The sequence below is a fragment of the Vigna umbellata genome, chromosome 8 (assembly GCF_029865625.1).
Source record: "Vigna umbellata cultivar VRB3 chromosome 8, Vumbellata_1.0, whole genome shotgun sequence".
Classification (NCBI taxonomy): Eukaryota; Viridiplantae; Streptophyta; class Magnoliopsida; order Fabales; family Fabaceae; genus Vigna; species Vigna umbellata.
In genome coordinates this window covers 14,617,239-14,681,064 of record NC_142172.1, presented here as the reverse complement: position 1 = coordinate 14,681,064, position 63,826 = coordinate 14,617,239, and the positions used below count along the sequence as shown (strand labels likewise).

At 33.6% G+C, this 63,826-nt stretch overlaps 3 protein-coding genes and 4 pseudogenes across 3 annotated transcripts; 6 read left to right on the top strand and 1 right to left on the bottom strand.

The window, feature by feature from the left end:
• The window catches only part of LOC148194089 (uncharacterized), a 7,167-nt pseudogene extending 5,939 nt beyond the window's left edge, over nucleotides 1-1,228 (bottom strand).
• Nucleotides 1,229-2,044: 816 nt separating this feature from the next.
• Nucleotides 2,045-3,283, top strand: LOC148194088 (uncharacterized). The gene is made up of 2 exons (XM_088097104.1): nucleotides 2,045-2,706; nucleotides 2,815-3,283. Exons 1-2 carry the CDS (start codon nucleotides 2,045-2,047, stop codon nucleotides 3,281-3,283), a joined length of 1,131 nt encoding a protein of 376 aa, XP_087953230.1.
• A 3,748-nt stretch (nucleotides 3,284-7,031) lies between these two features.
• On the top strand, nucleotides 7,032-8,695 carry LOC148194087 (zeatin O-glucosyltransferase pseudogene; annotated as a pseudogene).
• Nucleotides 8,696-24,551: 15,856 nt separating this feature from the next.
• LOC148194086 (zeatin O-glucosyltransferase-like) lies at nucleotides 24,552-26,214 on the top strand. Its single transcript, XM_088096612.1, has one exon. The coding sequence runs from the start codon at nucleotides 24,620-24,622 to the stop codon at nucleotides 26,003-26,005; it is 1,386 nt and encodes a 461-aa protein (XP_087952738.1). The 5' UTR covers nucleotides 24,552-24,619; the 3' UTR covers nucleotides 26,006-26,214.
• Nucleotides 26,215-26,336: 122 nt separating this feature from the next.
• LOC124828428 (zeatin O-glucosyltransferase pseudogene) lies at nucleotides 26,337-29,285 on the top strand (annotated as a pseudogene).
• Nucleotides 29,286-34,199: 4,914 nt separating this feature from the next.
• LOC148194085 (uncharacterized) lies at nucleotides 34,200-48,570 on the top strand (annotated as a pseudogene).
• Nucleotides 48,571-57,656: 9,086 nt separating this feature from the next.
• LOC124832997 (zeatin O-glucosyltransferase-like) lies at nucleotides 57,657-59,239 on the top strand. Its single transcript, XM_088097000.1, has one exon. The coding sequence runs from the start codon at nucleotides 57,706-57,708 to the stop codon at nucleotides 59,092-59,094; it is 1,389 nt and encodes a 462-aa protein (XP_087953126.1). The 5' UTR covers nucleotides 57,657-57,705; the 3' UTR covers nucleotides 59,095-59,239.
• Nucleotides 59,240-63,826: the final 4,587 nt, after the last annotated feature.

The window sequence follows — 63,826 nt, the reverse complement described above, 5'->3', positions numbered from 1 at the left end:
TAATAGATTTCAGTTTCTCGTGTTCAAATATGTTTTTTGTTGGAAAGTTTTTTTTTTTCACACTATTTTAATTTGGTTCCCCATGTGTTTTTTTTTATAATAAATTTTCATACGATACAAATAATAGACATTACTTAGGATGACAACATAAACATGTCAAAGTATATAATAATAGTTAACATAAATTTTATAAAAATAAAATAAACCAAAAGTTTCAACATGTAATGAAATAGAATATAAAATAAAAAGTTTCAAATAAAAACTTTGACAATATAAAAAAATAAAATCATTTTTTAGAAAACATAAATTAAATAATAATATTAATAATATAATAAGTAATGTCTAAACAAATCATTTTTATATTTTATTAAGTTAAATTTAATTAAAATTTAATTAAAATTTAATTTTAATTTATATTTAATTTAATTATATTATATTTTATATTTTTTTATAATTTTATTATATTTTATTTTAAAAATTTATAAAATATATATTTTTTAAATATTTGTGAATATTTATGGGTATTCGTGAGTTTTTAAAACTCACGGATATCCAGTTAGTATGAGTACATACTATTCATATCCGATTCGTTATCATCTTTAATCATATTGTCTTTTTTTAAAATTATTATTAAACCATAATTTGTTTTTTTCGAAATTTATTAATATTTAATTTTATGTTTAATAGAAAAAATACAATTAAAATAATCAATACACTAATATAATAAATAATTAAAAAATATGTTTTAAAAAACCAAAACTAAATTTTCAAATAAGCTTTCTTAAAATTTAAATTAAAAGAAATTATTTTCAAAACCAACATATTTTCTTTTCAAAATTACATTTAAAAACAATAAAATTTTCCAACCACTGATCCCCAGATTAACCGAATTTTGAAATTAGTTGAACTAATTCAGCCTAGTTCTTAACTGAGTGGAGGAGTTTTGTTAAAACATGTTTATACAACTACTCCATAACATATTCATTTTTTTTTTTCAATTAATGGGTAAGAGGAGAGTTTTATTTAAGTTTTGATTTATGTAAAAATTTAAAATTATAACATGAATAAAATAAATTTTATAATATAAAACCCAATGATTCTGATGGTATAAAGTTTTGGCTAATCTCCTTCATCTCGCACACACACCATTTTTCAGATTCTCTGCTGCCGACTAAAATTTTATAATAACTCACTTTCATATCTTCACTCGATTTTACCTTTTTGTCATAGTTTTGTTGGTTTGAATTGACTGATAGGTTTCGTTTGTTTGAATTGACTCATAGATGAAATTAAAAGAAAAATAAAAGGGATAAAAATTAAACTTGTTTAAATTAAGAGAACAAAAGGTGAAAAGAAAATAAAAGATTTATAAAAGGTGACTGATGTTGAGACTGTAAAAAAAAACTCCTAACGGTTTTAATTGTTTGCTGTTACAGTTAAATGCTTCTTCTACAGTTGTTATATACATTATTTTGTACATCTATTTTTTTTTGTTAAATGAAAAATAACTACACTCCTTTGTCTCAGTCTCTATTATTCCTTACTCTTTATGCATAATTCAGTAGATTACTGTCAAGAGACAACAGTGGTATTCAGAGCTTAAGACTACGAAAGCTGGTGAAATTCAGTGACGTCAAAGAACTCGATTCAAGCAGAAAAGGAGGTGTGATGGCTGAATTAATTCATAGCAATCTCCCGATATTTGATGGCAAAGATTATGATGATTGGTGCGTAAAAATGGAAGCTATCCTTGAGTTTCAAGAAGTCGACGAGGTGGTGAAGAAAGGACTACAAGAACCTTTGAAAGGTGACACAGAAGAAGTGAAGATACAAAGAAAACAGACGACTTGATTGCAAGGCAAGGATGCTACTGCATCAATGTATTTCTGCCACAATCTTTCAGAAGGTATCGGAAGCTACCACGGCCAAAGAAGTCTGGGATATTCTACAGGATGGTTATGGAAACTCTGGCAAAGTGAAAAAGATTCGTTTGTAGTCTCTACAGTGGCAGTATGAGCTTCTCTGCATGGGGGAGCAAGAAACGATGGTAGAGTATATTGGCAGAATCCAAGTTGTGGTTAATGCTATGAGAGCATGGAATAAGGTTGTGAAGGACAAAAAGATTGTCGAGAAAATACTTCGAACCTTGACACCACAATACGATCACATTGTGGTTGCTATAGAAGAATGCAAGGATCTTGAGGTAATGAAAGTAGAAGAGTTGCATAATTCCCTTGAAGCACATGAACAGAGGCTGATCGAGAGAAAAAATACTGAAAGGAGTGTGACGCCAAGTACAAATCAGGCGTTGCAGGCCAGGAATAACCAAACTTTCAAAGGTCGTGGGAGAGGAAGAGAGAGATCACGTGGTGGACGCAATGGCAGTAGAAGCACAAAATCATCCGATCAAAACAATGAAGACAATGGAGGTGAGCAGAAGAATGGAAGCAGTCAAGGGGGTAGACATTCTAGAGGTAGAGGCAGAAAGGGCTATGATAAAAGAAACATTCAATGTTTCACGTGCAACAAATATGACCACTATTCTTTAGAATGTTGGCACAATGAAGATGCGAAGAAAAACAAGAATGGTGAAGCAGCAAATCTTGCACAAGAAATAGGCGATTCTGAATCTGATCATGTCCTTCTGATGAGCACAACCGAACAATTGTTTTCTTTTAACCGATCGGGCGTCGATGAAGACGATCAGTTGTTGTCAAAAAATCGAACGGATGAAGACAATGGGTTGTCATCTAAAGAACAAAAGGGAGTTGACGATCGGGTGTCGTCTTCAGACTGAACAGATGCGTTGAACAGGTGTGACTGTATAGCAGAACACGTGTTGCAATCAAGAGCAGCACGACATGAAGATGTGTGTAGTAGTTGCACCGACCACACGTCACATTCAAAGGAGGTGAGTCATGCAGCGAATGTTACAGAAGCTGAACGTGTGATGCTGTCAAGCGAACACAATCATGCTAAGGACGATTTGTGCTGGTACTTAGATACTGGATGTTCTAACCACATGACCGGAAGAAGAGAGTGGCTAGTAAATCTTGATCCAAGAAAGAAGAGCAATGTGACATTCGTAGATGACAGCACAGTGACAGTAGAAGGAGTTGGTAGAGTGTTGATCACGTGCAAGAAGGGTGGAGTTGCATACATGGATGACGTGCTGTATGTCCCAACGATGAAGAGTAATCTGTTAAGCCTTGGACAACTCCTGGAGAAAGGCTACACCATGTCAATGCATCGAAATCTCATAGAAGTGTTTGATAAGAAGTAGCGACTTGTGATTAAAGCTCCGCTAGCCAAAAATAGGACGTTCAATTTGAATCTGAACGCAATAACAATACAATGCTTATCTTCGTTGAATTTTGAAGAAGAAAGCTGGGTATGGCATTATAGGTTCGGGCATTTGAATTTCAAAAGTTTGAGTTTATTAAACGGCAAAGAGTTTATAAAAGGTGTGCCTTTGATAAACACTCCTAAGAAGATTTGTGAAGGATGTGCTATGGGAAAACAGGCCAGAATGAAATTCAAGAAATCTGCACCTAAACGAGCGAAGCAGCCACTCGGTGTTGTCCATTCAAATGTGTGTGGCCCCTTCGAAGTATCAACGCTTGGAGGTAATAGATACTTTTTAATCTTTGTGGATGAATGGACTAGGAAGATATGAGTTTATCTGTTAAAAGAAAAGAAAGAAGTTTTCTTATATTTTGTTAAATTCTGTGCCATGGTGGAGAGGCAATCGGCCCTGCAGTTGAAGATTTTCAGAACTGATGGAGGTGGAGAATTTAATTCTAGGGAGATGAACAAATTCTGTGATGTAAAGGGAATTGTACATGAAGTTGTAGCCCCATACACACCTCAGCACAACGGCTTGGCCGATAGGAGAAATAAAATGCTGCTTGAAATGACCAGATGTTTGATTAAGGGGAAGAGTCTGCCACACAACTTATGGGGAGAGGCTGTCTCCACAACAACTCATTTTTTAAATAGAAGTCCAACAAAGGCCTTGGCAAACTGCACTCCAGAAGAGGCGTGGTCTGGAATCAAACCATCAACAGATCATTTGAGGATATTTGGATCTGTGTGCTACAAACACGTTCCAGATGAGAGGAGGAAGAAGTTAGGAGATAAGATTGAGGTTTTTATCCTCGTTGGCTACCATCCCACAGGCGCTTATAGATTGTACAACCCAAAGAAGAATGAAGTTGTGATTAGTAGGGATATGCTAATAGACGAGTCAGCCACATTTAACTGGCTGGATGCTGAATCAAATTCGAACTCTAGTGGAGTTGTATCTAGCTGGCTGGAGGAGAAAAGACCTAATGAGATTGAACAGGTAGCTGCGGATGTAGGAGTAAACAACATGAGGCCACAAAGAGCTCGGTTTCCTTCAACAAGACTTGTAGATCATGAGGTGTTCATGGATAATGAGATTGCAGAATCGGGTGATCTTGTTCATTTTGCATTCTTAGCTGATGCTGAGAGACTCACTTGGAAGCAAGCTTTCGATATGGAAGAATGGAAAGAAGCTATGATGGAGGAATTGAGAGCAATAGAGAAGAACAAAACTTGGGAAATGGTGGAACTGCCTCGACACAAACAAGCAATTAGGTTAAATGGGTGTTCAAAACGAAGTATAAACCGGATGGTAGCATAGCCAAGCTAAAAGCAAGACTGGTTGCAAAGGGCTTCCTACAGAAGCCTGTAATTGAGTTCACTGGAGTGTTTGTACCAGTTGCAAGGCTAGAGACCGTGAGACTCGTTGCTGCTGTTGCAAATTTGAAAGGATGGGAAATATGCCAAATGGACGTGAAGTCAGCGTTCTTGAATGGTCCTTTAGAAGAAGAAGTATACGTGAGACAACCACCTGGATTTGAAAAGAAAGGTGAGGAGTGGAAAGTATATGAGCTGAACAAAGCCTTGTACGAGCTCAGACAGGCACCTCGAGCCTGGAATACCCATATCAACTCCTGGCTCATTAAACTTGGATTCCAAAAGTGCACGATTGAGTTTGGAGTCTATGTGAAACAAGCTGAACAACAAGGTGTCTTATTGGTCTGTTTGTATGTTGATGATTTACTTGTAACAGGAAGCTCAGCAGAAGCAATTGAAGAATTTAAGATGAAAATGAAAGGAGATTTCGAAATGACTGATCTCGGGAGTCTGGGTTATTTTCTGGGGTTAGAATTTTTGCGAATTTCTAATGGTATGCTTGTGCATCAAAGAAGATATATTAGTGAAGTCTTGAAGAGGTTTGGCATGGAAGGCTGCAATAGTGCGAGTATACCAGTGATGGCAAACACTAAGTTGTTTATCCAAGCAGATGACAGGAAGGTTGATGCTACTCTATTTAAACAGATTGTAGGATCACTCAGGTATGTTTGTAATAGTAGACCTGATATCAATTATGGTGTTGGACTGGTAAGTAGATTCATGAGCGATCCCAGACAATCTCATCTTTCTACTGCTAAACACATATTGCGTGCCAGTGTGCTTGGTTAGAGACAATTCTAGACAAGTTAAAGATTGAATGTTGCAAGCCAATACAACTATTGATAGATAACAGATCAGCCATCAACCTATCTAGGAATCCCGTTTCACATGGCAGGAGCAAACATATAGAGACCAAGTTCCATTATCTGAGAGAACAAGTTGGCAAAGGAAGACTGGAACTTGTGTACTGTCCCACAGAAGAACAAATCGCAGACATCTTCACTAAAGCTTTAAGGCAAAACATATTTGAAAAGCTGAGAAATTATCTTGGAGTTAAATCTATAAATAGTTTAGTTTTAGAGGGGTGTGTTGAGACTGTAAAACAAAACTCCTAACGGTTTTAGCTGTTTGTTGTTACAGTTAAATGCTTCTTCTACCGTTGTTATATACATTGCTTTGTATATTCATTTTTTTGGTTAAATGAAAAATAACTACACTCGTTTCTCTCCCTCTCTGTTATTCCTTACTCCTTATGTATAATTCAGTAGATTAGTGTCAAGAGACAACAGTTTGATGAGAGTTATTTGATTGATATAATAAATTTTATAAAAATTATAAAATAATATTATCAATTAATTTTAATCAAATAATAAATTATAGTTTTATTATTATTATTAGTAAGAATTATACTTTTATTATTATTATTTATGTCATTTTATATTTATAATTATCTTATTGCTATCATTATTTTTAAATTTATTAATAAAATTTTAATATTTTTTTTCTAGAAAAAATATTAAAATTTTATTAATAAGTTTACTGAGTAATTTCATTTTTCTTATTTAAATAGAGTTAATTTATTTATTTTTATGTTAAATAATTTTTAAAAAATAAAAATTTGAATTATCTCTTATTTTGAGACTTGTCAAATTAGACACGTTACACCTTTTAAATTTTAACACTCATGTTAAATTAATTGTATTTAAGAAATGAATGAAAAAAATATAAATATAAAAATTAAATTATTAATTAATCTTTATAAATAATTTGTCACAATTTAATTTGTCTGTTATAAGCCTAAAATATAATTATATATTTAAATATATTTATTTAACCCAAATATTGGTGAAGAACTAAGTAATTACATTTCTAACTTATCAACAAGTAGTTAGCCTATTTTGTTCCTTGTGTGATCCTTTAAATTCATTTTCTAACAATCAGCTCATCGTCTTCCTTTAAATTCTAAACTAGTATTTTAAACGTGGGACACTCCGTACAATTATAAACGAGAACAAGTCCTTATACATCCTCTTATTCATGTATATATTTTAAAAATATCAGTATATATTTTAAAATTTGTGTATATATATATATATATTTTAAAAAAATATTTTATAAATTTTGAAATTAAAGTTTAAATAAATTTTAAAAAATAGAAATATAATATAAAATTAAAGTTAATTTAATAAAATATAAATTAAAATTTTATTTTAATTCTTTTTTGAATAATAGATATTCACGATAATAGATATTCACGATAATAGATATTTATATTGAAAACAATGTGTTTGGTTTTTGATACTGGGTTCTATAAATGTGTGGACATGCAGCCTTAGTAACACAAGGCAAAGATACTTTGAAATCCGTTGTTAAAGTTGAGTAATAGGTTCTCTAAGTTCCTGGTCATGGCTTCCAATGGAGAAAATCTTGCTCAGAAAAACCAAGTGGTAGTGGTTCTGATACCTTTCCCTGCACAAGGCCATCTCAATCAGCTTCTGCATCTCTCAAACCTTATCTCATCACACAACATACCAGTTCATTATGTTTCCACTGTCACTCACATTCGCCAAGCCACTCTTCGTCACCACAAATCCATTTCTAACATTCATTTCCATGCCTTTGATGTTCCATCCTTTGTTTCCCCTTCTCCCAACTCAAACAGTTCAGAAACTGATTTCCCGTCTCATCTAATTCCTTCATTCGAGGCCTCCATGCATCTTCGAGAGCCTGTGGGAAAACTTTTCCAATCCCTCTCATCTCAAGCCAAAAGGGTCATAGTCATCTATGACTCCCTCATGGGATCAGTGGTACAAGATGCCACAACCATGCCAAATGTTGAGAATTACACTTTTCACAGCACATCTGCTTTTACCAACTTCCTTTATTTTTGGGAGGAAATGGGGAAGCCTTCGCTTAATGAAGTCCTCCCGGAATTTCCTTCTGATGAAGGATGTTTTCCCACCGAGTTCATTGATCTCGTTACTAAACAATTTGAATTCCTCAAAATCGGTGATGGAAACATCTACAACACAAGCAGGGCCATTGAAGGTCCTTATATTAAGTTGCTGGAGAATATCGAAGGCGGCAAGAAGGTCTGGGCTCTGGGGCCTTTGAACCCTTTGGCCGTTGAGAAGAAAGAATCAAAAGTAAGGCACCCATGCTTGGAGTGGCTTGATAAACAAGAGCCAGATTCAGTGATATACGTGTCTTTTGGGACAACAACAACTTTGAAAGTGGAACAGATCCAACAGGTTGCAACTGGGTTAGAACAAAGCAAGCAGAAGTTCATCTGGGTGCTGAGACATGCTGATAAAGGGGACATCTTTGATGAAAATGAAGCAAAAAAACTTCATCTTCCAAATGGGTTCGAGGAGAGAGTGAAAGGCATGGGGGTGGTTGTGAGGGATTGGGCACCCCAATTGGAAATTCTGAGCCACCCTTCAACAGGGGGCTTTATGAGTCATTGTGGATGGAACTCGTGCTTAGAGAGCATATCCCTGGGGGTGCCAATGGCAACATGGCCCATGCACTCAGACCAGCCGAGAAACGCAGTTTTGGTGACAGAGGTTCTGAAGGTTGGATTGATTGTGAAGGATTGGTCGCAGAGGAAGTCGTTGGTGAGTGCTTCAGTTGTTGAGAATGGTGTGAGAAGGTTAATGCAAACAAAGGAAGGTGATGAGATGAGAGAGAGAGCAGTAAATCTGAAAAAGGCCTTCCAAATATCAAGGGATGAAGGTGGAGATTCTCGCATGGAAATGAAATCTTTCATTGCCCATATCACTAAATAGTATCTGATGGGCTGATAGTTTTCTGTGTAGTTCCCAATTGGGTACATGAAGTTAAAGACACCTAGTATGAAAAAGAAAAGGATAACGTGTGTAGTATTGGAGGAGGTTAAAAAATAATTTTTTTATTTGAAAAAGATAAGGTGGAAAAGAATAATCATATTATACTTATGAATTCTGTTTCGGTATGGATGTTTTCCGGTGTATCTTTGTTGCTCCTAAATGTCAGGGACGTTCGCTTCTCCTCAATTGTTGTCGTTCATGCTCCTTCAGCTCGTATCGCTAGTCTACTTTCGCCAAAGGAGGGAGAGGTACCTGCGAAGATACTCCGACGCTCAAGTCAGATGTGAGTTATGGAGCCTCAGCTCTCAAGAAAGTGATTATAATATCACCCTAGAATATTATCTAGAGTCACTAGAACGTAGACGGAACGTACCTGGACTTTTGCCCTGTCATTGTATTTATAGGCCAATAAAAATAACCTTACCTAAAAATCTGGTTAGTTACTCATAAATATCTTAACCGCTTAAAATATCTAAGATATTTTATCCAATAAATATCTTACTAGACAAATTCCAAAATACCTTTCTCTTTTTCATTTAGAAAAAGATGATTCATTCTCTGTGCACTCTAAGTTTAAAGTGTGTCATTTTTCTTCTCTTGAAGGTTTGACCTTTCTTTGTTGAAGGTGTCTCATTTTTTTTAAGGTGTGTCCTTTCTTTTTTTAAGGTCTCGTTTTTGTTTTCGTAATGAAATCTCTCTTTTGTTTGTTCAATGTCTCACATTTTTGGTTTGATTCTGTAGATTATATTGCGCGAAATAGAATTGTCCGGTGAGAGCAATGTATATGCCGTATGATCTTTGGTTTTGCCCTATCTCGTTTCGATTTTTGCCCTTTCCTTTATTGGTAGAATTTCCTTTTATGGTTTTATACAATTGTATTTTTTGTTAAATTTTAGTTTGTTGATGATGTCGGTGCATCAAACAAAGAAATTTGTTACTCCTCTGTGAAAGCATCAACTAATACAATTGGAGAGGATTTGAAGGAACAAAAAAATCCAACACGTTAAAAACAACCTTATGAAGGAATGACGACAAAAGCGTTACAAGAGTATTGTAGAACCCCGTACATTGGATATCGTCCGAAACATGAGTGAATTTTGTATTCAGTGATTATTGGTAGTAGGAGATCAATGTAGATAGATGTAAATGTCAATGTATTGTAATAAATATTTTAAATGTTAATAAAGATGTAGGTTATTCCCTTTGTGATTGTCATTTTCATTTGAATTGTTGTTGGTCATCGTTGTTGATCATTCGTTAGTTTTGATTTTATGAACAACTTTTATTCCATTTCAATGTCCTTCATGACCGAAATTTGCAATGTCCATTGTGGATGAAAGTCCATTTTTAAGCAAGACATGCCTTGGTAATCGATTTCATCATCCTTGTAATCGATTACTAGGGTCTAAATGACTTTTTGTACAAAAATTTGGTGCGCACAACCCAGCTATGAGAGTCTCACTCCCTAGGGTAGATTTTTTGACATTAAGGGGGACTTTTTGAATATTTTGTAATGGGTAACACGTCTTGGTAATGGTTGATGGTGGGAAGTGCTTGTAAATCGTAGTTTGCCTACTCCATTGTGGAGGAAAGACCCAATGTGGTTGTAAACCGTAGTTTGCACACCCCATGTCCGTTAAATTCACTCACCCATCTAAAATAACAAACATAAAACAATAACTTAAAATTAAACTGATTTAGGAACCTTAGAAAAACGTTGTTTTTGGGAAATTAATTGCACATAGTACAGTGGTCTAAAAGTTATGAGTTAGGAGTCATTTGAAAGCTCTTTAAGACTACATGCCAACAAAACAATAATCAACTCATTTAGAGTTCGACGGAGAAAGTTAAGAGTAAAAACAAGCAGCAAAGGTAAGAAAAACAGAGTTGGGGAGCGTTGTTCATCCAGTTAGGGAGTATAGTTGAAGTTTCTGTACAAATGACCAATTTTCCTTTGGTAATCGATTACAAGACCCCTGTAATCGATGACGAGGGCAAAAAATGGCCAGAAAAGCTTATGGAGCTCATCTAACTTACATGGAAGCACTAAAATGACATTTTTTTCTCAATAATTCAATGACCTAACATGGTCATTTTGGTGCACTAAACACCACTCATGATCATTAAACTCACTCACCCATATAAAATAACAAACATGAAACAATAACTTGAAATTAAACTCATTTAGGAAGCTTAGAAAAGCGTTGTTTTTGGGATTTTAGTTGTACCTAGTACAGTGGTCTAAAAATTATGAGTTAGGAGTCATTTGAAAGCTCTTTGAGTCTAGATGCCAACAAAACAATAATCAACTCATTTGGAGTTCGGTGGAGAATGTTATGAGAAAAACAAGCAGCAAAGATCAGAAAAATAGAGTTGGGGAGTGTGGTTCATCCAACGAGGGAGTATAGTTGAAGTTTCTGAACAAATGACCATTTTCCTCTGGTAATCGATTACAAGACCCCTGTAATCGATTACCAAGATAGAAAATGGCCAGAAATGCTCATGGAGCTCATCTAACTTACATGAAAGCACCTAAATGACATTTTTTCTCAACAATTCAATGACCTAACATGTTTATTGGTGCACTAAACACCACTCATGACCATTAAAATCACTAACCCATCTAAAATAACAAACATGAAATAAGAACTTGAAATTAAACTCATTTAGGAAGATTAAAAAAATGTTGTTTTTAGGAAATTAATCGCACCTAGTACAATGGTCTAAATATTATGAGTTAGTTGTCTTTTGAAAGCTCTCTGAGTGTAGATGTCAACAAAACAAGAATCAACTCATTTGGAGTTCGATGGAGAAAGTTAAGAGAAAAACAAGCAACAAAGGTCAGAAAAACAAAGTTGGGGAGTGTTGTTTATCCAGCTGGGGAATATAGTTGAAGTTTATGTACAAATGACCATTTTTCCTCTGGTAATCGATTACAAGACCCCTGTAATCGATTAATAGGACAGAAAATGGCCAGAAATGCTTATGGAGCTCATCTAACTTACATGAAAGCACCTAAATGATATTTTTTCTCAATAATTCAATGACCTATCATGTTCATTGGTGCACTAAACACCACTCATGATCATTAAACTCACTCACCCATCTAAAATAACAAACATGAAACAATAACTTGAAATTAAACTCATTTAGGAAGCTTAGAAAAGCGTTGTTTTTGGGAAATTAATTGCACCTAGTAGAGTGGTCTAAAAATTATGAGTTAGCAGTCATTTGAAAGCTTTGTGAGTCTATATGCTAAAAAAATAAGAATCAACTCATTTGGAGTTCGGTGGAGAAAGTTAAGAGCAAAACAAGCAACAAAGGTCAGAAAAAAGGAGTTGGGGAGTGTGGTTCATCCAACTGGGAGTATAGTTGAAGTTTCTATACAAATGACCATTTTTCCTCTAGTAATCGATTACAAGACCCCTGTAATCGATTACCAAGGTAGAAAATAGCCATAAATGCTTATGGAACTCATCTAACTTACATGAAAGCACCTGAATGACATTTTTTCTCAATAAATCAATGACCTAACATGTTCATTGGTGCACTAAACACCACTCATGATCATTAAACTTACTCACCCATCTAAAATAACAAATATGAAACAATAACTTGAAATTAAACTCATTTATGAAGCTTAGAAAAGCGTTGTTTTTGGGAAATTAATTGCACCTAGTACAATGGTATAAAAATTATGAGTTAGCAATCATTTGAAAGATTTTGGAGTCTAGATTCCAACAAAACAAGAATAAACTCATTTGGAGTTTGGTGGAGAAAGTTAATAGCAAAACAAGCAGCAAAGGTAAGAAAAATAGAGTTTGGAAGTGTTGTTCATCCCGCTAGGAAGTATAGTTGAAATTTTTGTACAAATGACCAATTTTTCTCTGGTAATTGATTACAAGACCGCTATGTCCAAAACTCTTCGTTTTTTTTCCTCTTTTCTTTTATCACTTTTGAAATGTATTTATTTATGGGTTTAAAATAAACTCACATCTCTTCATTATCCATCTACTACTATATATTCATTTTAATTCGAACTAAACCTATTCTTTTTCATTAATAACATATAGTTTCAATTATATTATTTTATATCTATATTAATATATTTCAATTAAATTAATTAATAAATATTTTTTGTGTCTTTTTTATTTCATCAAACTAACCTGCCAACAATACTTCGTATGAGTCATGCTTATTTTTGTTTATTATCACTTAAAATAAGAATCTACAAACGTATTTAGTCTAATATTAAACCTATTATTTTGTATCAATGTTACTTTAAACATACTATTTTATCATTATATATAATAGTATATTTAATTATTTATTTTATAGTCATACATATTAAACCTAAACCTATATATACTAAGTTGAACTAATTAAATAATTTGGGTAGCCTATAGTTTTATATAAATAATATGTAAGTATACTATTTTATTTTTTATATCTATATATATAAGTATATTTATTCAATTAATTAACTATTTTTTATTGTAGTTGGGTAAGATGTAAATAATATATATACGTCGTTTCACTAAACATACTATGACCTAAAATAAGAATTGTAAATATCTTTTTGGTCTAACATTAAGGCTGATATTTCGCATCAATCTTATTTATAGGCATATTAGTATAATTAATTAATTAATCAATTAATGAATTTATAAGTTTAAATTGAATTATTTTGCCTAACATTGCCTATTTTTTTTTATTATAATTATTTTTGAGTGAATTATTTGATTTATTAGTATATATAATAAATTATCTAACTATTCATTTCACGGCTATATTTAACATTTATTCAAATATATATAAAGTTGGATACCAAATTCATCCACGTTTGTTGAAAGTGACTCAAAATCTTCTTACTTTGATTGAAGATTATCAGGCGTTGGACTCCAAGTTTGCTTAGTTTAGTGAGATCATTTAATTATTTAGTGTGACAAGATCAAGTTGTGCCTTGTTATAAACTAAGTTCTTTGTCTTTTACTATATTGTTTCGTCTTACTTTGTATTAGCTTTGTTCAATATACAGTGGTCATAGGAATCTACTAAGATACAAAAGATTTTAAAAAAAGCTCATATTTAAAAACAAAAATTATTAAAAATTCAAATGTTTGCACTTATGCAAAAATGGTTGAAAATATAGAAAAATACTTAAACGGAAGTATACTCACAAATAAAAATATAAATATAAATAAAAACATATAAAAATTCAACACATTTCAAGACTCACTCTACAAATACTCATAAAAATCTGTATTACTTAAGATATATTTTTTTAACAAAAACTTAACCTTCCTATAATTATTTTTATAAAACTATAAAATTTTCTTATGCAACTTTTGTGGACAAACCTGTAAACTCTTCTAATACAATTTTTTTTTGACAAAATTGCAAATCCTTCCCAAGAAAAAAATGTAAATACTCTAATAATATTGTTGATGCTGAAATGGGACGAGGATAATCGCCTGTGTAAGTTTTTGTGTGCTGAACGTTTGTCCTGCTCCTTGCTCCGAGTGATCGATCAGTGTATAGGGGGTGATCTGCAGAATACATCAAGTCAGAATCTTTCTTTATAGGTCTTTAGTAATTCAATAGTGAGTAAAAGTGAGTTTACCTCGAAATTAAACCCTTATTTATAGAGTTTAGAAGAATCTGACCAATTAATTTACCTCTTAATGGTCATTAATACAAACCTTAACCACTCATCAATAGCCATTGTAATATTAACTGCGCATTAATTCTGCTCAACTACTATAGGAACCGAGCGGTCGTGAGACGCTTTCTTATTCATTAATCGCTCGGTCTTGTCCATCCAGTCTGTCACCGTATCCGATCGGTCGGTTATAAGCCCATAGTAACATAGGGCCCCCAAGCCCTAGAAAAATCTTAGACATTGCGTAGGGTTTTTAAAGTCCTCACCGATCGGTTTAGGATTCTTCACATTCCTATGACAGCTCACCGAGCGTCACGTCCCTTTAGGGTCTGCAAAATGGCGGGAAAACTGGGAGTCGAAGAGTCGCGACTGTAAAAAGAGCGGGAAAAGTGTAAGATTTAACGTCACTACGTTTGAACCGTCAGATCTTTTCCCTTTGGACGCTCCAGATGAGTTTGATGAACCGCCTTTACCATCTATAAATAGTGGTAGGTTCATCCCATATTTTCACTTTTACCCTCGAGCTCTTTGACTATCGAACGGTTTCCCTAACCTTTTCCCTTTCAAAAGCTTTAAACTCAGTCTTCACGGTAAATTATGTCTTCTTCAGTTGCTTCTGAGTCTTCCGGGAGAGAAGGCGAGGGGTATGTTGATGGCGCTGCTGCTTCTTCTTCTTCTGTCAACTCCGGTACTGACAATGAGAGAAATCCTCCCGTCGGCCACCAGGCAAATCCCCAGCCTCTGAGAATTCTTCCCGCCTACATGAAGACAGTGAAAACGAGGAGGTGGGAACACACGTGGATTATACCGACGCGTGGGACGAAAGGAGCGAAGCCCTGCATGACGTCGTCGGCTACGATTGGGCTCCCCACGGGGTGACACTTTATGCCACCTCCGCCATTACCATACGTGCGCTAAAGGAGCTAGTCAGTAGGCTTAGCTTCGTGAAGGCGGTCGACGATGCAGATTTCTTTAGACTGGCGCTCTGCCGATTGAACAAGCGGGCGTGCCACAGTCGGGAAGGGTAAGCCTCAGACTTTTTCTATGCATATTCAACCTTCTTTTGCGACCTGAAAGTCCTCTTGCCCTTTTCAAACTTTCAAATGGGCGTTATGAGGGAACTCAACGTGGCGCCTACCCAACTTTATCCGAACGGTTGGGCTTTTATGCAAGCCTTCTCGATCGTCTATGCCATTCTCGCCCTTTATCCCACCCCAGCTTCTTTTCTCTACTTTTTCCGAGTCATGTCGCACCCTAACCAACCTTGGGTTTCCCTCATCTCAATTAAGGAGAGACAACTTTTCACACTGTTCAACACATCGTATAAGGATTTTAAGGGAAATTTCCTCAAGGTCGTTCCTCTAGAGGCCGGTTATTCTTATTTCTACTTTCTGGACGACCAAGCTAAGTTTCCCTTCAATTGGACCGATCGTCCTAAAAAGGTGGTTTCATGGCCTAAATCTTCGATGTCACCGGACGAACTGGAGTTGATAAGCCAGTTAAGTCAGATACCCCTCAAGACCTCCTCTCGGAAGCTCATTAGCTTCCTGGACTCTAAGGTGATCATTGCAAAATATAAACATACACAAACAAACAAAGACAACAACAAGGATAAGCTAATGATAAAAACATTATACATAGTAATATATAATTTAACATACAATTCCAATCACACAAATATTTGAATATTCTCCATATTTACACCACTTACTTAGGCTTAGCCAAAGCCTTTACAATCTAGTATAAATGTCGAGCCATGGAAAGGTTATGCACTTATGTGGTGGAACAACTGACTCACTCAAAGTTGTCACACAAGATTAGTCCTTGAAATACGCCCTTTGCCACCATGAAAAAAGGCCCTCAAGCTAGAACCTCCTACTCCTCTCACGACATGACTCATCACTCTCTAATTGAGCATGGATGATCATTAGAGTGTCAGAATAACCTCCATATCGGCTTCTTACAATTTATACTAGTTCCAAATGAAATCCCCCAATAAGAAATTCTTCTTTGGAACTCTTTTCACATGATACTCAAAATCCATACCTCACATATTACTTGAACATCATCATCACATCTCATATATAATCATATTCATATACATATACTTCACACAAACATTGCATACTATCACATGAAACCTCTCCTTATACATTAAACAACCAGAAACACGCTTAGAAGTCATTAAAAGTCACATAATAACATAATTTTCTTTAAGGCATCTTATTACCCACATTTAGGCAAGGAAAACAGCTCTTAAACCCTCACCAACAGCTCCAGAAGTATCCAAAACCCCCAAATAAAAAAAACGTCCAAAATGGACTCCCAGAACCCCAAATTTGAGATATCGAAAACTGAAAAAAAAAAACCCAAAATCTGCTAAGTTGCGCCCAACGCCCCAAAAATGGGCACCCGGGCACCAGACCCCTGGAGCAAGGGCGCTAAGGGGGCGCCCAAGCGAATTCTTCTCGCAAAAACGCTCAGGGGGCCCTTGAAGGGCGCCCAACACTGCACCAGGTGCTAAATTTCACCTATTTGGACTTTGATGACCCTCTATACAAGTTTAAATGATTCCTAAACACACTTAGGAACTGAGAAACATTTGAAAACAGACCCCTAACTTGACTTGACCACTCCAAACCCCAAATTGACCTATGAAAACCCAAATTTACTCCTATAAGCTACCTAAACTCAAATGTACACTTTCTAACCCCTATATCAGTTTCCCAACTGCATAACCAGGTTCAAACACACTTTCTAGTACACCCCAACACCCGAGATTGCTCACAGTCTCTCTGTTTCAAGATCTCACCATTCAAAACCTCAAATTAGACTAAAAACTTCTAAGAACTCATTCTAAGATGACATCAATTGTCCTATACCATATTTTTCTCATTAAATAGCCTAGAAAAGTCCTAATGGGTCTTATAACACACTCCCAACTGTCCAAAGCAATCAATACCTCTTCCAATTCTCACTACTCAAAACCCCCAATTTTTCCACTAAAACACTTAAAAACTTCAACAATGAACCCTAATCTTTGCTCCATATCAGTTTTCAACCATCTAACTCTTCTAACAATTTCCAATTAACCACATAACAGTGATAGACCAATTGCCATCTCACTCCAATACCAAATTCTCAATTTCACTCACCAAAACCTCTCTTTTAAGCTTGAAACTCAAGTAACTTGACCAATATTTCACACAACCACTTGAATTCAGTTTCAAACATTTCAACATCATCATCATACTCAATTATAACAATATTAATCATCACAATCACATTATACCACTTATATTCAAAATCACCAATCAAACATACATTTTATACACCCAATCATACCAATTTTTTCATAATAATCTATAACTCATAGAGACATCAAATTTATAATATAAACACAAGACAAGTTCTAGCTTCCCTTACCTTACAAGAAACAACCTCAACCCACAAAAATGTCCCGTCGGTCGTTTGAAACGTAAGAAATTCCTAAAACGGACCTACGAGGCACTGAAATTGAAACGGACAGAGTTCCTAGAACTCTAAATTCACCAAGAGGAAGAAAAGAGAATAAAATGATAAATGCATAATAGTTATGTGCATGATCATTGATCGAAGCAAAGAGGACAGAAAAATGAGTAGAAACTTACTTGTTCTAAAACATAAATTGATCGGTTGGATTTGTAGATCATGACGCCCTAATCGTCTAGACATCTCCTGATTGTCAAAGAGATGACTCAGGAGTTAAAACACTTAGAGAGAGGGTAGAGAACCCTAGAAAAGTGGTTTCTAGAGAGATGATACGTTTTAAAATAATGAAAATCGTTTATAACAAAACTATTTATAATAAAATCATTTAATAAAAATAATCGAGTCTCACTATTTTTTAGACTACCATCACTTTTAAAAATACCATTTTGTGGGGTTTTACATATTATTCACACCCAACTCGTTTCATTGTCGTTCCTAATCACATTGATTTTTTTTTAAATTACTAATTAAACTATAATTCTTTTCCCAAAAGTCCATTAATATTTAATTTTATGTTTAATAGGTTTTTTCAAAAGATACAATTAAACTAATCAAGACACTAATATAATAATAATTAAAAAAAATGTTTAAAACCAAAACCAAATTTACAAATAAGCTTTCTTAAAGTTTAAATTAAATAGAGAAATTGAGTTCAAAACTAACATCTTCTTTTCAAAATTACATTTCAAAATAGTAAAATTTTCCAACCACTTATCCTCAGATTAACCGAATTTTGAAACTACTTGAACTAATTCAGCCTTGTTTTTAACTGAGTGGAGGAGTTTTGTTAAAACATGTTTATACAACTACTGCATAACATATTCATCTTTCTTTTTTTCAATTAATGCATCATTGGTAAGAGGAGAGTTTTATTTAAGTTTTGATTTATGTAAAACTTTAAAATTATAAAATGAATAAAATAAATTTTATAATATAAAACCCAATGATTCTGATGGTATAAAGTTTTGGCTAATCTCCTTCATCTTCCTTCAATAACGCACTTTCAATTCGTCACTCAATTTTACCTTTTTGTTATGGTTTTGTTGGTTTGAACAGACTGGTAGATGAATTTTGAGAGGATAGTTTTAGTTTGTTTTGAATTGACTCATAGATGATGAATATGAGAGGATGAAATTAAAAGAAAAATAAAAGGGATAAAAATTAAACTTGTTTAAATTAAGAGAAGAAAAGGAGGAAAGAAAATAAAAAAATTATAAAAGGTGAGTAAAATTTTGGTGAGAGTTATTTGATAGATATAATAAATTTTTATAAAAATTATAAAAATAATATTATCAATTAATTTTAATTAAATAATAAATTATATTATTATTATTAAGAATTATAATTTTATTATTATTATTATTATTTATGTTATTTTATATTTATAATTATCTTATTGTTATCATTATTTTAAATTTATTAATAAAATTTTAATATTTTTTCTAGAAAAAAATTATTAATTATAAATAAGTTTAATGAGTAATTTCGTTTTTTTTATTTAAATAGAGTTAATTTATTGTTTTTATGTTAAATAATTTTAAAAAAATAAAAATTTAAATTATCTCTTATTTTGAGACTTGTCAAATTAGACACGTTATACCTTTTAAATTTTAACACTCATACTAAATTAATTGTATTTAAGAAATGAATGAAAAAAAATCCAAATATAAAAATTAAATTATTAATTAATCTTTATAAATAATTTGTCACAATTTAATTTATCTGTTATAAGCCTAAAATATAATTATATATTTAAATATATTTATTTAACCCAAAATATTATTGCTGAAGAACTAAGTAATTACATTTCTAACTTATCAACACGTAGTTAGTATATTTTGTTTCTTGTGTCGATCTTTAAATTCACTTTTTGGTAATATCATTTCATTGTCTTCCTTTAAATTATAAATTAGCATTTTAAATATTGAACACTTCTTATAGTTAGAAATCGCAATATATCGGCCATATACAAATTACTTATTCAATAATAGATCTATAATAAAAAAAATTATTTATTATTTATTATTTATTTTGTTTTGTTATTTATCGAATATTTGTTTAAAAATTATCTACATGTATTTTAAAATATGTGAATATTTATAAATATTTAAAAAAATCTAAATTAAAATCTAAATAAAATTATACAAGAAAATATATGTAAGAGTCTGAAAATAATAAGGCTATTAGGCCTTATGTTGAGGCAGTCAGCCCATAAGCTAAGGACCCATGACCTTAGGAAGGGGTTTTCTAAATATCAGAATTCCTTCATTTTGCCAGCTTTCTTTCTCTCTCTAAAACCCTTGCCCTAAAATTCTCTCTGCCTTCTCTCTAGATTTTCTCTTCACTGAACCGATCAAATTTTGATTTAAAGGTGTTTCCGCGCTCGCTGCACAAAGGGCTTCAGTTTGAACCGAACGTTTTTCCATTCCGACCGGTAAGTGTTTTTTTTCTCTTTTCTTCAACCGTTCTTGAACTTAAGCCATGCAACTTGCTGGTTGCCTGTTACTGGTAGTTTTTCCTTTAGTTTCTCTATCCCTTCCAACTCTAAGAAATGTGCTCTGCACCAATTTTTGGTGGCTTATACGTGCTGTCAAACTCGCCTATGTGAGGAGGTACTGCTAGAGCATTCCTAGGAGTGGTACTGTTAAGCTTTCCAAGTAAGGGGAGCTAATTATTTTTTTATGAATTTATTTTATAAAAATATATGCATATGAATGTTGAACTGGTGTGCTCTTGTGAAACTGTTTTATGACTTTTATTGTATTGGGTGTTATAACTGAAACTGTGAAATTGTGCATGTTGTGATGTGATGAATTTAATCGGTTTTGAATGAGTTTCTTGGCTGAAATTGATCTTGTTGGAAGGTCTGGAGTAACGGTTCTGTAATAGCATGTATATGGGTATTAAATAGATGTACAAGTACTGTTTGAGGTTGCTGTGAGAGGAACTGAAAATATTAAAATTAGGCATTTCAGATTTAGAGCATAAGAGAACATGGTAGATAATTTAAATAAATTAATTGTTAATTGTTGAGAGCCTTTCTTTGTTGGTAGGATAGAGGAACCTTAAAAACCTGAGTTGGCACATCCCTGATCATAGAGCAGCCCTGGCCTGATCCATTCAGTTGTGACTAGTCGTATGTGCTGGCATCGAAGGTGAGTTTGATGCGTTCAGACATCTGGGTCCTCTCCGGTGACCAATTGGGATAAAGAAAGATCTCTACTAGGATGAAAATAAAATAAAACAAGTTGATTGTAGATGCATAAAGTTATAATGTGTTAATTTCTAGTCAATTATAATTTTAAGAAATCAGTCACTTTGTGTTTGGAATCTAAAGTAAGGATTCATATATAAATAAATAAATAAATATATATATATATATATATATATATATATAATATAAATATATTTATAAGATAAAATACGTACTATATATATATGTATAATAATATAATGTAAATATATATATTTATAAGATAAAATACGTAATATATATATATATATATATATATATATATATATATTAGTTTAATGGTGCATTGGTATTTTCAAACAATAACTCCAATATCCATTTTGCACTTTATGATTTACAGGGTGGGCAGTTAGTTATAATTAATTTAGAATCCAGAGTAGCCTTGATTGCAGCAAAACAGGTGCCTGAAAAGAGAGTTTGATATGCTTCTAATATAATATAAATATGTATATTTACAAGATACTGTACGTATCATATATATATATATATATATATATATATATATATATATATATAATAAATTAAGGATAGTTGTTTCTTATATTGAAACGTGAGTGTTAATCAATAATTATATTACTTGTAGGTATGTATAAATTGATGTATTTTATGAGCTGTTATGGGTTAGTTGGAGTTGTTTGGTTCTTGGTATTGATTAACTTAGATTCAATTGTGGAGATGTTATTTTTATAATTTGTGAGTGGTGAGTAATGTATATTGTTGAGATTGTGTATATGTTGATTGTGGCAGAAAGTATATGATTATAAAGTGATGAAAGTATGATCCAAATTGTAAATCAAGTTCCATCTGTGTAGGATCTCTTGGTGAGATCCTTAGTGTTTTAGAATGAAAGTAGGAGCTCAGTCTTGGGGGTCATTCTGAAACTCCAATAGCTAATCATACTCAAGTAGAGGGATTAATCCATGTGGTGAGGAGTAGCAGGAGGTCTTAGTCTTGAGGGCTTCCAGTATGCCTCAAGGCCCAGAACATACTAACCTCGTGAGTGTGGCAGGGTGGGGAACCTAAGTTTCATAAGTCACCACGAATGCAGGACCCGCCATAGGTCGACTATCATTCTAAAGTCCAGACGAGTCAAGTCTAGAAGATAACATGCTAGGATGTATGCCTTAAACTGCTTTGATTTAAGTTAACTCTCACTAGTGCAGTAAGAGGAAATGGCATCGGTTACTTTTGCTTATAGGCACCGGTTCTACAATCGAGACATATACAAACGAGGTAAAAAATGGTAGGTTTTATGCCTCGGTTACGGACCGAGTAAAAAAGAATAGGATTATGCCTCAGTTGTTAGGTAACCGAGGCAGTAACGTATTTTTTTTTTATTTTTTCAGCCATCCTCAGCCATCCTCAGTCATCCTCAGCCATTTGGGGGTTCATAGAAAGAACAACAACATATCAGAAATTCCTACATACACCACAAAGCAATACACAACACACACAGAAGCTTCGTGTGCCCCAAATCCTGACGATACTGGAGGCATGCGGAGGCGACCCACTTGCCGTTGAGGGAGAAACGCGCGATGGTGGCCGAGGCGGAGGAGACGAACTCGCGAGGTTGAACAACGTCCAATTGGGATTTTCTGATTTAGGGTTTCGCGATTTGGGCTTCGCGATCTGGAGTGGTGGATGAAACCCTCTTTGAATCCTCATCACATCACGATTTTCTTCTGTTTTAACTCCAACAATCTCTCTACTTTCACCCTTCTTTCTTCCCCCATCAACACCCTCATCCGAAACAACATCATTTTTGGTCGTTTCAAATCCAACCCTCTTTCCTTTTACCCTCATCGGAAAAAACAAAGGACCAAAATAGAGAGCGAGAGAAAAGGAACGAAGCGAGCTGCACTTACCTTTAACCGGGAAGAGATCTGATGCTCACCGGAGGCGGGCTGACAACGAGAGGAAGACGCGGACACAGAGCAACGCGGAACAGAGGATTGAAAAGGTGTGGTTGGGTCTGAGTAGAAATGGCAGCAGGGACCTAGGGCTGACAGATGCAGAATCTGGTGGGAGCATGACAGGGAGGCGCTCGTGGGGGAGACAGGTGGCCACGGTGAAGTCGTAGCCTTTGCTGTTGGACGAGGCTCACTAGAATCTGTCATGGTGACGAGGGTGTGAGCTCCGATACCGGATGATGTGCAGTGAGCTCGAATGGGGGAGCGCGGGGAAGATTTAATCGATGTCGTTTAAGCACATCGGAACCCCATCGGAACCTCACCGAGTGAGGGGTAGAGGAATTGTAGAGAAAGGGGAATGAAGGAGAAGAACAGCGGTGGACTCGCGGCAGAGTGGCGGCGACGCTGGTGGGGGCATCCCTTGGAGAGAACGGTGGTGGTGGTCACAACCCGTGGAGAGAACAACGACAGTTGTGGCAAAGGGCGACGATGAAGAGAAATGGACAAGGCGGCGGTGAAGAAGCAGTGAATAGAAATGGTGCGAAGAATGTTGTAGCTCGAAGAGAAAGAAGAGAAAAAGGGCTAAAAATTTTGAAATTAGGGTTGAAGCTTATATGCCTCGGTTCTGCGTGCAACCGAGGCAATAAATGCCTATATGCCTCAGTTAACAAAGCATTTTTCAGGGTTTTAGGCATCGGTTAAAATTGCAACTGAGGTAATACAACTTATATGTCTCGGTTCCCTTTGAACTGAGGCATATAAGTTCGACAGAATTACAAAAATGCCACCGCATTCTGATAGGCTTCGGTTTCTCCTAAACTGAGGCTTATTGTGCGAGTTTAAATGTTGTTTTTTTACTAGTGTCTTGTATGTTATGTGCTTGATATGATGCATGCTTTCATATAATTAGCTCACCCTTGTTTGTTTGTGTGCTTGTTGTATGTGTTTTCTTTTGCAATGATCATCCACTTGGATGTGAGCAGAGGAAGATGAGGTTTCTTTGGAGGCAACATTGGAGAGAAATGAAGATGATGCTGTAGCTTAGACTCACTAGGAATTCTTAGTTCTCTTATGTCATTTTGAAGAACCTTGTTATGTTTTAAGTTTCAAATTCTGAACATATTTTGGAATACTTGAAGTTTTAATTTCTTAGTAAATTCTGGAAGACTGTAATCCTATAATACTTTAAGTACATCTCTTAACTGCTTTCTAATATTATAAATTGTTGATGTCTTTGCATATATATCGGCTATATATTTGTTGGGATGTCACAATATAAAATAAATTTATATTTAATATGATAAAATATAAATTAATTTTAATTTTAATTAAATTAAAATTAAAAAAAACATAAATTAAATTTTAATTTTAATTATTCATAATAAATATTAACCTAGTTATAAGTGGTATAATATCAATCACTCGTTTATAAACAAATATTAAAATATTTTTTATTTCTATAAATACACGTAAATATCAATTTTTATTTTTTCTTTCCTACTAACAATATTAATATTAGATATTATATATATAATTATAATTATAATTTCTTTATATTGAAAAAACAATGTGTTTGGTTTTTTATACTGGGTTCTATAAATGTGTGGACATGCAGCCCTAGTAACAACACAAGGCACAAATACTTTGAAATCCGTTGTTAAAGTTGAGTAATAGGTTCTCTAAGTTCCTGGTCATGGCTTCCAATGGAGAAAATCTTGCTCAGAAAAACCAAGTGGTAGTGGTTCTGATACCTTTCCCTGCACAAGGCCATCTCAATCAGCTTCTGCATCTCTCAAACCTTATCTCATCACACAACATACCAGTTCATTATGTTTCCACTGTCACTCACATTCGCCAAGCCACTCTTCGTCACCACAAATCCATTTCTAACATTCATTTCCATGCCTTTGATGTTCCATCCTTTGTTTCCCCTTCTCCCAACTCAAACAGTTCAGAAACTGATTTCCCGTCTCATCTAATTCCTTCATTCGAGGCCTCCATGCATCTTCGAGAGCCTGTGGGAAAACTTTTTCAATCCCTCTCATCTCAAGCCAAAAGGGTCATAGTCATCTATGACTTCCTCATGGGATCAGTGGTACAAGATGCCACAACCATGCCAAATGTTGAGAATTACACTTTTCACAGCACATCTGCTTTTTACAACTTCCTTTATTTTTGGGAGGAAATGGGGAAGCCTTCGCTTAATGGAGTCCATGTCCCGAAGTTTCCTTCTCTTGAAGGATGTTTTCCCGCCGAGTTCAATGATTTCATTACTGAACAACTTGAATTCCTCAAAATCGGCGATGGAAACATCTACAACACAAGCAGGGCCATTGAAGGTCCTTATATTAAGTTTCTGGAGAATATCGAGGTCGGCAAGAAGGTCTGGGCGCTTGGGCCTTTGAACCCTTTGGCCGTTGAGAAGAAAGAATCAAAAGTAAGGCACCCATGCTTGGAGTGGCTTGATAAACAAGAGCCAGATTCGGTGATATACGTGTCTTTTGGGACAACAACAACTTTGAAAGTGGAACAGATCCAACAGGTTGCAACTGGGTTGGAACAAAGCAAGCAGAAGTTCATCTGGGTGCTGAGACATGCTGATAAAGGGGACATCTTTGATGAAAATGAAGCAAAAAAACTTCATCTTCCAAATGGGTTCGAGGAGAGAGTGAAAGGCATGGGGGTGGTTGTGAGGGATTGGGCACCCCAATTGGAAATTCTGAGCCATCCTTCAACAGGGGGGTTTATGAGTCATTGTGGATGGAACTCGTGCTTAGAGAGCATATCCCTTGGGGTGCCAATGGCAACATGGCCCATGCACTCAGACCAGCCGAGAAACGCAGTTTTGGTGACAGAGGTTCTGAAGGTTGGATTGATTGTGAAGGATTGGTCGCAGAGGAAGTCGTTGGTGAGTGCTTCAGTTGTTGAGAATGGTGTGAGAAAGTTGATGCAAACAAGGGAAGGTGATGAGATGAGAGAGAGAGCAGTGAATCTGAAAAAGGCCTTCAAAATATCAAGGGATGAAGGTGGAGATTCTCGCATGGAAATGAAATCTTTCATTGCCCCTATCACTAAATAGTCTCTGATGGGCTGATAGTAGTATGATGTAGTTCCCAGTTGAATAGGGTAGATGAAGTTAAAGAAACATAGGTTGGTGTGAAAAAGAAAATACACAGCTTTTCTGTTTGTTGAGAATGGTAACTTATGATGAATTTGATGCTAAGCTGCCATTTTACAACACTTCTACTTTCATGTCAAAATGAAAATGAGAGTTATAAATTTGGAAAATGTCTCTTTAATAATTTTCTCTTTTACAAGTTTTTTTACAACTGGCGTGACAATTTGTGATTATACGTTTCAAATAAATAACCGTTTATGATTAATATGTTTTAAATATACTAACCAATAAAATAAAATAGTTGCATGTGTTAAAATATCTTTGTCCCATGAATTTATATATAAAATGCAGGCGTCCAAACAAAAGAATATGAAAATATAATATAAAATAAAATGAACTAATATGATGGTTTCCTCCATCGTTGCGTTTTCCATTTGACGTTGTTCCCAACCATGTTGTTTTGTTGCGTCTCTTCAGTGGTCATGCAGTCTATTCCGTTTTTTTCTCGCTGTTGGGCTTTGGAGGGTCATCGTTGCTGCTCCATTTTGCTGCCTCCGGTGGGCTTTTGAAGAGTCACCACCGTTGCTCCTTGCCGCTGGGCTTTGGAGGGTCGTCGTCACAGCTCCTTTTAGTCGTAGCTGCTCAGAAGCTCCCTCTACTCCGACGAGAACATGAAGTTTCTCTTCACTGCCTTGGTGTCTCCTGCGACTCCTCCCACGACATTGGTCCTTATCCTCTCCAAGGAGAAGCATGAGCCATCGTGCGGCTGCAACATCGTCCTAACCATACCACAAGTTAGTAATTTTTTTGTATGGTTGTTATATATTTTTACAACTTGTAAATTTAAATAAAACTATGATTAAATTTTAAAATATAAAATTACAAAATAAAAAAAAAATTATAAATTACAAAATCATAAAATAGTATATGACGACAACTCGATGAAAGAATATGACAGATCATAATTAGAAAATATTTTTTAATTAACAAAAATATTTAATAATACTTAATTGATATAAAATTTTATTAAAATATTAATTAAATATTTTTAAATTTATCAAATACTTAAGCCTAATTAAGCCTTGTTATAAGCTATTATTCATATTTTTTACTACATAACCCAATCCTAACATGATTTTAAGATTGATAGAGGTGTACAAAACAAAAACTACATTTTATAGTTTTTAAATACTATTGAAAAGACTAAAAGCTATCACATTTGTTCAAACCTATCTAAATAACTATATTTTGTTAAAAGTGTCAGAAATTGAGAAATAAAAACAAATTTAAATGACAAAAGAAATATATTGAGTTATTAAAATAGAAAATCAAAATTAGACTGAATTTTAAAATGTGAGATAAATGACAAAAATTAGTGCCAAACTCAGAGGTTCATGAATAAATAAAAAAGATAGCTCCAGTTCTCATCCTTTGAATACTTTACAAAATCATGATAGAGTGACTGATATATTTATACTCATTTAACACATTAAAAGATAAAATGATTTAGTAAACTTTCCAAAAAAAAAAAATACAAAATAAAGAAAGATAGTACAAGTCAAAGTAAACACCTAAACATCATTCGACCCAACTACCCCAGCCTCTTCTTATGCTGAATTTCGTTGCCAAAGTTGAATAACAGCATCTCTAAGTTCCTGGTCATGGCTTCCAATGGAGAAAATCTTGCTCAGAAAAACCAAGTAGTAGTGGTTCTGATACCTTTCTCTGCACAAGGCCATCTCAATCAGCTTCTGCATCTCTCAAACCTTATCTCATCACACAACATACCAGTTCATTATGTTTCCACTGTCACTCACATGCGCCAAGCCACACTTCGACATCACGAATCAATTTCTAACGTTCATTTTCATGGCTTTGATGTTCCAACCTTTGTTTCCCCTTCTCCAGATCCGGAAAGCGATTTCCCATCTCATCTAATTCCCTCCTTTGAGGCCTCTATGCATCTTCGAGACCCTGTGAGGAAACTGCTTCTATCCCTCTCCTCTGAAGCCAAAAGGGTTATAGTCATCCATGACTCTGCCATGGCTTCAGTGGCACAAGATGCCACAAACATACCTAATGTTGAGAATTACACTTTTCACAGCACATGCGCCTTTAGCGTCTACGTTCACTATTGGGACAGAATGGGAAGGCCTCCGGTTGAAGCCATGCACGCCCTTAAAGTTCCTTCTCTGGAAGGATGCTTCCCAACCCAATTCTTGGATTTTCTTATTGCACAAAGTCAGTTTTTCAAATTCAACGATGGAAGCATCTACAACACAAGCAGGGTAATTGATGGTGATTATACTGAGTTGATGGAGGGTATCACTGGTAAGAAGATTTGGGCACTGGGACCGTTTAACCCTTTAGTGATTGAGAAAAAAGATTCAGAAGGAAGGCACTCATGCATAGAGTGGCTTGATAAACAAGAGCCTAATTCAGTGATATATGTGTCTTTTGGAACAACAACAACTTTGAAAGTGGAACAGATCCAACAGGTTGCAACTGGGTTGGAACAAAGCAAACAGAAGTTCATCTGGGTGCTGAGAGATGCTGATAAAGGGGACATCTTTGATGAAAACGAAGCAAAAGAACTTCATCTTCCAAATGGATTTGAGGAGAGAGTGGAAGGCAAGGGGCTGATTGTGAGGGATTGGGCACCCCAATTGGAAATTCTGAGCCACCCTTCAACAGGGGGGTTTATGAGCCATTGTGGATGGAACTCGTGCTTGGAGAGCATAACCATGGGAATGCCAATAGCAACATGGCCCATGCACTCTGACCAACCAAGAAACGCAGCTCTGATAACAGAGGTTCTGAAGGTTGGTTTGGTTGTGAAGGATTGGTCACAGAGGAATGAGTTGGTGGCCGCATCAGATGTTGAGAATGGTGTGAGAAGGTTGATGCAAACAAAGGAAGGTGATGAGATGAGAGAGAGAGCAGCGAGGCTTAAAAGTGCCATCCATATGTCCACGGAAGTAGGTGGAGTTTCTCGCATGGAAATGGATTCTTTCATTGCTCATATCACTAAATAATCTCATCAGTTTCTATTTGTGTGATTTGTTGTTTAATATATCAGAATTTTACAACAGTTGATGAAGATAGCCCAAAATAAGTTTGGCATGAATATTTCTCTTTCTCAAGACATTACCTAGCAAAGTTGTAGGATGGATATTCTGACTTGTTATGCCATTTTGAAAGAGTTGTTCCAGTTTTATACAAACAATACTGCTTTTGTTCATGAGTTTGAAAGTTGTACTTCGTAGTTATTGATTAAAATGGTCATGTTTTAGGCGTAATGGATGCAAGAAGCACCGATGGTGATCGGAAAGGAACTCCATTTTCTGCTAACCACACTCTCCAATCTACTAAAGTAACCACTCAAACAAAATAATATCTTTATTTTAAAATATAAAATAATTTAAAATGAGTTCTTCAAAAACAAAAAGTAAATATCTTATTTTTTTAATTGACATTGAAATGTTATAAAAATAATATAAAGGTATGTTATATATATATATATATATATATATATATATATTTAAATTATTACGGTTTAATACAATAAAAAATATATATGATATTAATCTCCTTGAATATAAATATATAAATATTCTATTTATAATAAAAAATGAATTAAATGTAAAATATAAATAAGAAATAATAACAAATTAAAATAAAAGATAAAGATAAATTATCTATATAAAATATCTAATAGTCTAACATGTCTAACACTCTTAGTGAAGCTGGTGCATCATATGTATCAAGCTTGTTATAAACATACTCAATTCTAAATCCCGTAAAAACTTAGTGAAAATATTTGTTTAACTGATTATTTGAATTAACAAACTCGATCTTGATGTTTCTAGATACAATCTTCTCCCAAATTAAATGACAGTCAATCTTAATGTGTTTGATTCTCTCATGAAAAATAAGATTAAAATTAATATAAAAATCAATATGATTGTTATGTTTAAGTGTCATTTAAATGACATATCCAAATTGTAACTCTCTAAACAATATTTTAAGCCAAATAACTTCACAAGTGACTGAAGCAATAGCTCTATATTATGCTTTTACATTAGATATTACCACAACACTCTATTTCTTATTTTTCCAAGAAATTAAGTTATCACCAATGGAGACATTGGATGTAGATCTTCTATAAGAAAGAGATCATGTCTAATCAACATTTGAATAACAAATCACTCTTGTATGGTTATTGGAACCATATAACAACCATTTTCCATGAGATCCTTTAATATACGGATAATTGCATTCAAATCATCTTCATACGAGGAATTATAAGGAATTGACTTACCACACTAATTGCAAAGAAAATGTGAGAACGAGTATTTGTAAGATAATTCAATTTTCCAATAGTCTTCTATATTGCTCGAGGTTTGACATAAACTCCCCTTATTTTGGTAGAAGTTTAGTATTAAGATTCATGAATGTATCAACAGATTTTGAATTCATCAATCCAGTTTCCTCCAAATATCCAATGCATACTTCCTTTGAGATATAAGGATACCATCATTGGATTTTGCCACCTCAATACCCAAGAAATATCTAAGTTTGCCAAGATCATAAACTCCCCTTATTTTGGTAGAAGTTTAGTATTAGGATTCATGGATGTATCAATAAATTTTGAATTCATCAATCCAGTTTCCTCCAAATATCCAATGCAAACTTCCTTTGAGATATAAGGATACCATTTTTCCACCTCAATACCCAAGAAATATCTAAGTTTGCCAAGATCATAAACTCCCATTATTTTGGTAGAAGTTTAGTATTAGGATTCATGGATGTATCAACAAATTTTGAATTCATCAATCCAGTTTCCTCTAAATATCCAATGCATACTTCCTTTGAGATATAAGGATACAATTTTTCCACCTCAATACCCAAGAAATATCTAAGTTTGCCAAGATTTTTGGTCTGAAAATTATTGCAAAGATGTTGTTTCTTTTGAGAGATGTCATGATTGTCCCTTCATGTAAAAAGGATGTCATCAACATATAGTATGAAGTAGACAGAATAAAAGACTAAATGATCTACCTCACACCAAGTTATACCGAATTATTAAACAAGGTCAGATCTAGAGAGAAGAGGTCACGACAAATCCAATGAAGGTGGTCGGCGCCAGAGACAAAGACACATGCACTACTACCATCAACTAAAAAAGACGATAGAAGCAAACTGTGATTTGCATGTTAGAGCACATCTGGACTCCAATGGCAGTGATATTGGTAGTATTGTGGTCTCCTGACCGAGACGAGCAGAACTGTGTGGTCATTGGTCAAAACTGATGTTCCAACGACTGTGACAACAATGACGACAATTCTAACGGTAATGATGACGGTTGTAGTGGATAGGGACAATGAAATTTTTTCCAAAAAACCAGGGTTTGATATCATGTTTAATATAGTAAAAACTATCTATAAGATATTCTCCCTTATGTTGAATATACACATAAGATACTCTATTTATAACAGAAGAAATATGAGTTAAGTTCAAAATAGAAATAAAAAATAATAATAAAGTAATTAAAGATAAAAAGTAAAGATAAATTGTTGCATGTTTAAATTAATTTAATTAAAAATTTAAAATTAGTTTGATAAAGATAAAGTTGAGAGTTTAGTTATCTCCTATTAATTTTGCTATATTTGAGTCTCATCTCTTGCATTTTATAATTTTTTAATTTTTATAAATCAATACATATATAGAAAACATTGATTACATAATAGGAAATATGAGAATTATATTTTCAATAAAATTATTGAATATTATGAATTATAGTGTAATTTTGTACTTTTTTTTTCAGTTTTATTTTTTATTAGTAGGAAATAGTGTAAAAATTGATTTTCTTATAGTGTCATATGTGGAGAAAAAAATTGATTTTCTTATAGATAAAAATTCGTATATAAGTTATAAAATCTGTAAGTATTTGAATATTATTTATAAATTACATATGAAAAAAATTAATATGTATAATAGGTGTAGATAAATTTACATAAAAAAATATCCATAGATAATGTTATATGTAAAGCAATTTGTAAGTAATATTATATGAATTACATATGGATTATGTACTTTTTTTTTCATTAAAATGTATATTTCTATTTTATTTCCAATTTTGTCTACATTATGTCAATTGCAAGGAGATTTAAATCAAATAAAATAAAATTTATAATTAATATTAAAAATCTGATATCAATAATTTACTTAATTCAAATTTAAAAAATCTAAATCAAAAGTGACAACTTCTAACTAAAAGAAAATAAGTGACAACTCATGCTCGTAGTTCTAAGAAGATATAATTCAAATCAAGATCAAATAAAACATAATCTAAAAAGTGATAATATATAAAAATGTAAAATTTAAAATGTCTAATATTTAGAGTTATAATGTCTTTTGATGATGTTTGGTGACTTAGTTGTCGGTTGTTTTAATTGTAAATGTAATGTTTTTTATTTGCTTCTTGTTTCAATTTGTGGAGTTAATGTCAACTACTCTCTTTATTATGTTAATCTTATTTCAAGCATAAGTTATTGTTCTTCCTTTACTTCACTATCAGTTAAGTCAAACTGAGGAGTTATAGTAATAAATACGTGTTAAATGTCATTAACTCATTATAATATCTCAAAGCTATATTGATAGATTTTGGAATGACCTTTAGATTAAGGTCAGTCGGCCTAATTACGGTCAAACTGATAATGATTGTACTTAAGTTTAATAATCATCTTTAGTCTTAATTCTCGCTTTAGGTCAATCGTTTGTTTTCCTCATCGATCGATCCTATAAAAATTAGAGATTGATGGAACCATTCAATCTTAAACTGACTTAACGTTCATACGATTCACTCCTCTTTTTGTTTGTTGAATTAGATATATTTGACAATAAGTGTTGGAGAATTAACGATGCTACTTTCAAATTTGTTGTGAAGTGATATGGTAATCGGTTCTGAACAATTGGTGTTATCTTTCAATATAATGCAGAACAACGATTAACGAAGAGTGCATCGTTTCAAGGAAATTCGCGGGCACGAGTATCTGCAGGTAAAATCCGCAACGGATAATTACTATCCATGGATATTTACTACATGTGGGTAACGGGTAGCGGGTATTTCAATACCCGCTTCTAAACGGGTTGGGTACAGATAGTATACTACCCAACTCGCAGATACCTATTACCTACAAAAAATAAAAAAATTTACTTTATATATTTTTAATTAAATTTAATTAAAAATAAAATAAAATTATATTTTATTATATTAAATTTAATTAAAATTAAATTTTAATTTATATTTAATTTAATTTATATTATATTATATATATTTTTTGTAATTTTATTTAAATTTTATTTTAAAAATGTATAAAATATTTTTTTATTTTTTGTGGGTATCCCCGTGGATTTTAAAATACCCGCGGGTATTTTTTAAACGGGTACACGCGCAGGTAGCAGGTCGGATAGCGGGTACAATTTTATCTGGCGGGTCGAATTGCGGGTAGGCACTATCTGTGCTCGACCCGACCACTTGTCATCCCTATATGTTATCTTTCAATATAACGCAGAACAACGATTAACGAAGAGTGATCGTTTGAACGAAAATGAAAAAGGACTAACCAGAAACTAGTTGGAACAGTTGACAATGGGATGGGAGTTTATGTAAATTATGTGTACACACAATATTTTTCCATGTTTAAATTTTAATCTTTAAAATAATATGTATCTATAATTCTTGTTTTAAATGATGAAGAAAAACAAATTATAAAACTAAATAAATATTACAAATATTGTATTGTTAAAAAATAAATCATATCCCGAGATTTATGAGAGAATATATTGTTATTATTATCCATATTAAATAGTTGATTGACAAGAATAATGTTGCCTTATTATAGAATCATATTAGAGTAATTATAGGAATAAAATAGCAGAATTATAGATACTCTCTTGTATATATCTCTGATTTTTTATTCAAAAATAATAAGATAGATTTTCTCCTTTTTTTCTTCCTTTTACATGGTATCAGGAGTAGGAATGATCCTCTACTCAATTTTTTTTCTATCCTTATTCCATGGCTAACTATGGAAATAAATCAAATTCCAATAATTCTTATTCTCTCCATCATTCTGACCATCCTGGAATGATTCTTGTTTCCAAATCTCTAGATGGAGACAACTATTCGACTAAGCGTAGAGCCATGGTCATCTCTTTGAATGCAAAATCCAAATTGGGTTTTGTTTATGGAACTCTTACGACACCTTCTGTTGAGGCCAAACCAGAAGAATATACAGCATGGAAAAAATGCAATGACATGGTGTTATCTTGGATCTTTAATTCTTTGGCACCTAATATTGTAGATAGTGTTATTTTCTATGACACTGCTCATGAAATTTGGGCAAATCTTCAAAATCGTTTCTCTCAAAGCCACACACCACGAGTTTTTCAGATTGAGAGAGACATTGCTTGCTTAGCTCAAGATCAAATGACAGTTGCAGCCTATTACACCAAGTTAAAAAAATTATGGAATGAGTTAGGCTCCTATAGTAATGCAACTTGCACTTGTGGAGCTGACAGTAAAAGGCGCAAATTGATGCGGTTTCTTATGGGGTTGAATGACTCTTATAGTGTTATTCCTGGCCAACTCCTTTTAATGACATAATAGTAAAAGGCGCAAATTGATGGAGTTTCGCTGCATTGTTCTCACTATCATAGAGATCATCATACAGAAGACACATGCTGGAAGTTACATGGTTATCCTCTTGAACACCCAAAGCATGGAGCAACCAAATGCTTACTCTAAGCATAATGGAAGTAGTCAGTCTTTAGTTAATATTGTCACAACGACTCCAATGATGCAACAGATGCAGTCTGCAATGCATGGATTAACTGAATTTCAACTCCATCAAATGTTGTCTATTATACAGGGTAATGAATCATCTCAATCAGTTAATCCTAAGGCCAACAATGCCAATGTTTCTTCAGGTTTGTCACCACCCAAACTTATAATTGATAGTGGGGCTACCGATCACATTATTTCTTCAAAAAATTGCTTGTTAACAATAAAGAAAAAACTTCTTTACCACTAGTTGTTATGCCAAATGGTGACCATGCCCCAATTATCTCTACTGGCACTCTACCTTTGAGCCCAATTGTTTATTTAAAAAATGTGCTTGGGGTGCCATCTTGCAAAGTAGATTTCATGTCGGTAAGTCGAGTGATGAGTGCATATTTATGCCGACATTTATGCTTTAAAATTCAAATTTTTGATGGGATAATTGTGCTTAAATGGTTGATTTTAAGTGAATTTGTGATGATTGGAATTGTTGGGTTCGAGAAATAAAGAGACGTAAAAAGTGAGTTTTAGCGCATAAATTATTCTTGGATGTTCTAATGTTTATTTGTGCAGCTGAGAATATAAGTTTTATTGGTCCAAATGGCAATTCAAGGCCCAAAATCAGATTTTATTTGGAAAATTCAGAACGGGCTAAAGTGCAGATAGAAGAAATTTCAGGGCATTTGTGCAATTTTGGAAAGTCAGAAAATCTAAAAGATAAAATTCAGTTGTTGAATTTAATTTGGGAATATCAACAGAAAATATCTTCCAAATAATTTTATCATTATCTAAATATTTTAGTTATTTGGAAGATATAGGATATAAGATAATTAAGTTAATATCTATCAAATATTCTTTAAAACTGATTTAATCTAATGAATATTTGAAAGATATAATATATCAACAGAAAATATCTTATCAACAAACTATTCAGAGTCCAAGCCCAATCAAGCCCTATTTAAAGAGACCCAGAGGACTTCACTTCAGACATTCATTCTCTCATACTCCTCTCACTTTTCTTTCATCTTGTATTCAACTCCATTCATGGAGAGCTAAGCATCTAAGGCTAATTCTGCTGTAATTCCATTATGGATTCTGAGGTTAGATTGAGTTAATGCAATTGTTTATTTTGATTATTGATTTAAGTTGTTCTCTCTATGTCTTTCATTTCTCTATCAAATTAAAAGCAAAGATTTTTCCATCATAATGTGTTTGAATCTACATGCATATTGATTATATGAGTTCTAGGGTTTCTAGGTTTAATTGAGAATCTACTTTGATTTAATTTAGAAACTTTCATATGATTAAATGGTTTTTACTTTCAATTGAGAATGTACTTTGATTGATTAGTAATAATTTCAACTATAATCAATTGAGAATTTACTTTGATTGATTAGCTTTTAATTTGGTTAGGAGATTTAAGAATAGATATGATTAAACACAATAGAATTTGATTGAGAATGTACTTTGGTTGAATTTATTGTGAATAATCTAGAAAGGTTTTGCATTTGATTGAGAATTTACTTTGGTTAAATGCATGATCGCCCTCAAATTAATTAAGAATGTACTTTAATTAATTTAAAACTTAAACAATAATCAATTGAACAATTATCCGTGAATAACCGATGATGAATCTATCTTGGAAAAGCAGTGGAATTAGCCTATTTCATCGTAACTGTTTTTAAGTTTATTAATTGTTCTTTAAACATTCTCCAAACATCATTTTTATTCATAAGCATTGCATAACATAAGAGTCAGATATTCAAAAGCAATTCCGTGTTCGTTGGGAGACGACTCAGGGTTACTTTAGACCTATCTACCTTCTTGAATACTACTTGGCAATACTGAAGTTGCCTTGAAAAGTAGTATTAATTTGATAGCTTCAACGACAGCCTATCAAATTTGGCGCCGCTGCCGGGGAACACGGTTAGTATTTTAAATATTTTGATTCTTATTTTATTTTATTTAATTTTTTATTTTTTATTTTTATCTTTATTTTGTTTTATTTAACGCACATACATTTAATTTAATTTGAGTTATTTTGTAGCCTTTAGTCATTCTTGTTTTAGCAAAAATCTTTTTTTTCTTGTTTTTATTAAGAATTTCTCTTGAGAAATACTTGAGGCTAGTTTGAATACACTCTGGCTAGGAAAGACTTGGTACTTAAGTTGTCCGTTGTGACACACCTCTCTTTCCTGGGAGTGGACCCAACAAGTCTCTCTTATCTCTTATTTGAAATCTTTATCTAAAGCAAGAACAAAAGAAAAAGATAAGTAACAGAGGAACAATTTCCAGCAGATTGCGTAGTGCATGACCAGAGCTAACCCGGGAGAATTTTATTAAATTAACCCGGAAGTTGAAAGGAATTTGCGTAAGCTGCGGAGAAGATTGAAATTTGGGTGTTCTACTGAGGGAACACTTCCTACATCTGAAGCCATACCACCTTCATTATCTCCAGTCACAAACATATCATCCAATCCTTTACCTGATCCTAACCCAAATAATATGGCACAAAGAACCATCAGACAGTTAGCCACCTCCCACAATACAGCTATCCGAAGTAACATTGAATACCCTAATGAGGAGTGGGAGTTGAGACCTGACCTGTTAAATGCCTTACCAAAGTTCAATGGGTTATCAAGGGAGAATCCACACAAGCACTTGAGACAATTTCACATGTTGTGTGAAAATTTTAGATCTCCCAGGATCACAATAGAGAGCCTTAAAATGAGAGCTTTTCCATTTACTCTTCAAGGCGCAGCTCAAGATTGGTGGTATTATCTCTCTGCACGGATTACAAATTGGGAAACTATTGAAAGACTCTTTCTTGAGAAGTATTTTCCTGCATCCAGATTATCAGCTATCCGTAGGGAAATTCAAGATATAAGACAGAGAGATAGAGAGAATCTTAGTGAATATTGGGAAAGATTCAAGAAACTATGTTCTTCATGCCCTCAAATCCAAATGGAAGATTTTATTCTAAGCTTTTATGAAGGCTTAAGTCCTACTGATAGGTCATGGGCAGATGCTGCAAGCGGAGGATCTTTCTTAGACAGGTCACCAGAAGATGGTATAGATCTAATAGAACGGAAGGCAGTAGACAATCAACAGTATGGCACAAGAGAAAATTCAGTGACTTTGTTGAAGGGAGTGCATGAAATTGATAATGGTGCAGTTGATGGAAAGAGGATAGATGAAAGACTGAATAAGCTAGAAAGCAAACTTGACGAGATTGCAAGTTTGTTTAAAACCTCAACTCCACAAATTGCTAAGAAGTGTGGAATTTGCATTTCAACTAACCATTATACTGATGAATGTCCTAGCTTGGTGGAAACGACTGTGGAAAACTCATCTCAAGCTTTTGCTGCAAACATGATTGGAGGAAATAGACCATACCAGAATTATCATGATTCATCCTCCAATAGATATCAGCAGAACAGACAACCTTATGTTCCACCTCAACAAAGGCAGCAATCTCAGCCTGAAATGTCACTACAAGATTTCATGAAAACAATACTTGAGCAAAATTCAGAAATCAAGAAATCAATTGTAGATTTGACTCAGAGGGTGGAAAAATTAGAGGCTAAGGAATCAAACAAACTACCTGCACAAACAGTGATCAACCCGCAAAATGTAAGTGCTATTACTTTGAGAACGGGTAAGCAAGTAGAAAGCTCTGAAGGAGCCCAAGAGGATGAAGATAAGGAGAAAGAAGGAGCACAAATTGATGATAATGGAGGACCGAGTGAACCATCACCTGAGACTACCATTGATAAATCCAGGTTAGTATCTTCTAACTCTTCTTCTAAAAATTCTTCTTCAACTTATTCTCCACCTCCTCCATATCCAAATCGGTTGAAGCCGAGAAACAAAAAAATGGAGGAATTAGATCAAGAAATCTTAAATACTTTCAAAAAGGTGGAGATCAATATTCCCTTGCTAGATGCTGTTCAACAAATCCCTAAATATGCCAAGTTTTTGAAAGAAATTTGTACAAATAGAAGGCGTTTTAGGGATAATGAGGTTGTGAATTTGGGAAGGAATGTGTCAAGCTTGATTAAGAAGCATATTGAAATACCACGAAAATGCAAAGATCCAGGTATGTTTTCTGTTCAATGTGTTATTGGAAATTCAAAGTTTGACAATGCCATGCTAGATTTAGGGGCTTCCATAAATGTAATGCCTTTATCAGTGTTTACTTCTCTATCTCTGGGACCTCTTAAGACTACTGGTGTGGTCATTCAACTGGCCAACCGTAGCACAGTTAACCCTGCAGGTGTGCTTGAGGACGTCCTTGTCCAAGTAGACAAATTAATTTTTCCTGCAGATTTTTATATCTTGGACATGAAGGATGATGAAGGAATCAGTCCAACAACTATTATCTTGGGAAGACCCTTCATGATGACAGCACGAACCAAGATAGATGTGCATGCAGGATCATTGACAATGGAGATAGGAGACGAGAAGGTGCGGTTCAACGTGTTGGAAGCTGGGAAGCACCCAATTGAAGAGCATTCTCTGTTTTGTATTGATTTATTAAGTGAAATTGTAAATAATTTTTCTGTTAGTTTCTTGGACATTTTTTCAACTTTTTCTCCATCTTTGGATTTTTCTTTTTCAAACATGTCGTGCCTGATTTTGGACGACGAAGAAAATTGTAAAACAGGTGATATTGAGGACGCGGTATTAATAGATGATACCTCTGTGGCGTCCGAGTGTGATGTTGAGGTGGCTGAGATTACCTTAGGCAGTAAAATTTTGCCATCTGTGGTGCAGCCACCCATTTTGGAGTTAAAACCTTTACCATCCCATTTGAAATATGCTTATCTTGAGAGGGATGGGAAACTCCCTGTTATTATATCTGCATTGCTTACTGATGAGCAGGAAAGACAACTATTACAGGTTATCAAAGACCACAAGAAAGCAATAGGCTGGACTTTAGCAGATATTCCTGGTATTAGCCCTTCTTTTTGCATGCATAGAATACTTTTGGAGGAGGATGCTAAACCAGTGAGACAACCTCAAAGAAGACTAAATCCTCAACTGATGGAGGTTGTCAAGAAAGAGGTAACCAAGTTGCTACAAGCAGGTATTATATATCCCATTTCTGACAGCACTTGGGTGAGCCCTGTACATGTGGTTCCCAAGAAATCTGGAATTACAGTGGTTAAAAACGAGAAGGAGGAATTGATTCCTACTCGCATTCAGAATAGCTGGAGGGTTTGTATTGACTATAGGAGATTGAACCAAGTCACTAGAAAGGACCACTTTCCTTTGCCATTCATGGATCAGATGCTAGACCGTTTGGCAGGTAAGTCACATTACTGTTTTCTAGATGGATTCTCCGGGTATTTTCAAATTTGTATAGCCCCGGAAGACCAACATAAGACTACCTTCACTTGTCCTTTTGGTACATATGCTTATCGGAAAATGCCATTTGGTTTATGCAATGCTCCTGGTACATTTCAGCGATGTATGCTGAGTATTTTTACAGACTTATTGGAGCATTGTATTGAGGTTTTCATGGATGATTTTAGTGTGTATGGTTCATCTTTTGATAACTGTTTGGCTAACCTTGCAAGAGTTTTGCAGAGATGTGAGGAAACTAACCTTGTTTTGAATTTTGAAAAATGTCATTTTATGGTGGAACAAGGTATAGTTTTGGGTCATGTTGTCTCCAGGAATGGTATATCTGTAGATCCTGCTAAAATTGATGTTATTTCACAATTGCCTTACCCCTCTTCTGTACGAGAGGTTCGATCTTTTCTTGGTCATGCAGGGTTTTACAGGAGGTTTATACAGGACTTTAGCAAGATAGCTAATCCTCTCTCCAACTTACTTCAGAAGGATGTAACATTTGACTTTGGAGGGAAGTGCAAAGGCGCTTTTGATTCCTTGAAAAAGGCACTCACTACCACTCCCATCATTCAACCACCTGATTGGACATTGCCATTCGAGTTGATGTGTGATGCATCAAACTTTGCAGTAGGAGCGGTACTTGCACAAAGAAATGGGAAGCTACCACATGTGATATATTATGCTTCCAGGACATTGGATACTGCACAGGCAAACTATACCACAACTGAGAAGGAATTACTAGCTGTTGTATTTGCCTTGGATAAATTTAGATCATACATACTTGGATCCAAGGTAATTGTTTATACAGATCATGCTGCATTGAAATTCCTTCTAAAGAAAGCAGATTCCAAACCAAGGTTGATCAGATGGATGCTACTGCTCCAAGAGTTTGACATTGAGATTCGGGACAGAATTGGAGCCCATAATCTAGTAGCAGACCATCTTAGTAGGATTGAAAAAGAAGAAGATGAAATTCCTATTCAAGATGACTTTCCTGATGAAGTCTTGCTAGCATTAACTTATGTAAAAGGTATGTATCCTGAACCTTGGTTTGCTGACATTGTTAACTATTTGGCTGTTTCAGCTATTCCTCCATCTTTCTCCAAATCTGAGAAAGCCAAACTGAAAAGTGAGGCGAAGTACTATGTTTGGGATGAACCATTCTTATGGCACATTGGTAGTGACCAAGTTGTAAGGAGGTGTGTTCCTGATATAGAAATACCTTATGTGCTTGAATTTTGTCATTCATCACCTTTTGGAGGACACTATGGCACGCAAAGGACAGGTAGGAAGGTGTTGGATTGTGGATTATATTGGCCTACCATCTTTAAAGATGCACGGAGGATATATGAAAATTGTGAACAATGTCAGAGGGCAGCTAGATCCATCACAAGGAGAGAAGAGATGCCTCAACAACCCATGCTATATTGTGAGGTATTTGATATTTGGGGTATTGACTTCATGGGTCCTTTTCCTTCTTCTTCTGGGTTTTCTTATATTTTGCTTGCTGTAGACTATGTTTCCAAATGGGTGGAAGCCATAGCTACAAGGACTAATGATGCTCGAGTTGTTATGAGTTTTGTCAGATCTAACATTTTCTGTAGGTTTGGAATACCACGAGCCATCGTTAGTGATCAGGGGACCCACTTTTGCAATAAGCTGTTAGAGAATATGTTGAAAAAGTATGGGGTGACGCATCGCATTGCTACACCATATCACCCCCAAACTAATGGACAAGCTGAGGTTTCTAACAGAGAGATCAAGAAGATATTGCAAAAGCTAGTGAAGCCAAATAGGAAGGATTGGGCCGCAAGATTGGATGATGCACTTTGGGCACATCGGACGGCCTACAAAGCACCAATAGGTATGTCACCTTTCAGGGTTGTATTTGGAAAAGCTTGCCATTTACCTGTGGAGATTCAACACCGAGCCTATTGGGCTGTAAAGGCTTGTAACTTGGACATGGAAGGAGCAGGGAAAGAGAGAAAGCTCCAACTGCAAGAGCTAGAGGAGATTAGGCTCACAGCCTATGAAAACTCCAAGTTTTACAAAGAGAAAACCAAGAAATTTCATGATCAAAAGCTTGTGACCAAGAAGGATTTCAACATAGGTCAAAAGGTGTTATTGTACAAATCCAGGGTTGGACCTATGAGTGGTAAATTACGCTCCAAATGGGAAGGTCCATTCATTGTAACACAAGTGTTTCCCTATGGAGCAGTGGAGATCAAGGAAGAATCTTCTGATAGAATCTTCAAGGTTAATGGCCATCGTCTGCGGATATTTAATCAAGACATGCTGAACAAGACGATGGATGGAGTGAATTTGACCACTCCAACATTCCTTCTACCATGAAGGAGGTAAGCTCCCTCATACTTTTTCTTTGCATTTTATATATAAGGCATACATTGAGGACAATGCATAGTTTAAGTGTGGGGGTGTGGGGAAACAATTAATTTTGTTCCCTATTTTGTTTGTTTTTAATAAATATTTGCATTGGATTTGAGAGTTTGAATCAGTAACTGGAATGATCATGAATTCAAGAGGAAAAAAAAAATGAGTCATGTTGATATGAGTGGATTGCTTCTATGATTTGCTGATTGAGTTGACTTGAGAATTTCCCGATTAAATCTTTTGTGAAAGAAATTTGAACCATGTGAGTTTTGAACTTAATGTTAAGGATGGACCACCATGTGCCATACCTATTTTTCTTGTGTGAATTGCCCATGTTTTGTTGATACTCTAATAGTTAGCTTGATTCTGTGTTGTGCAACTAAGGAGAATATGCATGATTTGATATGATTGAGGCATTTCTTGTTTTATCTACCTGGCCAAATAAACTTGTCCTAACATTAATCCATTGGAACCCTCTTTGAGCCTTAAGCCTATTTTTTTTTTTTTTTCTCTTGTTCCCAGTCATTGTCAAATGAAACAAAAAGAAGAAAAATCATATGTTCCTTACCTTAGGAAAGAAGAAGGAGTAATGGATTCTGTTAGAAGTAAGTGATGAATAAGTGTGTGGGTGAGCATCTCACCCACAAAACAATAAAAAGGGTAAAAAGGAAGATGAAAAATTGAAGTTAAAAAAAAAAAAGGAAAAGAAGAAGAAAGAAAAGTAAATCTTCCTTAAAAGAGCAAGAAATAGATTTGTTTTTGAAATCAAATATCATTACTCTTTCTATGTCAATTTCAAAAACTCAGAAATTCCAGAAAAATTCCCTACCTTTACCTTGGCCTCAATAAAACCTTAAAAAGCCCTCATGATCAATAATTGCATGTTTACTGAAGTGTGTGAATGTTAGAGTCATGCTAAATATCAAGGGTGTCTACTTACATGGGTATTTTGAGTGTAAACACAAGCCAAAAACACTTGAGAGAATTGGAGAGAAATAGATACATGTTGACTTGAGTATTGTCTTTCATATTTGATTTTCTTGGGAATTCAAAAAGGTTAACTCATGTGTGAAGAATAAAGTGATTCCATTTGCATGTCCATGACAAAGTAATGCCTAAAATGATTGATCTATATCTAGTGCTACTCCTTCTTTTGATCTAAATGCAAATATGGAATAAAATGACTCAGAACAAAGTCTTGGAATTAATCAATTTTGCCCAGGAGTGCAAAAGGATAAGTGTGGGGGTGTGATGAGTGCATATTTATGCCGACATTTATGCTTTAAAATTCAAATTTTTGATGGGATAATTGTGCTTAAATGGTTGATTTTAAGTGAATTTGTGATGATTGGAATTGTTGGGTTCGAGAAATAAAGAGACGTAAAAAGTGAGTTTTAGCGCATAAATTATTCTTGGATGTTCTAATGTTTATTTGTGCAGCTGAGAATATAAGTTTTATTGGTCCAAATGGCAATTCAAGGCCCAAAATCAGATTTTATTTGGAAAATTCAGAACGGGCTAAAGTGCAGATAGAAGAAATTTCAGGGCATTTGTGCAATTTTGGAAAGTCAGAAAATCTAAAAGATAAAATTCAGTTGTTGAATTTAATTTGGGAATATCAACAGAAAATATCTTCCAAATAATTTTATCATTATCTAAATATTTTAGTTATTTGGAAGATATAGGATATAAGATAATTAAGTTAATATCTATCAAATATTCTTTAAAACTGATTTAATCTAATGAATATTTGAAAGATATAATATATCAACAGAAAATATCTTATCAACAAACTATTCAGAGTCCAAGCCCAATCAAGCCCTATTTAAAGAGACCCAGAGGACTTCACTTCAGACATTCATTCTCTCATACTCCTCTCACTTTTCTTTCATCTTGTATTCAACTCCATTCATGGAGAGCTAAGCATCTAAGGCTAATTCTGCTGTAATTCCATTATGGATTCTGAGGTTAGATTGAGTTAATGCAATTGTTTATTTTGATTATTGATTTAAGTTGTTCTCTCTATGTCTTTCATTTCTCTATCAAATTAAAAGCAAAGATTTTTCCATCATAATGTGTTTGAATCTACATGCATATTGATTATATGAGTTCTAGGGTTTCTAGGTTTAATTGAGAATCTACTTTGATTTAATTTAGAAACTTTCATATGATTAAATGGTTTTTACTTTCAATTGAGAATGTACTTTGATTGATTAGTAATAATTTCAACTATAATCAATTGAGAATTTACTTTGATTGATTAGCTTTTAATTTGGTTAGGAGATTTAAGAATAGATATGATTAAACACAATAGAATTTGATTGAGAATGTACTTTGGTTGAATTTATTGTGAATAATCTAGAAAGGTTTTGCATTTGATTGAGAATTTACTTTGGTTAAATGCATGATCGCCCTCAAATTAATTAAGAATGTACTTTAATTAATTTAAAACTTAAACAATAATCAATTGAACAATTATCCGTGAATAACCGATGATGAATCTATCTTGGAAAAGCAGTGGAATTAGCCTATTTCATCGTAACTGTTTTTAAGTTTATTAATTGTTCTTTAAACATTCTCCAAACATCATTTTTATTCATAAGCATTGCATAACATAAGAGTCAGATATTCAAAAGCAATTCCGTGTTCGTTGGGAGACGACTCAGGGTTACTTTAGACCTATCTACCTTCTTGAATACTACTTGGCAATACTGAAGTTGCCTTGAAAAGTAGTATTAATTTGATAGCTTCAACGACAGCCTATCAAATTTCATGTCGGTAAGTCGAGTCACACGAGATTTAAACTATTCAATAAATTTTTTTCCTTCTGGGTGTATTTTGCAGGATTTGATGACGAGGATGACAATTGGTTTGGGTAAACAACAAGGCAGACTCTATTACTTGGTTGCAATGACATCAAATAAAACTCTCATTCAATCCATAGCAGCACATGCCACCAAGTCATCTCCTCCTTCAAACACTTCTACTACCTTATGGCATCGACGACTAGGACATCTATCCCCATCTATATTAGAATTCATGGCTAAAACTTTGTTAAATCTCTCTTTAAAGTCAAATAAAACTTGTGATGTTTGTACTCTTGCAAAACAGACACGAATTCCTTTTTCAATTAGTTCAATTTCTTCCATTAAACCTTTTCAATTAATTCATTGTGATATTTGGGGACCATATAAAATTCCTTCTCTTTCTGGTGCTAGGTATTTTTTGACCATTGTGGATGATTTTTCTCGCTTTACTTGGGTTTTTTTCATGCACCATAAAAGTGAAACCCAACATCTTCTTACCAATTTGTATTTTTCTTTTGTCAAAACTCAATTTAATACCAATATAGCCAATATTCGGGTTGACAATGGAAAGGAATTTTTTTCTCTACGAGATTTTTTTAAACAACAAGGTATCACTTACATACATTCTTGCACTTACACACCACAATAAAATGGGGTTGTCAAGCGCAAACATAGACGTATCCTTGAGTCAGCACGAGTTCTTCGTTTTCAAGCTCATCTTCCTTTACAGTTTTGGGCAGAATGTGTTTCCACTGTTGTCCATATAATTAACAGGTTTCCCACACCTCTTCTTTCACACAATACACCTTTTGAGCGCCTATATAGTAAAATCCCTTCTTATTCACACATTAGAGTTTTTGGATGTCTTGCTTATGCTACTAATGTTCATGTTTCTCATAAGTTTGTTCCTCGTGCCCAAAGATGTGTTTTTCTTGGTTATCCTCCTGGTCAAAAAGCTTACAAGTTATATGATCTTGAAACTCACCAAGTCTTCACTAGTCGTGATGTTGTCTTCCATGAGGCTAGTTTTCCGTATGAATCATTGACACTCCCCTAACCACCCTATACCTTGTCATACCTAATGTTATCCCAGATAATCCTTCGTTTGAGAGTCCTTCATACACTCAACCATCACCTATAGAAAACAAACTTGTGCCTCTCATTACTTCCCCACATATGGTTCCCTTACTTCGTTCTCAACGATCTCATGGTCCTTCTGCAACTTTGCGAGATTATATTTGCAATCAGGTAATGTCTCCCGACCCATTGTCATCCCCATCATCTTTTCCAAATAAAGGTACACGATATCCTCTCTTTAATTTTATCTCTTATGACTGTTACACACCTCAACATCGTTCTTTTATTATCGTTATTACTAATGATATTGAACATACATGTTATGATCAAGTTGTTTCTCACACCCATTGGCAAGAGGCAATGAAATCTGAGTTGGCTGCTTTGGAGGCCAATAATACTTGGTCTATCACCACTCTTCCTCCTGGAAAGCAGGCTATTGGTTGTCGTTGGGTGTAAAATATCAAGCACAAATCTGACGGTTCTCTTGAACGGTATAAGGAACATCTAGTTATCACCACTCTTCCTCCTGGAAAGCAGGCTATTGGTTGTCGTTGGGTGTAAAATATCAAGCACAAATCTGATGGTTCTCTTGAACGGTATAAGGAACATCTAGTTATCACCACTCTTCCTCCTGGAAAGCAGGCTATTGGTTGTCGTTGGGTGTAAAATATCAAGCACAAATTTGATGGTTCTCTTGAACGGTATAAGGAACATCTAGTTGCAAAGGGATATACCCAACTAGAAGGTATCGATTATCATGACACTTTTTCACCTACTGCTAAAATTTTACAGTACGTTGTTTATTAGCTTTCGTTGCTGCTCAACATTGGTCTCTTCATCAGCTTGATGTCCATAATGCTTTTCTTCATGGTGATCTTTCTGAAGAAATCTATATGTCTCTTCCTCTTGGTTTTCAGCGACAGGGGGAGAATCTTGTGTGTCGCCTCAACAAGTCCTTATATGGATTAAAACAAGCCTTTCGTCAATGGTTTGCCAAATTCTCTACAGCTATTCAAAGTGTTGGTTTTATTCAATCAAAAGCAGATTACTCATGTTTACATGTACAAAAGGCAAGTCTTTTACAACTTTGTTGATCTATGTTGATGATATTCTCATAACTGGTAATGACCCTATTGCAATATCCAATCTTAAACAATTCCTATACAATCGTTTTCGGATAGAAGATTTGGGTGATCTTAAATTTTTTCTAGGTAAGGTCTCTCGTTCTAAGAAAGGTATTTTCATATCACAAAGGAAATACACTTTGGAAATTGTTAAAGATGGTGGGTATCTGGGAGCTAAGCCCGTGGATTTTCCCATGGAACAAAATATAAAGCTTTCTGATGAAGGGGAATTATTAAAGGACCCGTCAATATATAGGTGATTTGTTGGTCGCTTAATTTATTTAACAATTACCCGTCCAGATATCACATATGTGGTACACATACTGAGCATATTTATGCACGCTTCGTGCAAGCCTCATATGAAAGCTGCAATGTGTGTGCTACGATATTTAAAAAATAACCCAGGTCAAGGTCTGTTTTTCCCTTCACAAAACGAATTATCTTTGCGTGCTTTCTGTGATTCATATTGGGGAGGTTGCCTAGTATCCCGAAAATTAACTATAGGTTATTGTGTCTTTTTTGGGATCTTCCCTTATCTCTTGGCGAACAAAGAGGTAGAAGACAATTTCTCTTTCCTCAGCAGAAGCAGAATATAGAGCATTGACTAGTACTTGTTGTGAGTTGACTTGGTTACGATCGTTGTTGAAAGATTTATGGATATTGCATCCTAAACCGGCATTGTTGTATTGTGACAATAAAGCAGCCTTACACATTGCAGCTGACCCGATTTTCCATGAAAAAACTAGACACATAGAGATGGATTGTCACTTCATTCGTGATAAGATTCAGGATGGCTCAGTCGCAACTAAATATGTACCTTCAGCTGAACAACTTGCCGATGTGTTCACCAAACCATTGGAAAAAGAAGTGTTCTCTATCATGAAGCGTAAGTTGGGAGTTCTTGATATTCACTCTCCAACTTGAGGGGAGCGTTAGAAAATAAATCATATCCCGAAATTTATGAGAGAATATATTGTTATTATTATCCATATTAAATAGTTGATGGACAGGAATAATGTTGCATTATTATATAATCATATTAGAGTAATTATAGGAATGAAATAACAGAATTATAGATATTCTCTTATATATATATATATATATATATATATATATATATATATATATGATTTTTTATTCAAAAATAATAAGGCAGATTTTCTCCTTTCTTTCTTCCTTTTTTTTTCTTCCTTTTACATGTATTAATATAAGTTAAGACATTAACTTAAATAAATATGTTAAAATTAAATTAGACTAGCATCTATTATTGAAAATAAATAACATTAACATTGATTTTTAAAATTAAATTATACTAACATATACCTAACTCTAACTTAAATAAATTTAAATATTAAAATTAATGTAAACTACCACAATTTTTAATAAATACTATTATAAATTAAAAATTAACATAATTATTTATATTTAAAAACTTGATTCCAATTTTAAATTAGAATTAGTTATTTGATGGAATTTGTTTGCGTGGTTGTTGTAATCGATGTTATCGTTTGATAACTGATTGTTAAAATTCCTATGGTGTTAGTGCTGTTGAAACATATTTAAATTGAAATGATTTACTCTTAGAGACAAAAATAAAATAAAAATGGTGTTTGTCTCCGTTATCCAGAGTGAGGCAAATGTTTTATTTGAGAAATGGGAAGCGGTAGACAAGAAGCACATGTCTTCTCTCCCATTTGTCCGACTCAAAATTATGCTTGGACCCAGTATCTCTAAATTACTTTGTTTATAAAACAAATTATTTAATCATTATTTTTTAATAAAAGTTTTATGATTCTTTGTTGTTTTGGTTTTGTTTTGTAATACAGTTTGTCTCTTTTTATGTTTTTTATTCTGTAATTTTCGAAGGTTACATTACTTGTAACCACCCATAATTTCTCTCTTTCTCTCTGTAAGTTATGTCGGACAAATGGAGTAAAATGAGTATATAAAACAAAGAAGACTATAACCAAAAGAATGGAGAGTATGATAAATGTATACTTGTTATGCCATTTTCCAGTTAATTAATAAAATGGTCATTTTTTAAGGGGTAAGGGATGCAAGAAGTCTCGATGGTGAAATTATTGGATGATAAGAAAGGAACACTACATTTTTTTATGACAACTGGTCCAATCTACTAAAATGATCATTCATCCAACACTAATAAAATAATATTTTTATTATAAAATATAAAACAATTTAAAATTATTGTCTTTTATTTGATGTTAGAACGTTATAAAAAAAATTAAAAGGTTTAGATATATGCTTTTTTTTTAAATTAATTCTTACAACATAAATAATGAATTGTTGGATTTTAAACCTAATTAACTAAAAAAACAGTTTGATGAGATAAGTTTGAGACCTTAGCTATGTAGTATTAATGCAGCTATTTGTGGACCACCAACTCTTTTATTTTATAATATTTTTTATTTTTATTAAATCAACAAATATATAGTAAACACTTATTACACAATAGGAAAGATGAGAATTACATTTTAAATAAAATTATTTAATATTATGAACTATAGTGTAATTTTCTACTTTTTTTTTTAATTTTAACTTTTATTAATTTTGATGTTAATAATTATTATTTATATAATAAAAAAATAGGTATTTAGCATAAGATAAAAATTAACATGAACAAATAAAAATTGTTGGTTACTAATAGTGTTAATAGTGTTATGTTTATGTAAGGATTTTAAAATCATGGATGCTTGACTTTTAAATTAAACTCTACATATTTTTAACTAAGACAATTCTAAATAGTATCAACTAAGTTAACAAAAAAATTATTATTAAATTTTAAATTGATTTTTAATTTCTAATATTATTATGTATAATTTCGTGTATTAACTATCTAAACAAATTACAATTAACTATTTTATAATTTATGTTAAGTATTGAATATATATTTTACATACTTTATAATTTATGTTGATATAATTAATGTTACAGTATAGGATATTTGTATGTAAGGATGTGAAATTTACAGATTTGCTTATTGTGAATTGAGTTAAGAATAAAGTTAACTCAATTTTTTTTGTTACAACTTTTATAATCGAGTAGGTCATTATAAAATGATGAATTAGCGGATTGATTTTTATTTTTTCAATTTATTTTATATATTTATTATAATACAATTAAAGTGAATTAAGTCAATTTATTATTTTATAGTAATATAATAAAAGATTTACATATTTTTACCAAACATTCTCTTAAAAATAATATTTAAAAATTAAACTGTTAATTTATATAACAAACAAGTTAATTAAATATTTAAACTATTTAAATATTATTGAATGTTATACTATGAATTTAAAAATATCAAATTATCATTCTATATAATTAAAAATAATAAATAATTATAATAAAAGAGTTATTAAAAATAATAAAAGTAAAATAAATAATTATATTTCAACTCGAATATATTTAATTCGGAGAGTCGAGTTTAATTTGATTATATTTGCAAAAATTAATATTTTTTTAACTTAATATGATTTATACCTGGAATTAATTCACGGATTAAAATTTATTTTTACATCTATTAATGTGTGGCTTCTTTCATCATAAGTCGGTTGGACTAAAGTTAAAAAATAAAATATTTGTGGAAAAGATATTGTCTTATGAAGATTGAGACTTTCTTCTTAGTAAAAGGAAAATGTTCATTTATGTAAGTTATGTTTCACATTGATATGAAAGAAAATAAGGAAGATTTCAAACTCTTATTTATGTAAATTATATTACGCGAATCATTGAATTTTTCCATGTTCGAATTTGAATCTTTAAATTAACTCTGTCTGCAATTCTTGTTTTAAATGATGAAGACATACAAATTGTAAAATTAAATAAATATTAAAAATATTGTATCATTATAGATTAAATAGACATTAACTTAAATAAATTAGATAAGTGTTAAAAATATATTATACTAATATCTATTATTGAAAATAAATAATATTAACATTGATTCTGAAAATCAAATTATACTAACATATACCTAACTCTAACTTAAATAAATTTAAATATTGAAATTAATGTAAACTACCACAATTTTTAATAAATATTATTATAAATTAAAATTTAAATAAATATTAAGCTAAACTACATTAACATTAACTAAACCAAAATTAACCGTAAATATTAAAATTAAATTAGATTAACTTGAGTCTAATAAATTCTAACTTGAAAATAATTATTTCGATTAAAAAAATAATTTCTATTTTAAATTAGAATTAGGTAATTGGTGGAATTTGTTTGCGTGGGTGTTGTAATTGATGTTATTGTTTGATAGCTGATGTTAATATTCCTTTGATGTCAGTGGTGTTGGAACATATTTAAATTGAAATAATTTCAGCGATAGAGACAAAAATAAAATAAAAAATTGTCTCCATTATGAAGATTTTGAAAAGTTGGAAGCGGTAGCCAAGAAGGATATGTCTTCTCTCCCGTTGACCGACTCAAAACAACAAATTTCTTCGTTCTTTGGACCCACTCTTGTAAATTACTTTGTTTATAAGAAAGTTAATTAATCATTTTTTCATGACATGATTAAATTTTATATCTAAATTCAGGATAAAACCTATTGCTAATGATCATTTTTGTATGTGTTTGGATTGGGGTGGAGTGGAGATGAAAAAAGAATGAAGAGAAAAAAAATATATGTGAGATTGTTTAAATGAAAGGGAAGAGGCAAGTGAAATATTTATAGTAAATTTAATCAATGGCATATGATTTCACAAAATTTTATAAAAGTGAGTATTAGTTAAAATTCAAAACTAATAAGGTAAAGTAATTACACTATGAGAAAAATTTTGTAACATTCCAAAAATCATATAATCGAATAATTACAATTTAATAATATTTCAGTTCAGTCTTACACTAAAAAATTGTACGCGCATGGCCGAACGGCCTTACAGAGAGAGTTACCATATTTAAACTATACAGCAGTACAAGTCTAACCGAACGGTTCACAAAAAGTACTACCGAACGATCAAATATAAACAAAAGGGAAGGTGATCGAACGACCACCTTACTACGAAAACTAAACTACTAACCGAACATTATATTGTTCGGTCTTCACTTCTACTTCTACCAAATTTTCTTCTTCTAGTGCCTCTTCGAGCAGCTCGTCTCCTTCTGCTCACATCCACACGGATGATCATTGCAACAATAAGGACGGACATACAAAACGAGACAACACAAGAAAAACACAGGGTAAGCTTATGTAATTTAATTCATACATACACATACATTTCAAACAATCCAACACACAAGATAAATTTCATCATACGAATCATACAAAGCCTATCACTAGACTGACTGTCCGGACTATATGAAATCTGTGTAGCTACAGGCGTTCGTGCACCCGGGTGATGTAGTAACTGGGATGCCCTCAACAGCTGTCACCCGAGGTTAGCCCTATCTGTCCAAAGTACCCCTAAGGACTAGGACCTCCTGTCGTTCCCACACATGACCTACCCTCCTCTACGTGAAGACGAGTACCCACAGAACATCAGGATGAACCGCCACCTTAGCATGCCCACAGTCATACTTTACAAATTTCAATATTCAAACATGAGTCGTTCCTCCCCGGAACGCTCGTCCAAAAACCACAACCTTTCCATATCTCATTTTCTTCATCTTTCTTTAATAATCATCTCACTTAACCATTTCACACAAAGACCCGTTCGGAGACAATTTACCGAACGTTCAACCCTGACTCAGAACGAGACTGAACAATTTTGAGCGAGACCCAGAGGCCTCCAATTCCAGAATGAATTTAGACCAAGAGGTTTATTATCGGTTTGAGAAAGAAACGAAGTATAATCTAATATCACTACCAATGAATAGAACGAACGTAACTTGCAAAATGAGTCAATTAGATGAAATGACTCTCAAGAACTTTAACCGAGCATCTAAAAAGAAAACCATACTCAGCACTAAAACTCCAAGCCGAAGCCAATAGACACAGACACTCTAAGAGATTCAAAGAATAATACGTAGAGGAATTCCCATGAATAAACCGAGCGTTTATGAGGACTTAAATTATTTAGATTTAGTATTAAGAAATACGAATGTCAGTTAAAGACTGAACACTATAGGGAGCGAACCTTAGTGGTTTGAACGAACGCTAGTATTAGAAAATTTTGTTTAAGGAGATAGAACGAGTGCCTGATGTAAGACCAAACACTTTATCAGGACGAACACTTGGTATAAGACCAGGTGTTACTAACTTATAGAAAAGAGGCTTGATAATTATGCTAATATACTATTGGGGTTGTATTTAAGAATAACTAGAATATACAATTTCATATATATATATATATATATATATATACTTAAATTTTTACCAGGATATCATGACAGAACTATACTTGGCCGAACGTTCAAGCACAATATTTCGAAGTGTAGACGCTCGTCCTCAACTAGGATTCTTCCCAAATGAAACAATCCACTACAATTCCAAATTCACTAGAAAACCGAACGGTCAAGGACCGTTCAGTAACGTACGTACACTTTCTTAGGGGAAATTTCCTACCAGAATCAATATTATTCAAATCCAGTTCTTAACATATAGTTCACATCTTTCTACATTCATACCATAAACAATTTTTCATATCTCATACCATCGAATCATAGAATTTTCATACATTTCATGCATCATAATATAGCACAATCATTTTTCATATCCAATCAAGTCAACGAACGTTCATGCAACACATAGTCATATAAATTAAATTAATAAGCTTCCCTTACCTCTAGTGTGAACAAGCGTACAAGATATAAGATGTGGTTTGTCTGATTAGAATTCTTCTACCCTCAACGTTCAATCAACTCTTCAAACCAAAACAAACGACAGACAAACTGGTTCAGAATGATATTATGAGCTCATGCAACCAGGAGTTGGTTTGCATGTGCCAGGAAACAAACGACTAAAGGCGAGAAAACTTACCAGTTCAGAACTCGGAACTATTCGGTTCAGAATGAAGCTTAAGACGCCGGAAACGCTTCTACGGTGCCTGAATGGTGATCGGAGAAAAGAAAGGGTAAGATTTCTTAGAGAGAAGGGAGAGTTTTCTAGTGAGAAGGAGGAGAATTTGAAAAGTTCAGAGTTTGGAGGAGAATATGCATGCAGAGAGTGGGACGTGATTTTCTAAAAACTCAGTTTTGCTTAAGACGAACGTCCGCTCATCTGCTGCCACCTGCATTCCACTATCTGATTTTCGAATCCTCGTTGCTTGACACCTGACGTCCGTTCAGAGGAGTTTTGGGTGCGTTTTAATGATCCTGACAGGAGGAGTTTTGGGTGCGTTTAACGAGGTCTGACAAATTTTAAATAACAACAAATTTTAATCACAAAAAATAATTAAAGTGACTAATTTAAATATCAATTTATAAATTTAAAATTATTGATATGTAAAATAGTTTATATTATGAATGAATAAAAAACTTAAAATTATTAGTATATAAAATAATCTCTATTAAGTATGAATAAAAAATTATAATTAATTTTTAAATTACATTTTAAATTAATCACTTAACATCAGTTAACAAGATTTTGGTTATTATAAAAATTAGTGTCTAAATTGATCTCTAATTAATTAAAGACCATTCGTTGATATCAATTAAATAGAATGATTAAATAAAATAAAACACATTAATATTAAATTAAAAAGAGTGATTGAAAATATTAAGATAACTTTAAATCAGAAAGAACACACAATACTTTTAATACTTTTTGATGAACTAACATGATTACTATAATTAACAAATATTTCAACATTAAGTATGTTTTATAAGTAATAAACTATATTAACACTACACCATTTTATAAATTAGACAATGCTTATATAACCATTTTAAAAGTGGGGATACTTTAGACCATATATTTAAAATTGTTGATAATTTAATTTTAAACATTTTAAATTATCATTAGGTGGTAATTAAATTATTGTAGGGTGTATTAATTGTTTTGTGGAAGAGGTCAAAGTAAGTCAAGTTAAAATCAAATCACGACGTTTAAACTGTTATGTTCTTAATTAGAAAGTAGTGTTGCACTCTAATTACAAATTATAACTTTTAGTCTAACAGGCTTGACTCAAAAATTGATATCAGAGTCAAGAGAGCTTCTCTCTACACCACCACACTCTTCTTCCTAAACCACTACATTCCTTATTTACCCTTATAGTTAAAAAAATTTGCTTTTCACCCAACTTTTAACCACTTGTTAAAAACAGTCCCCATTATAAATTGATATGTACCCCTACAAACATAAATCACATTTGTTTCTCTTCACCATGCTATTTTTCCTTCATTGCGTGTTGTCCGTGCTTGTTCTTTGTGCTCGTTCTCTGCTTGTTTGGAGGTAACTACTTCTTTGGAGGTAATTGCTTCTTTGGAGGTAACTGCTTCATAGAAGAGGTAATTACATATCTCAAAGAAATTGTTAATTTTAGAATGGAGAAATTTGAATAGAACTTAATTTGATATCAAAATTCTTACAAAAATTGTTTTTACAAAATAAGAAAAACAAATAATATTCATCACTTATAGGGTTTTAGGTTGTTGAATCAAGGATTAACTTTTTATGTGTGGTCTATGAGACGCACTATTTTAACCAAGTATCTAAGAACTTTGAACATTCTTTTTACATGTAATATTTACATATCATTAATTGTTTCTGTATGCAAACGTTTTCTTTTAGAAGTTCTAAATCCAATAACTAAAATTTGTGAGTTATTGCCTTATCCTTGTATGAATATCTCTTAAGGTAAACATTAATTGAATAAAGATTAATCAATTTTAAAAAGTCTTATAATACTCCAGATTCTCAAAAACACACAGTAGAAAGTGTATAACATATATAATACCATAGCATACAAAACATCTTAAAAAATTCTTTCATATTTTTGTAATCATCTAAATTTTATTCATTAAAAGACTTTAATAGTTCTAATATACATACATGAGATGCTGAAAAGAAGTTTTAATATCAAAATTTACAACTTAAATTTTAATGAAATTATATAACTACAACTCTGATATATGAACAAATATGTGACATGAATTGATAAGATGAAATGGAAAACATAATTAAATTATTTCTGTTAATTCAATAATTATTAAATCAACTAAATAAATACCATAGATGCGACAGCTTCCATCAGCAATAGCCTAAAACACTTGCTCATAAAATATAACTGAAAAACATAGGGTTGGCCCTTTGGGGGTGGGGGCCATAGATGGAGAAGGTGAAAAAAAGTTAGACAAGTTTAGTATGATAATTCTTTTTTTCTTGCAATCATGATTCAACTTCTTCTTTTCTTATTTCTCCAAAACTCATTTAAGTTACATTTAACAAATGTAAACATTATAAATAATAAAATTAATATTAACAAAAAAGAATTGATCTTTTGTCATTCCTATTAGTGATCATATTATCTATATAGTTTTTGACACCTCTAACCATACCATCTGGCTGCTCTTACAGACCCCTCTTTTAGTTCTTGTCTCTTGCAAATCATAAGTATAACATTATATTATATATGCACTATGTTGTATAAGCCTTATTTTTTTTATTAATTTATTTTCTCACGTTTGAAACATATACATTTTATTCTTAATACTAATACTAGTATCAATATATAGTCTAATAAATAATAGTAATAACTGAAAAAATAAATAAACTTCAATTTCCAATAACTCTGTTACGATTTTATAAGAATTGAAGATTAAACCTAATACCATTCTAAGATGAAGTTTATACATAGTTATATTGGGTGGATCTCGCAGAAGTATTGTAAGTCATGTTGCTTTGTTTTTAATACATAATTCTGAATGATTGTAGGGATTGGCTGAATCGATTTAAACAATCAGCTAATAAAAAAAATCATCAACACAACTAATACATTTGTTTAAATAATTGCCTAACACCCGGTAGCTCGTGAATAATTAACTGACACTGACACTGACACATTACCCCAAACATAAGCATCTTCCTTTGTTACATAAATGCCTAGTTGAACCATTGAACCATAGCATCTAGCTATACAGATTTGCTCAATGGCTTCCAATGGAAAAATTCTTCCTCATCAAACCCAAGTGTTGGTGGTTCTGATACCTTTCCCTGCACAAGGCCATCTCAATCAGCTTCTGCACCTCTCACACCTATTCTTGGCACAAAACATAGCAGTCCATTATGTTGGCACTGTCACGCACGTTCGCCAAGCAACACTTCGACACAACAACTCTACTTCAAACATCCATTTCCATGCCTTTGAAGTTCCACCCTTTGTTTCTCCTCCTCCTAACCCTAGCAATCCAGAAAATGATTTTCCATCTCATCTCATTCCTTCCTTTGAGGCCTCTACACACCTTCGGGAGCCTGTGGGAAAACTTCTTCAATCCCTCTCATCTCAAGCCAAAAGGGTCATAATCATCCATGATTCCCTCATGGCATCAGTGGCACAAGATGCCACAAACATGCCTAATGTTGAGAATTACACTTTCCACAGCACATGTGCCTTTACCACCTTTGTTTTCTTCTGGGAGAGAATGGGAAGGCCTCCACTTGAAGGTTTCCGTGTCCCAGAATTTCCTGTTTTGGAAGGATGCTTCGCGACCCAATTCGTTGGTTTCATTATCGCACAATATGAATTACACAAATTCAACGATGGAAACATGTACAACACAAGTAGGGTGATCGAAGATCCTTTTCTTGAGTTGCTGGAGCGAATCGATGGGGGCAAGAAGGTTTGGGCACTTGGTCCATTCAACCCTTTAGCGATTGAGAAGAAAGATTCAATAGGATTTAGGCACTCGTGCATGGAGTGGCTTGATAAACAAGAGCAAAGTTCAGTCATATATATATCCTTCGGGACCACAACAGCTTTGACAGATGAACAGATCCAACAGATAGCAATTGGGTTGGAGCAAAGCAAGCAGAAGTTCATCTGGGTGCTGAGAGACGCTGATAAAGGGGACATCTTTGATGAAAACGAAGCAAAAAGACTTGATCTTCCAAATGGGTTTGAGGAGAGAGTGGAAGGCAAGGGACTGATTGTGAGGGATTGGGCACCCCAATTGGAAATTCTGAGCCACACTTCAACAGGGGGGTTTATGAGTCATTGTGGATGGAACTCGTGCTTGGAGAGCATAACCATGGGAGTCCCAATAGCAGCATGGCCCATGCACTCTGACCAGCCAAAAAACGCAGCTCTCATCACGGAAGTGTTGAAGGTTGGTTTGGTTGTAAAGGATTGGGCACAAAGGAAGGCATTGGTGACTGCAACAGATGTTGAGAATGGTGTGAGAAGGTTGATGCAAACAAAGGAAGGTGATGAGATGAGAGAGAGAGCAGCGAGGCTTAAAAATGCCATCCATAAGTCCATGGAAGAAGGTGGAGTTTCTCGCATGGAAATGGATTCTTTCATTGCTCACATCACTAAATAGTCTTGTATCATTTGATGTTGTTCTTCCTTCTTGAATATGTTAGAGTAACATTTCTAGAAGTGAACTCTTCATTCAAACATTTTTAGAGAATCAAATTCAGATTGTGATGTGTTTTAAGCTATGAATGGTTAGAATGTGTATATTATAGATATTAGATTGATTTCAGTTAATAAAGGTTGAAGTTTATAAATATTCATTTAAATTTTTAAGTAATAGAAACTCCAATACGTAAACTACTTATTTAAATGATCCTAACCATTTCATTTCAATAGTTTACAGATAAATATTTTTTATCTAATAATTTTTCTTTTTATATTTTTTTCTGCTTTAATAATTTACTTAAAACACTTTATTATTTTTAATTATAACTTTTCTTTGCAAGATTACTTCAAGATCACTATCTTATTATGCATGACGAAGATTTATATTTATTTATATATACATATTAAATAAGATTACTTGTAAATATTTTGTTTTTATGATTTGTACTCAAATAAAATGGATTAATCTAATATGTTTTCTCCTAACAATTCTTAGGCTTTATTTACTTGAATGGATTTGGAAGAGAGTGATTGAATGGATTTGAGAAAATTTGAAAATAAATTTTTTTGTTGTTTATTTGAGTGGATTTAGATGTAGGTGAGGGTGGATTTGGAAATAAATTTTTTTAATCTCAATCAAATCCTACACTAATTCTCACAAACGTTACTTCCAAATTAACTCTCACTTATTTCAAAATTTACTCAAATAAACAACAACAAAAATTATTTTCAAATCCTCTTAGATTCACTCAATTACTCTTTCTCAAATCCATTCAAATAAAAAAAGAGTTAATGCTAACAGTCAAAATGCATTGATAGACTGGTTGGTTTTGCCACGCTAGGAAGGGCGAACCACTGCCGTTAGAAGTTCAAAAATCTAAATAATTTTTATAGAATATGCTGGACTGATGTTTTAAAAAAAGTATTTTCACAAAAAATCTTATGAATTTTAAAGAGATCCTGAACACAAGTTTTAGTATCAAAATTTAATTTTAATGAATTGATATTACTAGAACTCTGACATATAAACAAATTAGTACCTGCCACATGTATTGACAAGATGAAATAGTAAACATAATTAAATTAATTCTATTAATTATATAATTATTAATTTAACTAAGTAAACACCAGAGATGCGATCCATAGCCTAAAACACTTGCTCATAAAATAATATCATAAAATGGAACTAGAAAACATAGGGCCGGCTGGTTTGGGGTGACATTGACCGAGAAGGTAAAAGAAATTATACATATAAATAAAGTGTACAATATAAAATATTAACCGAGTGGTTACAAACAACCAACCGGATATTCAGGTAATCTGTTTCTGTTTATATTTTATTGGGCTTATATCAGCTTAGGATCCGGTAAATTATAAATACAAAGTCAGGGCCGAAAGCCAGGTACGTTCCACTTAGGCATTTTTTACTCTACGTTACTCTCAAATACTCAATAGTGATAATCATTCACTAAACATTCAACCAAGAGCTGAGGCTCTTCAAATCACACGCCTAACTTGGGCGTCGGAGTACCTTTTGCATGTACATCCTCCCTCGTCAAGAAGGAGACCGATCGGTTTGTGCCAACACCGATCGGCCAATAGCAGGAGTTTAGAAGCGAGCGAGCGGTTCAGACACGTCAGCAGGTTAGTCTCTCGGTCCCAAAAATATCTACCGAAACATTTTGGCGCCCACCGTGGGGCCGAGCGGCAAACCCAACGGTGACCACGAGGAGCATAGAGGAACAATAAAGCTGAACGGTAAAGCCCGTTCCCTATGAAGCACTCTACGTGAATCATCATCTCTACGTGAGACGTCATCCACAAGATAAGTATTTTTTGAAATATGAATATTTCATAAAATATCTAATTAATAATAGATATTATAACAACTATTTTATATAGATATTTTAAATATATATAGTATCATCCATAATATATTATATGATATATGATATATGATATATATATATATCATATAATATATATATATATATATATATATATATATATATATTAGTATATAACTATAAATATAGTTATCTAATTATTATAACCGAAACATTTTTTCGCACGATTAAAATAGCCAAAGAAATTGTTGCGTTAGAGGTAACTATCAACAGCAATCTTATAAAATCTCAAGACGGTTTTGATACCTTGTTTATTATATATGTTATTCATTCGGTGCAATTCATAATATCTGGTAACCGAATCATTTGTTATACGGTTATATACCATAATATATATCATCATGAGAATTTTAGCAATACAACATCTTGAAGAAATATATATCAAAATCCACGCCATCAACTATGCAAGTGCAGACTAAGATCTAGTCATAAACGGACTTCATGCTTAAAGTATCATGGAATTCAATTAACGAAGGGGAAGTCTCCTATTGCAAACACTGATTGTTAATTTCGTCAGCAAAGTTCATAATTAACGATCAAGTCCAAGACCGAGCGGTAAATCCCTCTCGGGAGAGAGGTAAAGCCCTCTCAAAGCCGAACGGTAAAGCCCGTTCCCTAGGAAGCACTCCTAGGTCAAAGACCGAGCGGTAAATCCCTCTCGGGAGAGAGGTAAAGCCCTCTCAAAGCCGAACGGTAAAGCCCGTTCACTAGGAAGCACTCCTAGCTCAAAACAGAGAGGTAAAGCCCTCTCAAAGCCGAACGGTAAAGCCCGTTCCCTAGGAAGCACTCCTAGGTCAAAGACCGAGCTGTAAATCCCTCTCGGGAGAGAGGTAAAGCCCTCTCAAAGTCGAACGGTAAAGCCCGTTCCCTAAGAAGCACTCCTAGCTCAAAGTAGAGGTAAAGCCCTCTCAAAGAACGAACGGTAAAGCTCGTTCCCTAGGAAGCACTCCTAGGTCAAAGACCGAGAGGTAAATCCCTCTCGGTTCATGTTGAAGGACGAGCGGTAAATTTCGCTCGGTTAATGTCGAAGGCCGAGAAGTAAATCCCTCTCGGTTCATGTTGAAGGACGAGCGGTAAATTCCGCTCGGTTAATGTCGAAGGCCGAGAGGTAAATCCCTCTCGGTTCATGTTGAAGGACGAGCGGTAAATTCCGCTCGGTTAATGTCGAAGGCCGAGAGGTAAATCCCTCTCGGTTCATGTTGAAGGACGAGCGGTAAATTCCGCTCGGTTAATGTCGAAGGCCGAGAGGTAAATCCCTCTTGGTTCATGTTGAAGACCGAGAGGTAAATTCCTCTCAGTTCCTGTTGAAGGACGAGCGGTAAATCCCGCTCGGTTAATGTCGAAGGTCGAGAGGTAAAGCCCTCTCGGTTGATGTTGAAGACCGAGAGGTAAATTCCTCTCGGTACCTGTTGAAGGACGAGCGGTAAATCCCGCTCGGTTAATGTCGAAGGTCGAGAGGTAAAGCCCTCTCGGTTAACGTAGAAGACCGAGAGGTAAATTCCTCTCGGTTCCTGTTGAAGGACGAGCGGTAAAATCCCGCTCGGTTAATGTTGAAGGTCGAGCGGTAAAACGCTTTCAGTTCCGCAAACGCAGCCTCCCTCAAACTCGTCAGTCCTATAGTTAACCACGGCTAAAGCCAAACGCTTAACTCGGACTTGGGGGACATAGTGTACAGTATAAAATATTAACCGAGTGGTTACAAACAACCAACCGGATATTCAGGTAATCTGTTTCTGTTTATATTTTATTGGGCTTATATCAGCTTAGGATCCATGAGGTAAATTATAAATACAAAGTCAGGGCCGAAAGCCAGGTACGTTCCACTTAGGCATTTTTTACTCTACGTTACTCTCAAATACTCAATAGTGATAATCATTCACTAAACATTCAACCAAGAGCCGAGGCTCTTCAAATCACACGCCTAACTTGGGCGTCGGAGTACCTTTTGCAGGTACATCCTCCCTCGTCAAGAAGGAGACCGATCGGTTTGTGCCAACACCGATCGGCCAATAGCAGGAGTTTGGAAGCGAGCGAGCGGTTCAGACACATCAGCAGGTTAGTCTCTCGGTCCCAAAAATATCTACCGAAACATAAAGTATTAGAAATCTTGCTTTTGTTTTCAATACATAATTATGAATAACTGTAGGGTTGGGTGGAAATTAGTTCATTCAAACAATTATGTAATCAAAAGATTTATCAAAAACAATAATTATATATTTGAAATTTTTTAAAATTTTGCAGTTAGCGTTTAATAAAAAACAACCAGATGGAGTTATTGGACACATATTAGTAAGTTTTTGTAAGCTTAGATATGACAAAAACAATCAGACACAGTGTCAAAAACATGTTCACAAATATTGTTTTAGTTACAGTTAAGAACTATGCAATTTAAATATGAGTTAACAATTTTTTAGAATAGATTATATGTTACTATTTCATTGATAGTATATTTAAGACAGAATTATCACGTAAATAGTTGTAAAAAAGTTATTAAAAAAAATTGTTAAAAAACAATTTTCTTAAATATATTAGGGTAAAAAGAAATCTATAAAATATTTGGCTACATTATGAAACGTGGTTAAATATGGTGTATATCACTTTCAAAATCCCTATCAATGTCATGAATCCTTTGATAAATCAATGGTCCACTCCTAATTGATAAGGGTGAACATAGATTAATCCAATGGTCTAGATACAGATATTTGGATTAGATTGTAAATCAAAATCCATTCTTTTTACATAATAATATAGATTTTTATAAATTTAAATTCATATATTTGGATC

What these genes read in the sequence shown, in the direction of transcription:
- LOC148194088 (XM_088097104.1), top strand. Translation starts at nt 2,045, where the DNA reads ATGGTAGAGTATATTGGCAGAATCCAAGTTGTGGTTAATGCTATGAGA. An exon ending in GGCGTCGATGAAGACGATCA is followed by an intron (nt 2,707 to 2,814) that starts GTTGTTGTCAAA and finishes TGCGTTGAACAG; the next exon opens with GTGTGACTGTATAGCAGAAC.
- LOC148194086 (XM_088096612.1), top strand. Translation starts at nt 24,620, where the DNA reads ATGGCTTCCAATGGAGAAAATCTTGCTCAGAAAAACCAAGTGGTAGTG.
- LOC124832997 (XM_088097000.1), top strand. Translation starts at nt 57,706, where the DNA reads ATGGCTTCCAATGGAAAAATTCTTCCTCATCAAACCCAAGTGTTGGTG.